General features: G+C 57.3%; 1 protein-coding gene across 3 annotated transcripts; it reads right to left on the bottom strand.

Moving 5' to 3' along the window:
* Nucleotides 1-16,039: 16,039 nt before the first annotated feature.
* TUNAR (TCL1 upstream neural differentiation-associated RNA) lies at nucleotides 16,040-63,112 on the bottom strand. Of its 3 annotated transcripts, XM_070065372.1 has the most exons (3): nucleotides 62,786-63,112; nucleotides 62,215-62,500; nucleotides 16,040-18,254 (listed from the first exon to the last, which is right to left on the bottom strand). In XM_070065372.1, exons 2-3 carry the CDS (start codon nucleotides 62,224-62,226, stop codon nucleotides 18,072-18,074), a joined length of 195 nt encoding a protein of 64 aa, XP_069921473.1. In that variant the 5' UTR covers nucleotides 62,227-62,500; nucleotides 62,786-63,112; the 3' UTR covers nucleotides 16,040-18,071. The 3 variants fall into 3 exon arrangements, with proteins under 3 accessions (XP_069921473.1, XP_069921474.1, XP_069921475.1); XM_070065373.1 differs by lacking the exons at nucleotides 62,215-62,500; nucleotides 62,786-63,112 and adding an exon at nucleotides 25,778-26,776; XM_070065374.1 differs by lacking the exons at nucleotides 62,215-62,500; nucleotides 62,786-63,112 and adding an exon at nucleotides 18,810-19,271.
* Nucleotides 63,113-70,412: the final 7,300 nt, after the last annotated feature.

Here is a 70,412-nt window from a genome sequence, read left to right as displayed (position 1 = left end):
TGGGGCCTGACCTTTGTAGCTGGGAGGTGCTCTGGTCACACTCAACGTCCCTCACACTCTAGTATATGCTGTAACCTCTTACCTCTTAGCTTTCTCTTTTTTTTAAAGATTATTTATTTGAAAGTCAGAGTTACACAGAAGGAAAAGCAGAGAGAGAGAGAGAGGTCTTCTATCCGCTGGTTCACCCCCCCAGTTGGCCACAATGGCCAGAGCTGCACCGATCCAAAGCCAGGAGCCAGGAGCTTCTTCTGGGTCTCCCACATGGGTGCAAGGGTCCAAGGACTTGGGCCATCTTCTACTGTTTCCCAGGCCACAGCAGAGAGCTGGATCGGAAGTGGAGCAGCTGGGACTCGAACCAGTGCCCATATGGGATGCTGGCACTGCAGGTGGAGGCTTTACCTGCTATGCCACAGTGCAGGCCCCACCTCTTAGCTTTCTTACACGTTGTTCCCTCTCTGGGGAATACAGCTCCCTCCATGGTTCCCAGTTCTCCCACAGGTCAGAGGTCAAGCATCCTCTTTGTGACGAGTCACTCTCCAGCTCCCCAGGTCTGTGCTCAGTGCCCCCGGGGCTCCCCGTCGCCCTGGACTTTCACCTGTGACCTGGTCTGTGCTGTAGTTCCTGCTCTCCAGTCTGTGCCCTCCCCAGGAGTGGGAGTGGAGGGGGAGGGGCCCCAGCTGTGCTCTCTGCTGTTTGGTAACCGTTCGGGGGCCTCGCCGGACTCTTAATGGAATGACTGAAATAGAACAGATGAACAAACCGTCTAAGCAGTCAAGAACGCCAAACACGTGAATCGCTTCCTCTCGTCTCCACCGAGGACTGCAGAGAACCTCCTTTCTTTCCTGCCTGGAAGTGGACCCCCAGGCACGGACGGAGTATCTGGACTCTTCCATCTGAGACGGGAAAAACCCCCACCCCCAATATCCGCCGAGCCCATGCTGCTTGCCAGGGGCTGCTGCCTCTTGTGGGCACGTTCGCCCGCCGGTTCCTCAGTACGGCCTCTGGGGCAGGAGCTCGCCTCATCACCTGCGTCTCAGAGCGGGGACTGGGCTCTGCGGGCTCAGGGACTAGCCCAGGGTCCCGCGACTCCTGTATCAGTCCCAGCTCGGATAGGAAGCAGCGCGCACACAGAGTGGAGAGGAGAGCGCATTGGCCTGGAACCTAGGACACTGCCGATGTTTGATGATTTGTCGCTCTCAGAAATGGCACTGGGTGTTAGTGCAGTGGCTAAGATGCACTAGGGAGGCAGGCAGTGCAGTGCTGTGGTGGAGCAGGTAAAACCGCTGCCTGCGACACTGGCATCACGTATGGGTGCCTGTTCATGTCCCAGCTGTTCCACTTCCAGTCCAGCTCCTGCTAATGGCCTGGGAAAGCAACAGAGAATGGGCCAAGTACTTGGGCCCCTGCATGAATGTGGGACACTTGGAGGAAGCTCCTGGCTCCTGGCTTTGGCTTGGTCCAACTCCAGCTATTGCAGCTATCTGGGGAGTGAACCAGCAGATGGAAGATCTCCCTCTCCCTCTCCCCCCTTCCTCTTCCTCTCCCCTACCCTCCTCCCCCTCCCCCTCTCCCCTTCCTCTTCCTCTCTCTGAAACTCTGCCTTTCAAATAAATAAAATAAATCTTCACAAAAAAGGTGCCATTTGAGACGCCCACATCCCACAGCAGAGGGCCTGGGTCTGAGTTCCAGTTCTGCTTCCAAGTCCAGCTTCCAGCTGATGCGCACCCTGGGAGGCAGCCGGTGACAGAGCGAGTAGTTCGGTCCCTGCTGCCCACGTGGGAGATGAAGTCTGTCCTGGCTCCAGGCTTCAGCTCTTGTGGGCATCTGAGGAGTGAATCTGTAGATGTCTCTGTTTTACTGCCTTTAAAGTAAATAAATAGCAAATGGCAATTTTCTGGGTTTAAACTTAACGCCAGATGTGTGGGCAGGGTTCCGAGACAGTGACGAGTGGCGGTGTGGTCCTCGGGGCTGGCAGCTCAGGGAGCTGTGACCATCAGCAGAGAGAGTGACAGCTCTGTGCAGAGGCCTCCAGAGAGGACACATGAACTCAGATCTTGCCCATTGTGATCCACCAGGTGTGGAGGGGGCTGGGGGCAAATTCCTGGGCTTGCCTCTTCTCCATTCCCACAGTCTCTGCTGTGGCTCCCCATTGGTCGCACCCAGCTGGAAGCCAGAGCCACAGCTGGGTGGGGGATGGTGGAGGGTGAGCTGGGGAGACATTCGGCAAAGCCAAGTGGTGGAGCTGGGGGCAAACCCAGGCAGCCTGGCTCCGAGCCCACGCCCTGCCCAGCAGTTTTCACTTTGAACTTGATGGAAGCAGCTGGGTCTTAGAGTCGCTCACGCACCAGAACCTCCTCTGGGGATTTCCACCCAGCGTCTCGGGCACTCCAACTCACCAATGAATTATTCACCCTCTACATTAATATTTGATTTCTAACAAAAGAGCTGGTTTTGAGAGCACTTGGTGCAGAATGGAACTGGTCTGTGCCCGGGGCTACAGCCCACTCCTTGCCCGTCCGGCTCACCTTTGGCAGCTCAGTATTTTAGGGGGTGGACAAGGGCCCAGGCCACATTTCGTAAATATTTCAGAAGCTGGGCTGGCTGAAAGATGATGGCTCATCTATGAACATGGGTGGCGCCTAGCCAGTTGCAGGCGGCTCCTGCAGCTCACAAAATATTAGCTCTGGGGAGAACCATGTGAGCCTGGAACTTAAAGGCCTGTTTTTTAAGGGCCCGGTGCTGTGGTACAGGGGGTTGAGCTGCCCCCCGCAACACTGGCATCCCGTGGCCAAGCACTGTCTCGAGTCCTGGGGGCTCTGCTTCTGGTCCAGCTCCCTGCTAACGCTCCTGAGAAGGCAGTGGGAGATGGCCCAAGCGCTGGACCTCTGCGGCCGCCCAGGGGGGGACCTGGATGGAGCTCCTGGCTCCTGGATTCAGCCTGGCCCAGCCCTGGCTGCTGCAGCCGTTTGGGGCATCAGCCAGCCGGGAGAAGATTTCTGTCTCTCTCTCTCTCTCTCTCTCTCTCTCTTTCTGTGGCTCTGCCTTTTAAAGAAATGAATCCTTTTTTAAAAAGCTCATACTTTGGCCGGCGCTGCGGCTCAATAGGCTAATCCTCCGCCTGCGGCGCCAGCACACCGGGTTCTAGTCCTGGTCGGGGCGCCGGATTCTGTCCCGGTTGCCCCTCTTCCAGTCCAGCTCTCTGCTGTGGCCAGGGAGTGCAGTGGAGGATGGCCCAAGTGCTTGGGCCCTGCACCCGCATGGGAGACCAGGAGAAGCACCTGGTTCTTGGCTTCGGATCAGCGCGGTGTGCCGGCCGCAGCGGACATTGGAGGGTGAACCAACGGTAAAGGAAGACCTTTCTCTCTGTCTCTCTCTCTCACTGTCCACTCTGCCTGTCAAAAAAACAAACAAACAAAACAACAACAACAACAAAAACAAAACAAAAAAACAACCTCATACTTTGATAAAGTTTTGAGGTTAAAACTCCCAGACAACCAGCTGACAACCCAGTGCCCCAGCAGCGGCAGGAGAGGGTGAGAGAGTGTCCCGGCCTGGGGCAGGAGGCAGCTCACCCCTCCCGCTCCTTCCTGCCTCTGTGTCTGATAGGTCCTCTGCCTGGAGCAGCCACCACCTGTAGTCCCACCACCAGATTCTGCTCATTCTTGGAGGGTCGTCTCTTCCAGGAAGGCTTCCCGTCTTCCCTAGACGGAGTGAAGCATCATGGGTAACAGGACAGCTCCACACCCATCTCCCCGACTAGACCATCGACGCTTCTCCTCAAGGGCAGTGAGCACGGCACAGCTGTCTCTGGAGCCCCCTGCCCAGCGTGGCGTCTGGCACACAGCAGGTGCTGCACACAAGCAGGATGAGGAATAGCTAAGTCAGCAAGTCATCATTACCACCATTGTCAGCTCCACAAACAACACCTACAACCGTCTCTTATCACCACCAACACCACTGTCACCACCATCACCATCACTACCCTCTCCCCCCATTACCACCATCATCACCATCACCGTTTTCACTCTTACCACCACCGTCACCACCACCACCACCACCACCAGCACCACCACCACCACCACCACCACATCGCTTTCCAGGTCACCTCTTTCTACGTGATTGAAAAGTCTTCCCTGTCATTCTGGAGAGCAGACTAACACCCGTGTCATCTTGTGTCCAGTCCCCCTGTCCGGCACGGTACTGGTCACAGGGCGTGTGCCTGGTAAATCTGTGCATAACCAGTCCAAGGCCGCTGTCTGCCACGACGTCAGCTAGCGTGGGAGTAGTGCGGGACAGAGTGCAGTCCTGTCCTCTCAGCGACCTCGCCCGCAGCTCCAGGAAACAGTGTCTGCACCGGAACCCCAGGGGGTGGCCTGGTCTGCCGTGGAAGGCGTGGAGCGACACCGCCCGCCATTCGGCTGCAAGCGTGCATTTGGCTGGCAGCCCCCGGCTGCAGCGCCTGCAGGGCCCCGCTAGGCCCCCTCCCCAACCGAGGACAAGCACAGTGAGGGCGCTCAGGCCCCAGCCCGCTGCCCAGCCTGGGCCTTGTGCTGTGGGCTCTGGGGCCTCCCGCCGACTCCGTGAGGCCTCCTTGTGGTCCAGGGCTCTCCCTGCCCACACCCGCTTCCTCCTCTTGGTCTCCCGTCTCCTCCACCCATCACCTTCCCATTCCCCTTGCTCTCGGTGCCTGCTACAGCCTCAGGGAGGTTCTTAGAGTTTCCCAGACTCCAGCCCACCGTCATTTTTCATGACTGACGTGGTAAAACACTGTAATGTGTCACAGTGGAAAAGACAGAACCGGCTTCCCTGCCGAGTGTCAGAGGTTCCCCCCACCCCCAGTTATTTCGCGTGGAAGCTTTGCAGGCAGCAGGATTTAACACATTGCAAGCTGGATTCCTGCCCCTGGGGAGCTTTGAGACGCACTTCCTAAATGCAGTGAAATTCACCAGGGAAGGAAGCGGCTGGATGCGGTCCTAATGCGGCGTCTTCGTGTGAGCCCCGAGCCCTGAGCCCTGCTCCGATCTGGGCGCAGACGCAGCCGCTGCTTCTGTCTGCTTCTGGAGAGAACTGTCCTGCGGGAAAGGCTGGCCGTGAGCAGGGACGGGCTCTGGGGGTGCCTGGGGATTGCAGTCTCGCCCTCGGCAGTTCACATCAATTCGGTTCAGTGGGCAGTCGCCGAGCACCCGGTACGTGGCAGGCATGGTGCTGGGTGCTGAGGGCGTCAGAGGGGAATCCGGGTGGGTTCTCAAGTCCTGATGGGCCAAGGCAGGGGGCTACTTACCGCCCAGGATGCAGGGGGTGAGGGCAGAGGGGCTGCAGGGAGAGAGGGGGGCGTCAGGAAGAAGGGCGGGACTCACCGCAGAGGGCCCTGCACGCCAGGCCAAGGTTTCAGAGTCACTGAGCCTTCCAGGCGCTCTCCCCACCCTCCGCAGCAGTGAGTTCTGCTGAGACTGAGAAGGAAGGCCGCCGCGCCACCGCCTCCTACAGACCAGGAGTGAGAGGCGCTGGCCGCCCCGTGATGGGGTCAGGCCCAGCACGACCACCCCTGGCCCGAGGGGTCCGGGTCACGTCTCCCACACCGTGGCCCGCATACGATCTCTGCTCCCTCTGTTCCTTGCCTGCCCCTCCTGCCTGCCGTCTTGCCCTCGATCCTGGGGCCCACACCCCCGCCCGCCTCAACACAGAATCATCCCCATTCTACAGGGAGCCACTGGGGGTGGGGGTTGCGTCTTATTCTTCATGATGAGTCCCATCCTGCCCTGCAGTGCTTTACACATGCAGTGCACTCAGTTGGTGCTAAATAAATGCTTGCTGCCTTGAATCTGATGAAGGGAAGCCTGAGATCCCATCCCAGACCACTGCATTTTAGCGAAACGTCATACCAACCCTGAAAACCAGCCAGGGCCAGGTGGTCCCGGCCGTGCAGAGGCCACTGTGGGAACCTGGCGTGATTTCTTTGCCATGTTCCTTCACGCGTGTCCCCAGGGCTGGCAGCACAGACCTCGGGGGAATTATGAAGTTTCAAGTCTTGGATCAGAACTGGAGATGTCACTTCCAGAGACGCGGATGTGGTGAAAAACACACCTGCACAGCAACCCACTGAGAGCCGACTTGCCCAAGGGAAGGAATTCAGTTCTTGCAGCTAAAAATCAGAAACTTGCTACCATCGGGTGCCAGAGTCCCACGTGGGCACTGGGTCCAGTCCCGGCTGCTCCACTTCCGATCCAGCTCCCTGCTATGGCCTGGGAAAGCAGCAGAGGATGGCCCAAGTCTTTGGGCCCCTGCTACCCATGTGGGAGACCCGGATGAAGCTCCTGGCTTCAGCTTGGCTCAAACCTAGCTGTTGCAACAATGTGGAAAGTGAACCTGTGTATGGAATCTGTGTGTGTGTGTGTGTGCCTCTCCCTCACTCTCTGTAACTCTGACTTCAAATAAATAAATCTTTTTTTAAAAAATTTTGGAAACAGAGGGCCACTGGTGCTCAGACAGGCCCTGAGTGAGTGGCCGGGGCCTCCTCAATCTCTGTTTCCTCGTCCGTAGGACTTGGAGGACATTTCTCGCAGAAGGACGGAGACCTGACGTGGCGGTGTGCGGCCCATGGCCATCATGTCGGCCTCCACGCGAGGGTGACGCACACTTCTTGGTCATTCTCATCTGAAAACTCACTTCCCGTGGCAAACCTGAGTAGCAGGCTCTCCCACTGCACCCTCGCGTCACAGGGAAGACTGCGCAATCACAACACAGTCCAGGAACTCACCAAGGTCGTCTGCTGACCTTAAGCAGTTTAGAGAGGCCTTGAACCTGGCGTTGAACTCTGGGGACTCTGCCCTCCATCACGGCACCACACACTCTCCGGGTAAGCTGCAGCCCTGCCCCCCTTGAACCCAGTCCAGCTGGCTTTGCCCCCTCCTCCCTGCGTGCTCGCCACACCCAGCTCCGTCCTAGTCTCCCGTGGGGAGACTGTGACCAGGATGTGCAGTTACAGCCCTGAGACGCACATCTGCAGGTGTTGGCACAAACCTGGGATTTGGGACAAATCTGGTTCATTATGCACCTGACCACTTGCCTACCAGACTTACCAAGCCGATGTCAACTCTCCACTTGCACAGGATCCCATGGCACAGGACTAAGGCAGCCAGCTGTCAACGCAGGACACACATATGTCATGTCCCTGGGCAGGCAAGAATGCCACACTTCCAAGTGACCTTGGGAATACGGTTCCGACTTCTTCCACCAGCTGCCAACCATGTCCTCTGCCAAGGGAGCCAAACTGCAGGCCAAAAGCGCCCGCACGTCAGGAGCTGCTGGGGCCGCCGCCTTCCACTTGTGGCGGTGGTGAGACAGGCATCTCTTCCCGCCGGGCCTCTGGGTTGGTCTCTTTCTCTGCCTCTGTCTGCTTCCTTGGCTGTGAAATGCAAGCAGAACACGCCCCTGGCTTGGACAATCTGTTAATTCACAGATGCAGGCACATGGACGGGTGGATTCTGATGCCGAGGCAGGGCCACCGGCCACCAAGCGCACCGGAAATCAGCTTTTAGAGTCAGATGTGCTGAATCGAGGAGGGTGGAGCTTGGGCTCTCGGGTCTCCCCACAGGTTCCTAGCTTTTCTTCCCCCTCCTGTCGCACATACACCGTGTCGTAGAAGGAAGTGATTCTGCACATTTTTCTTAAGCTGGGTTCTTCTGATTGCAGGGGACAAAATGTAAAATTTTTTGTTTTGTTCCCAGGAAGGAGCAGGAGGTGACCAACCTGGGTCTTGGGGCTCCACCTCTTCTTTGTGATTTACTGAGTGCAGGCTTCACTCTCTCCCACCCAGGCACTTCCCACCCAGGAGGTAAACAGTGCAATGGAGACAGGTCAGCAAAGGCACCCTGGGTCAACCTACTTTTTAGGTTGATCTCCGACTAACATGTCTGTTCTTTTCTGAGCCTCAGGACTCCCACTGGTAAAATGTGTGTAATATTGGAACCCATCTCCTAACTGCAAATACGATCGAATATTCAGTCAGTTCTAGCTTGGTGATGACGATGATGTGTGCTGGTATCTCACGACTTTACCATTCAAGGGACTGACACGCTTCCTAATGTTTAGTCTAATTGTCTTGGCTTGGATCTGGTGATTAACTCTGACCATTCAACTCTGGTCATATGGGAGGTTATTCTGATTGACTTGTCCATTAGCCAATCAGAAGTAAGTTCCGGCGGTTAGAGAGGTTGGATCAGGACAAGGATGGCAGCTCCTGCTGGCATCACCTTGAATAACAGGACAGTCCGTGCAGAAGGGAGCCCTGTGTGTGCTAACAAGATGCCGTATCCACCACTAGACACAGGAACACATTCACCATGAACTGACAGAACCTCTGCGGGCCAGAGCTTGCCAAGGTACCGGCAGTGTTCACAGGACCCTACGTTTTTGCAAAAGCAAAGTATGTAAACAAACGCTTCCGGTTAATACATTGTCTCTCTCCAGCATGATGTTGCCTCCACCCCACAATTCTTGGTGCCCGGTGACACTGGAAAGTCTGTAGGCATTTGTGGTAACTGACTAAAGGGATATCAAGCTGGAGACACATTTATTTGCTTTGAGTTCTGTGAAATAACTTTATGTCACTCACAGTCACTCTCACAGATGGCCAAGCTGCTGCTGGCTCCCCCAGGGCAGGAGGAGCTCCCAGGAAAACTGCCGCTCATGGAGCAGACTCCACCGGTTTCGTGAGCGAAAGCACAGGCCAGACGTGGACATCATCTACGGCATCCAGCACCGGAAGCACGTGGTGAATGGAGGGGAAGAAGGTTTGGAAAACACAAGAAAGAAGCCCGTGCTGGGGCCGGCACTGTGATGCGGTGGGTTAATCCTCCCACTGCGGCGCCGGCGTCCCATATGGGCACCAGTTCTAGTCCTGGCTGCTTCTCTTCCAATCCAGCTCTCTGATAAATGGCCAGGGAAAGCAGTGTAAGATGGCCCATTGGGCCCCTGCACCCGCATGGGAGATGCAGAGGAAGCTCCTGGCTCCTGGCTTCAGATTGGCCCAGCCCCAGCCATTGCGGCCATTTGGGGAGTGAACCAGCAGATGGAAGACCTCTCTCTCTCTTTACCTGAAACTCTGCCTTTCAAATAAATAAATAAATCTTTAAAAAAATTTTTTAAATTGACATTTCCCTGATGATGATGGTTTTTCCTTGATTGTTGGTCATTTGCATGTCTTCCTCATGTAATGTCTGTTTGAGTGTCTTGCTCAAGGGAAAAAAATGGATGTCTCTATTATTGAGTTGTTTAAGATCTCTGTGTATTCTGATTACAAGGCCTTTGCCAGATAAATACATTGTGAATGTTTTCTTCTAGTTCATGTCTTAATTATTCATTTTCTAATGAAGTCTTCTGATGAGTTGGAGTTGTAAACTTAATGAAGTCTAATTCATCAATTTATTGTTTCATGATGAGTGCTTTCTGCAGCCTGTCTAGGGAGTCTTTTTTTCTTTTTTCTTTTTTTTTTTTTTGACAGGCAGAGTGGACAGTGAGAGAGAGAGAGAGACAGAGAGAAAGGTCTTCCTTTGCCGTTAGTTTACCCTCCAATGGCCACCGCGCTGATCCGATGGCAGGAGCCAGGTACTTCTCCTGGTCTCCCATGGGGTGCAGGGCCCAAGTACTTGGGCCATCCTCCACTACACTCCCTGGCCACAGCAGAGAGCTGGCCTGGAAGAGGGGCAACCAGGACAGAATCCGGCGCCCCAACCGGGACTAGAACCCGGTGTGCCGGCTCCGCAAGGCTGAGGATTATCCTAGTGAGCCGCGGTGCCGGCATCCCTCTGTGTTTTCTTGCAGAAGCTTTGCATGGGTCACCGACCCACTCTGGAATGCTGGTGTGCAGGGTGAGGTCGGGGGCTGAATCGAGAGCTTGCGAAGGCGTCACTTCCCTGCTAACCCGCACTGGCTCTTTGTCGAATCAGCTGTTCTCAGCTTCGGGTTCATGTCTGGATTTTCTGTTCCCTCCTATTGATCCCTTTGTCTCTACAAAACCACATCTTGTTCATCACAGCTTTAAAGTGAGTTTGAAATTAAGTGGTATAAATCCTCGGGCGTGTTCTTTTTCAACACTGGTTTTGGCTGTCGTATTTCCTTTCACATTTCATACACATTTCAGAACCAGCTTGTTGGTTATAACCCAACAAGGCAGCTGGCATTTGATAGGGATTACACTGAACGCACTGATCAAATTTAGGAAAAACTGGCCGGCGCTGCGGCTCACTAGGCTAATCCTCCGCCTAGCGGCGCCGGCACACCGGGTTCTAGTCCCGGTCGGGGTGCCGGATTCTGTCCCGGTTGCCCCTCTTCCAGGCCAGCCCTCTGCTGTGGCCAGGGAGTGCAGTGGAGGATGGCCCAGGTGCTTGGGCCCTGCACCCCATGGGAGACCAGGAAAAGCACCTGGCTCCTGGCTCCTGCCATCGGATCAGCGCGGTGCGCCGGCCGCGGCGGCCATTGGAGGGTGAACCAACGGCAATGGAAGACCTTTCTCTCTGTCTCTCTCTCTCTCACTGTCCACTCTGCCTGTCCAAAAAAAAAAAAAAAAAAAATTTAGGAAAAACTGAAACCTTACATCTTTCAATCCAGGAGTGTGGAATATTATCCATTTATTTAGAAGGTTTGAAATGTTTCTTGGCAAAGTTCTATGGCTTTCATGCACAGGTCTTGGGCTTCATTTTTAAATGTATTCTTAGTCACTTCACGTTTTTGTACTGGGATTTTCGCTTTAAATTTTGAGGTGGGAGAAGTACTGAGTTTTTTCTTTAGATAGCCTTGAGCACATCGGGAAAGTTCTCGCGTATTCCTTGCCTCCCAAGATCTCCTTTTAATTGTGAACGGATGCTGAGCTCCGTCGAAGGCTCTGAGCCTTCCTCCTTCCTTCTGCTCAGGTGGTGGAGCGCCGACGCGCAGCCGTCAGCCAGACTCGCATCTCTGGGGGGAGCCCCGCCTTGTCACCGCGCATTTGGATACTGAGAAGCGTGACCTACCGTGCCTCCACGTCCACAGGAGCCGTCGGTCCGCGAACTCAAGCTGTGACCTTGCCATCAGGGTACCGTTGTCCTCTGATGAGCTGGGAACTGTGCCCAGCTCCGTCCTGGTCTGCAGTGTTTGCACAGCTTTGGTTCATCCCTACAGGGGCAGAGACCCAGAGCACACGGCGAACCCTTCCAGGAGCCCCTGCTGTGCCCCCTGCAAAGGAACAAGGCAGCGCAGTGGACGTGAACCCCGGTCTGGGAGCTCAAGAAGGAAGTGGCCGGCTCCCGCCTGCAATGGCCAGACGCCTGCCGTTCTGATGCACACCCCCACGGAGATTCTCCTGGACCTCAGCTGCAGCGGGGCAAGGCCTGTCCGTGCAGAAGACGTGGAGCTGTTCCCATCGCACCACACACGCCACTTCGCCCCCTGACAGATGTTTCTCTGCTCTTTGTGGCTGGCAGGCAGAGCCCCCGGGCAGACCCCGCTGGCGCCCTCCTCGTGTTCCGTCTCAAGATGCAGCTACCTCCAGGTGCCCGATATTTAGGTTTCCAGTTATGCAGACCTCTGCCACCATCTCAGGGAAAACACTGCTGAGTGTCGAGAGCAGAGAATTTTGACACATTATCACCTCTGAATCGTATGCCTTTACCGTTATTAATTAGGGAGGGAGTTAGACAACACACATGTGTGTATTGATCTGTGATTGACAGCTAACAGCAGCACACCTGTGCAGCTCCCATCAGGCCTCAAGAATGCCACGCACGCTCCTGAGACCAGCATCATCACACTCCCAAGACAGTGAGGGTTCAAACACTGGCGGGGAGGGCCAAGGCCTACGCCCAACAACCAGCACGGCTGGGACCTGAATCTCCGGTTCTGAACTCATCTTCATCCTGGGGTGGCTTCCTGGCCCGCAGCACAAGAGAGCAGCGGCCTTGGTGAGGAGTGAGACATGGGCTCTCAGCGTTCGCTTGTGGCTCCAGTGCCCACAGCGACGGACTCGCCCAGCGTTTGCTGGAGGAAAATGGGGTAGGCCAGAACTGTCGCCCAGCTGCGGTGGCCGCACCAACATCACCCCCAGAGAAACCCTTGGAACTGGGTTCCCAGGAGGCCTGCTCAGAACTTCAGAACCCAAAGCTGTGCAGCGGTCTTCAGAGCTGAAACACCAAAGTGGGCTCTTTGAACCGCAATAAAGAGTTACCGAAGGAAGCCTGTGGCCGGCCTCCAGCAGGGAGTGACCTCACAGGCTGGGACCGCGGCCAGGAGGAGACCGGAAACGACAACCACAGGCAGGACACGCCTCGTGGCGGGTTGCCCGGCTTCTGTTCTCAGAATGGTGAACGTGGGTGGACTGGGAACCGACCATGAAGTCAGGTGAGCCGACCACACACGGTGGAACCTACAACCATTTATCCTGGAACATGCACGCTTGTAAGCAAGTGTCTGCGTCCCCTCTCCCTGGATGGGGGCCCAGACATTCGGGGCAGCTTTGATTTGTGGCTGGAGCACAGTGGATCAGTCTGTGTCGTTGGCCTTTCATGGCAGAGCGGACTCAAGGGCTCCTGTGCCGCCGCCAGTCTGTGATGCACACAGGGACACCAACCAACAGCAGCACACCTGATTCTGCAGGGAGTGCCCCGCCCAGTCCCATTTAACCTGATGGACAGCCCAGGGGCCAGCTTCACTATCACATTATCTTGGGACGCTCTGTCCAGGCTCATTGCACCCACCCATGTCCCAGATCCCAGGTGGTCATTCTGGGCCCTACCTGGATTTATGTCTCATTAAAAAGACCCCCGTGAGACCACGCTCCAGGACTACCAGCAGAGACCTGGAGGGAGGCCCGAGGACAGGTGGCACTAAGACACGCAGAGGTGGTCCTGGCCATCAGTGTGGACCTATCTGCAGCGGGGGTGGGAAGGACCCCACCTAAGAGCGCTCTAGGGCAAGGCCAGGGCAGTGCTTGGCGGGGTTGAGTGGGTCACAGCGAAACACCAGCCAGAACCTCACAGTCCAGCAGTGAGAGATGCCGGTGACAGTGCAGCCAAGAGACAGCGCCCCACACAGCCACGGCAGGGGGCTGCCCAGACAGACTCACTGACAGAGAAGTATGCTAATGAAAGCTAAGGAATTAGCGTCTGGGAGTGCCGTTCACAGCACGCCGCCAGTTATGTAAATGATTACATTTGATCTACCACTTCCCCGGAGATGTTAGGATGTCCATTCTAGGAGGCCGCCTAGAATGTGAGTGAACCCGCAAGTAACAGACGTAGGCAAGTGCTGTCCAACCTGAGACGTCAAGGCTTGGGGGCAGTGGACTGGAGGGCGCCCGTGGGAAGGAAAAGGAATTTAAAAATTTTGAGAAAGATGGTCTCACCAGATACACAGACCACCTGTTCTATATACATTGTAAAGTTAACAGTGATGGCTTCTGGTGGTGCGATTTGGGATGATCTTAATTTTAAAAATCATTTACAATCATAAACAACTGCAATTCTTCCCTGTGTGAGTCATGAGAACAGGTAGGGATCAGACAGCGGGACTGAGTCACAGGGTCAATTTCCCCTTTCTGGGGCCGGCGCCGTGGTGCAGTGGGTTAATCCTCTGCCTGTGGCACCCGTATCCCTTATGGGCACCAGTTCTGGTCCTGGTAGGCTGCTCCTCTTCCGATCCAGCTCTCTGCTATGGCCTGGGAAAGCAGTAGAAAATGGCCCAAGTCTCACGTGGGCTCCTGCGCTCACATGGGAGAGCTGGAAGAAGCTCCTGGCTCCTGGCTTCGGATCGGCACAGCTCTGGCGGTTGCAGCCATTTGGGGGGTGAACCAGCAGATGGAAGACCTTTCTCTCTGCCTCTCCCTCTGTCTGTAACTCTACCTCTCAAATAAATAAATAAAATCTTTAAAAAAAATTTCCCCCTTCTGTGCTGGCGTCACAGCCCTCCCCACCCCCCTGCTGCATGTGGGGGCACTGTATGAGCTGGCCACACGCTCATCTGATGGAGCTCGGCCAAGAGACCCCCAAGCTATGCTCCCTGGGGCTACGGGGCCACATTCCTAAGGATAAGTGGGGCTGAAGCTCCGGATTCTTGCTCCGAGATCACAGAGACCCCGGTAATGGGAAGAGCCTTGGGGTCCAGCCCCCCTCCCCAGTAACAGAACCACTTAAAAAATCTATAAACTTACTACTTTCCCCGTGAGCCCCGGACCCCCACTCTGTGCAAGTGACTATGGGACTTGGTCCAGTGGGGTCTCAGCTGCCTCGCTGGTTAAAACAAAAAGACAAAGTCTCAGGAAGTCTTCTTGGGCTGCCACAGCGCATCCTGCAGAGTCAGCAGGCCTCCGGGACCCCAGCGTCTCTAACATTGAACTTAAAAGTCCTTCAGGAATTCTCCCCCTCCAGGGACCCCCAGGCCCTGGGGCGCTCCTTCCTTGAATTTTACATCTTGCTCTGGCTGCAAGGGTGGAAGGGGGCAGCACCTGCTAGGAGCCCAGGTCTGATGCCAGCTGCACAGCGCCCGGGCTTCGGCCAGGACAATTCACCCTGCCGTACTGCACTTTCTACAGCAGTATGTGGAAAGCCCGCCAGCTGGGATCTGGGGACCCACACACCAGATGTGGTTGTACAAGTGCTAGTAGGACATGGCCGGCAGGTCCCCGATTGTCATCATGGAGCAGCTTCCGAGGGCCCGGCTGCCGCCATCTCCCCAAAGCTCCTCCAGGGAGCTGCTGTGAGTTGTCCCCCTCCCCCTTTACAGATATGGACAGCGGAGGCTCACAGATGTGGTGTGAGCTGCCCACGGGCACCAAGATCCTAGGAGGCAGAGATGGGACTCAAGCCCTGGCAGCTTCCGGCCAGAAGGCAAATGCCCTACAGCTCCAAACCACCAGGCGACCAGGCCAGTGGCATGCCCGGCCCACCCTGCTAGGAGCTGAGCTCTGTGAATTGCTTTTCTGGGGAGAGGTGACAAGTGTCAATCCAGCCACACTTTCCTGCACCAGCTGTACTGTGACTAAGACGCTGCAGGATGGAGGGAACCTGGCGGGTGCGGGGCCCCACTAAACAGATGGCTCCAACAGAGCTCCGACCCAGAGCCAGGGCCAGGCACCGCGCTGACGGCTGGCGGGTGTGGGATGCGCTGGTCTCCCGCTGTGCGAGCTTGGCCAGGTCCAGGTGCCTTTTGGAGTCTTTTTCCTCATCACACACATTGCACGGGATCATCTGCACCCCAACAGGTGAGCCGGGTAACACGTACAGCCCTGCTATGCTGGCACAGCCCAGGTGAGCTGGGTAACACGTACAGCCCTGCTATGCTGGCACAGCCCAGGTGAGCTGGGTAACACGTACAGCCCTGCTATGCTGGCATAGCCCAGGTGAGCTGGGTAACACGTACAGCCCTGCTATGCTGGCATAGCCCAGGGAGAGCTGGTTGGTGTCCCGCCTGCTCCATTTCCAACGTCTGGGAAACAGTGGAGGATGGCCCAAGTACTTGGATCCCTGCCACCCATAGCGGGGACCTGGTTGGAGTCCCTGGCTCCTGGTTTGGCCTTTGGAGAATAACCCGTGGATGGAAGCCTCCTCCGGCCGCCCCCGCCCCTCCATAGATGAGTACAGCCTGGTGTAGTCCTGGGTGCAGCTGCCGAGGTCTAGGCTAGGCTTGGGGCTCACTGAGACAGAGGCTCCATGCCAACAGTGGCCTCCCTCCCACTTCCGCAGCTCCTCACGGTGGGGAAGCTATGAGTCTGCCCAGCCCGCGTCCCTGTCTCCACTGCCTGGCAACCTCGCGTTCCCGGGCTGTGGGTCCGGACACCAAGACGCGCCATCGGGGAGCTGTTCAGAAGACTGGGAAGGCAGTTAATCCCCTCAATACAATTCAAATTAATGTAGGGGCTCAAACACAACGGAATTCCGTGGAACGGAATCGCTTTTTTTAAGAAGTATGTGCAGGGAAAGGAATGGCACTGATTTTTTTTTAAAGGCTGCAAATTAAAAAAAAAAAAAAAAAAAAAAAAAACACACACACCAGAGGAGACGCCGAGTGGTGTTTTCCATTGCACCTTTATTGTTCACGCTGTTTACTGTGCGGAATTCTCATACAGCTTTCCAGAACCACACGAAGAAGCACACCTCCCCCGGTGCTCCCCCACACTTCCCCCCAGCCCCTCTCGCCCACGTCCTCACACGTAGGATGGTCTGCCCGTGTCTGCGGAGTTCCCAGGGCGCGGGGTAGGAGGTGTGCAGAGCTGGGCTTCGGCAGCTGCATCGGCTTCGCGTCCTGGCCCCCAAGTGCCTTCCCCACCTCTCACTCCCCCTTGTCCCCGTCCTTGGCTGGAGCTATCGCACAGGTGGGGGTTGGAACCCTGACTGTATCAGCGGCCACGTGGCCTCGGGAGGTGTCCTGGCCTCTCTGCACCCTCCTGTCACTCACGGGGTTCCACAGGACCCAAGGACCTCAGGAACTTGGGACGCGCCTGGCACGTGGCGCCCTCCCCTGGCAGGGAAGGGAAGACATCCAAGGAGTCAAGGGCAGAGCCAGATGCGCAGGTGTGTTTGCTTTAAAAAAAAAGAGCCTGGTCCCTTCTCAGAGCCCAAGAAATGACTCTAACGGTGGAATTTCAGACGCCAGAGCTAGGGGAGGGGAGAGAGCTGGGGCACAGATGTCCTCCCCATCATGTGGACCTGCTCTTGCTGCTGCTGCCGCCCACGGGCAGGGCAGGCGCTGCTGCCCGGTGAGTGCCCGTTTCAGAACAGGGCAGTGCCCCTGCCAGGCAGGGTGTAAACGAGGGGCTGTAAGAGGAGCGGCCACCCTTTAGGGCGGCCGCTGAATCCCCTTCTGGTGCCCTTGCAAAGCCACCCGTCCTCGCCGCTCAACCCAGTGTGAGCTCTCACAGTGAGGAGCTTGTCACTCACACCCCAGCGACTCTGGAAGGGGATCCCCGGAGATCTGCTAAGGAAGGAACTATGCACCTGAGGCCGAGCCCTGCTGGGGTCTCCCCATAGCTCACGGCACGTGGCCATTCAAATCAAAATCGGCAACGGAACGGCCACGGGGACGCAGTCAGAGGGCTGCCGGGAAGGAGGTGAGACTGCGCGGCGCCCGCTCTGCACACGGCCAGGCTCCTCTTCCTCCGCGGAGTCCGTCCGTTCCACTCCAGCTGCTCTGCGCTCAGCGCCTTGTCCGTGCGGAATTCTCGGGAGAGGCTGTGTCGAAGGGCTGCATGCCCGCGATCATCTCGTATCGCTGATAGAACGACAGAAAGTCACTCAATGGACAATCTCAAAACATGCACCAAGGCCACGCCCAGGGCTGGTATTAAGGAGAAACGTCCTCCAAAGGACGGACGGAGGCGGGAGGCGGGGACAGAGGGAGAGACAGAGAATTCAGGATGAGACAAGAGGGGTAGAACGGCTGAGCAACTCAGTGTGTGACGAAGCAGATGAAGCCAAGGAGAGCTCTATGGAGCTGGGAGCGTCTCTCGGAATATTTGGTTCATGCTAAAAAATAGAGCACATTTATTAAAAATATAGATTTATAAACCTTGATAGGAACAGATACACACGTCAAGCCAATGAAAAAAAGAAAAATAAGTTATCTCCCTGGTATCAAATAGTTAGACGCTTCTGATGAATGGGATGCCTGTCGGAGGGCCGCCTCTGTGGCCTTCTGCGCTAGCCGGCCGTGGAGCTGCGACGAGACACTTGTCCAGGGGGACCCACGGCCGGGCCGCGCGTGCCCGGTTCATTGTGTCGTTTCGAAGGCGGGGTGTCGGTCAGCAGCCGGGGTCGGTGGGCATCTCCAGCCCTCGGCTCCCCGCCGGCGTCGGAGGCTGGGCATCGTCTTCCACGCCGTCTTCCAGGCCCGCTGCCAAAGACGCCGAGTTCCTCGTGGTGCGAGTGGGTTTGGTTGGATTCATTGTGCTTTGGTGTCTGCTCCTCGCGGCAGACCTGGTTGCTGTGTCGGGACCTTTGGTCAAGTTCGAAGGTGCATCTGCGCGGGTGGCGCGCGCGCTGCAGCTCACCGACCCGGCGCCACACGGGGCTCCCGCCTGCTGGCCATCCCGAGGCCGCGGGGGCCGCTCAGAGCGTGGTGTAAATGTAGACGAAGATGATCACGACGAGGTTCAGGATGGTGCCGATGATCCCCAGCATCGCCAGGACGCTCTCCTCTTTACTCTCCCTCTCCTGGCCTCTGTCTTCGTCGCTGCCACCCGTGATCACCATCTTGGTTGCAAAGGTCTTTATCTTCCTCGAAAGACTAACCTGCAAGCAGGGAGAGGCAGAAGAAGATCAGCGTTTATGAACATCCCCGCCGTGGCCAGGCAGAGCAGCTGGCGACGCACGCCGGGGCCCAGACGGAGCGCGTGTGCACCCTCGGCCGTGGGGGAACCACAGAACACGGCTGGTGGATCTGGGGGGTGCTCTGACACTGGAATGAAGAGATGGGCCTGGCATGGCCCGCCTGGGGGTGCAGGCCTGAGCCAGCCGCATGGCAGTGGCGTGGAATCCTGTGCGTTGCTCCACACAGCAGGGATTTTACACGCGTCACCCGAGCAGCGTGCTGTTCCGTGTGTCCAGGAAGGCCAGGGCAGGGAGTCACTCTGAGTCGCCAGTACGGCAGGGGCACGGGAAGGTAACTCCCCGAGGCCGGAGAGGCTGGTGCAGGGGAGGCGGCACCACCGGAAGCTCTCATAACCTCCAGCAGCAGTGTCTATGGCTACGGCTACTCGGGAGAGCCCTTGGAGTACGTGGAGAACTGAGGAGACAGCACCTGCTCTTCCAGGGATGCACCCTGGTCCAAGCCCTGCCTCTGCACACCTGGGGACGTGGACAGGAACGTGCCTCTGAGCTTCGCCTGCTACCCAGCTGTGCACCGAGAGAAGAGCAGGTGGACCTGTAGTGACAGAGCCACACAATGGAACATCACAGGACAATGGAAGCAGTGAGGGACAGCACCCTGTGACGACACGAAGCCCCCAGTCCCTTGGTGCAGAGGAGAAAGCACATCGCCCGAGTGTGCACGCCTAGCTCAATTCAGAGAGGCTCGGAACAGGCAAAACCAAAGAGCATCTTGCTTTAGAGATGTGCACTTTGATATCCAGAAAGAACAAGGACCTGACGATGAGACGGCTTCCCCCAGACACGAGCAGGGTGGGCGCCGCTACGGAGGAGCCCTGATGGCTTTCAAACACGCTGGCCCCACTCCACCTGTTGAGTTGGGCAGTGGCTTCCTGGGTCTTCCTTCTTACCTGTTATCCCAGCAGCTGCAGACGTGGGCTTCAGCTACAATGTTGTATGGCTAATGTATTTCATAATCAGTAAAATGACTTTAATTTCTAAGATGGTTAACATGGCCACCTGGGAGCCACGGTGGCAGTGGAAGCCCCTTCCACCGATCACTAATGCCAACTCTGGAAACACTGCCGACATGTGTGCATGGTGGCAGCAGCCTATCTCCCGGCTGGGGCAGGATGCAGACCGGACAGGGCCCCCGGCGACATCCGTTCTGTCGGAGCTGCGTCTGACAGCCAGGAGGCTTGGCCCGCTCCAGGGTGTGTCGGCTATTTCTGTGCGTTGACCTGACCAACGCTAGCCCAGGTGTCCGCCTGACCAGCATGCCCCTAGGGTGCTGCGAGGGTGCTGACCTGGCAGAGTGGGGGAGGCGGCCGCCGACCCAGCACGGGTGCGCACCGTCCAAGTCGTGGAGAGCGTTGACCGCTGCAATAAGGTTGCCATGTTGGCAGCATGAGGACGCCTCCCGCCGGGACGCTGGCTCGAACTGCCAGCTTCAACCAGGTCCTCCTCGGGCTGTCTGCCACGGGTGCCCTGCTTGCTGACCCACCCTGCAGAGCCCAAGGCTCGCTGGTCTCCACCTCAGGTCCCGGCCACTGACCGCGAAGCCGCCCACCCGTTCTGTGCTCGGCAGAATGAAGGCAGAATGAAGGCTCAGTGCACACTTCAGACCACAGCTGGGAATGCGGGGGGGGGGGGGGTGCTGAAATAGGAGGGGCTGCTGTGCAGCCTTGCTTCTGGGAGGGCGCTGGAGCAGGGTGCAGACGCCTGGCGAAGGGGAGACGGCATGGCAGCGAGGACCGGGGGACCGACCGTGACATGAGCGGGTGCCCACATGAACACGCGCGCGTCCTCCAGGGAAGTCTCACTTCCTTCACAACTTTGGTTGACTGCAAAGACTGGGCGTGGGTTCCGACTCCCAGGGCTCGGGTAGGGTCTGCTGGCTTTCTTACTTCTCCCCCCATCCCCACACTCCCATGCGATGTGTCTTCAAATGTGCATAGAAAATGCACGTCACAAATACACTCTGCATGGATTTCAACTTTTGGGGCACCTACATAAACGGATCTTTCCATCCTTTTTTCCACAAACTGTTACACGTCCTCAGGTCCAGCGCTGTGGCGTAGTGGGTGAAGTTGCCACCTGCATCCCATATGGGCACCAGTTTGAGTCCCGGCTGCTCCACTTCTGATCTAGCTCCTTGCTATGGCTTGGGAAGGCAGCGGAAGATGGCCCAAGTGCTTGGGCCCCTGCACCCACGTGGGAGACCTTAAAGACGCTCCTGGCTCTTGGCTTCAGATCGGCTCAGCTCCTGCCATTGTGGCCATTTGGGGATTGAACCATCAGATGGAAGCCCTCTCTCTGCCTCTCTGTAACTCTTTCAAATAAATAAATCTTTAAAAAAAACTTTTTTAAAGTCCTCTTGTGCAATTAATATACAGGAAAGCGCACAAACTTCACACAGCTTAACACACACTTGTACCTGTTTGGAACCAAGAACAAGACATGGAGCCTTCCGGCACCTCAGGGCCCTCCCACGGTGCCCTGCCAGTCACTCTCCCCTCCCCCTTCCTCCAGAAAACCATGACATGACTTCCAAAGCCACAGATGGGCTTCGCCTGCTTTGGAATCTGACATAAATGGAACCCACATTGCCGTGTGTCGCTACGGCCCATCCACTCACTTTGTGAACCGTATGCCATCACATCAACACACTCACCAGGGCTGTATGTAGTCTGCTGGTTTTAAATACCATTATTTTAAGTTTAAAAAGTGGGTTATTTGTGTTGAAAGGTACAGAGACAGAAGAGACTGAATGACAGAGAATTTTTCCCTCCTTGGATTCAGACCCCAGATACCTCCAACAGCCAGGGCTGGGCCAGGCAGAAGCGAGGAACCTGAAACCCAGTCTGGATGTTCCACGTGAGTGGCAGGGCCAAGGGCTTGAGCCGCCACCTGCTGTCTCCCAGTGCGGGCACTGGCAGGACGCTGGAATCAGAAGTGGCGCTGGCACTTGAACCCAGGCACTGCAACATGGGATGTGGGCGTCCCGAGCTGCATCACAGCCACTGGGCAGGCACCCGCCCATGACGGGCATCTGGGCTGCAATCATGACACCGCTAGGAACACCCTCGCCCTGTCTTGGGCAGACACCTGTGCCTTCCCCGATGCTTCGTCTGAGACACTTGCACAACAGAGCTGCAAAAACTGTGAGGGAGCTCACGTCTGCACTTCCTTCCTCACGGCCCCGCCCAGCCCTTAGGCATCCGCCTCCTTTTCTGGGGCATTTCAAAGGAAGCCGCGGAAATTACTCTCCCACTTGAACACTGCCGCCTGCACAGTTAAACTGGAGTTCATTGTTTTTCTTTTGGTGTAAAATTCCTATGTGCGCAATGCTCCAGTGCCGACATACGCCCAGGAGACAAGTGCCGGGGCGTCGCGTGTGCACACGCGTGGCTTTAGCGGCTCGCCCCCCGTTTTGCAATGCAGTTGAGTCTGCCTGCGTGCTCCTTAGGGCTGCATGGCCACTCCTCCCCTTTTACTTTGGTGACACCAAGCCCAGAGTTGGCACAAAGCCATGGGGAAAGCTAAGTACCTGTGAAAGCCTGTCGTCCCTTTCCTGCCGTGGGAGGACAGGTACCCGGCCAAGCTCCGTAGAATCCTTTGTCTATTGTCCGTCTGCTTAGACAGCCCTGAGCCCTGAGTCGGGGAGCTTCTGGGGCCCCACCTCCACCCTCGGGGCCGGGCACATGGCAGGCACTTGGGGAAGCCGTGCTGAATGAATGGGCGGCTGCTATGCAGGGATCTGGCCTCTCCCCATCTCTGCAGGGCAGGGAGTACATGGCCAAGGTCGGCCTAAAGAGACGCCGTTAGTGCTGCCCTTATAACCACAACCCATCATCACGGTCACTCAAGCACAGCGAAGTGCCTGTCATGGAAGCTGCCTGGATTCGTGGCTTAATTTAGCCTCTTGCCTGGGCTAACCCGGACGTCTGGGAGTCGGGAGGGAGCCGAGGGGGACACTCACGTGGGCTGTGTTTACTTTCTGAGGGTTCCGCAGCAGACCAAAGCCTACAGAGGAGCTGCAGCCCAAAAGTTCACTAATAAGTGGGGTGGCTCATAGACACCACATGGGGAGGGTGGCTGGACTCCCGGCAGTGACCAAGGGCTGCGTGCTACACATGAGGCTGGGGCACTGGTTCTGCTGCAGACACTTCTCTGGGCTGAGTGTAGAGGAGCAACAGTGGAGGAAGAGACTGAGAGAGATTGGGAGAGGAGCCTGGAAACGTGGGCAGGGGTAGAGACCGGAGGCGAAAACCAAACCAAAACTAAACCTGGAGAAAAGACCAGGCGCAGCAATGTCCGACATGAAGCTTGCTACCACGGTACAAATGCACTTACTCACCCGCTCACTCACTCACTCCTGGACGGAGGGGGAAAGGGGCAGTGACTGCAAATGGGAAAGCTGTTTCCTTTCTGGGGTGATTAAATGTTCTACACTTAGGTTTTTGGTTGTGGGTGTACAGTGCTGTGAATGTGTAACTATATAAACACTGAACTGCATGTTTTAAATAGGAGGATTTTGTGACTTGTGAATTATATCTCAATAAAGATGCTAATTTTCAAAAAAAAAAAAAAAACTAGCATTTGCAACGGTCCCTGAAATATAAAGTGTCTAGAGGGTGGGCATTTGGTGCGGTGGTTAAGATACTACTTGGGAGCCCTGAATCCCGTATCAGAGGGCCCAGGTCTGTGTATGGACTCGGCTTCCAATCCCAGCTTCCAGGTGATGTGCACTCACCCTGTGGGCAATGGGTGATGGCTCAAGTTGTTGGGTCCTTGCAACCCACAGGGGAGACCCAAATTGAGTTCTAGGCTCCTGGCTTCAGCCTAGTCCAGTCCCAGCTGTTGTAGACATTTGGGGAGTGAACTAGTAGATGAGAGATTTCTCTACCTTTCTAATTAAAAAAAATGAAAATAAATACATATTTACAAAGTAAAGTGTGCCTAGAAGTACATCTCACAAAAATGTGTCAAATGTTTGCACAAAAGATTATAAAACATTACTAAAAGACATAAAGGCAGACCTCTGTGGAAAATAAAGATATACCATGTTCATGGAATGCAAGAGTCAATATCCTAAAAACATCATTGCTCCTAAAGTCATCCATGGACTTCCTGTAGTTCCAGTCCATATTCCTACAAGGTTTCTCTCAATGATATTTGACAATCAGTTTCTAAAATGCACATCAAAGTGTAAAGGAGTAACAGCAAACAAGGTATTTACCAAGTTAGAACAAGGTAGGGGGATCTGCCTTACGAGACATCAAGAATTATTACATAAGCCTAGATGAATAGGCTGAAGGAACAGAAACACAGCTACACATACATGGACATGGTTAACCAACAGGAGGACATGGGTCTTTGATAAACAGTGCTGGGATAACTGACTGTCTTTAGGGAAAAATAAATGAAATCCAACCAGGATCTCATCAATGTAGGTGGATTACGGACAACTTCAGAAAGGTGAAAGGTAGAAACCTTTATGAGACAACAGACATGGGCATACTGGGACTCTGAGGTGGAGAAGGATACAGAATGCTTTTAGTAAGATGTAAAAGTTCAGATAAGGCAAAGTAATAAATGCCATGATATCAAATTTAATACACATTTCAAAAGATTGTAAACACTGAAGACTTTAGCCACACATCCGGATATATACACATACATGATATACGAAGGTATTTATCACATATATGATGTGTATCATCTCCATCATGTTAGCATCAAATCAGCAAGGAAATGGTGCATGCCCAGTAGAGAACTGGGCAGAAGCCGTGTCCAGACACTTCTCGAAAGAGTACATCCATAAAGAAGCTAAACTTCACTAAAGGAGAAATGCAAACTAGAGCCCAGGAAGCAACCGCTAGACAGCTGTCATCCCGGCAGAACTGAAAACTCGGAGAAAGCCAACGGACCCTGGCATCGGCTGCACAAGCAACAGGGACCCTCGGTGGGTGCTGCCCCTCTGCGGGAACGGGAGGATATGACCTTGTAAGGCTAAGTACTCTCAGAGCCTGGAAACCCAGCCTGACCACCGCTGTGTGTGAGCACCGGGGTGGCATCAGGGAGACACTGGCCGCAGCAGGAGTGGCCATCAGTGGCGGCCTGGATCTCCCATCGAATATTCTGACCCCGGAACACGCAGCAGGGAGGAAGATGGAGATGCCCGCCCACCCACAGGAACTGCAGTTGCGAGGCTGAGCGAGACAGCACAGAAAGGGTTCCCATTTGAACGGGAAACCTAACAGGATGTCGTTTAGGATTTAAACGGGATAAAGCCGCAAGGAACAGTGAGCAAATAAACAGCGCCAAGCCAGGGACTTGAAAGGGCCTGGGGAGGATGTCGGGACTCGGCCCCCACTGGAGTTTCTCAGGCCAGCAGCGCCTCTAGGGTGCCTTGTTCTTTTCTTCTTCTGGTTTCCAAATATACACCTGTTATCTATTCAATAGATAATTATATCTAATAATCAATAAACCAATGAATTAATAATCATTGTAACATTCAAATAATGGGCTAATTGATAAAAACACTGATAATAAAAACAACACGTAACTAATTAATAGAAACAACTTTAGGAAAAAAAACAAGAGATGTCTAAACAAGATAAGAGTCGGAGAACTCAGAGGGCTTCCATAGCCTTGGAAACTCATGACCAGAGCATAGGGAGACTACTGATGCCATAGACAGGAGTGTCAATTGGTAAAGTCAACAACAGGAGTCACTGTGCACTTACTCCTCATGTAGGATCTCTGTCCTTAATGTGCTGTGTATTGAGATTTAATGCTATCACGAGTACTCAAACAATATATTTCACTTTGTGTTTCTATGGGGGTGCAAACTGTTGAAATCTTTACTTAATGTATACTAAACTGATCCTCTGTAAAAAAAAAAAAAAAAAAGAAATTATCAACTCCCAACTTGACTCTCACTGGGATTAAACATGACAATAGGTCTGATCTGATTTCATCATCATTTTAAAAAATCATCTATTATTTTTCGCTTTATGTTTCTGTGTGGGAGCAAACTGTTGAAATCCTTACTTAATGTATACTAAGCTGATCTTCTGTATATTAAGATAATCAAAAATGAATCTTGATGTGAATGGAAGGGGAGAGGGAGTGGGAAAGGGGAGGGTAGTGGGTGGGAGGGACGGTATGTGGGGGAAGCCATTGTAATCCATAAATCGTACTTTGGAAATTTATATTCATTAAATAAAAGTAAAAAAAAATAGAAAAAAAAAAACAAGAGAAACAACTTTAGGAAAAAAACAAGAGTTCCAAAGACTAGGTATGTAAAGCCTTAGACTAAATTCCAAAAAAAAAAGAAAGAAAAAAGCCCTGCAATGTAAACAGGCAGATGGCCACCCTTCTGTGGAGACGGAGCACCCTGCATCAGTACCCCAGAAATGCCAAGGTGGTGGGCAACTCACCGCTGGGCACGGCTCCTGGCAAGTAGTGCTGTGCAGAGCTCCTTCTGCAAACACATTTGAGAGTCTTTCTTCATTTGCCTGATTAAGGTGTGTCCTGGGAAATAAATCAGGTGAGTGTACGGCAACACGGGGCTGTGTGGCCTGGGCACAGAGGCTGGGGGCAGCTGCGGGGAGCCAAGAGGCACAGAGGGGGTCAGGGTTTGGCCAGGCTCCTGTGGCCACAGCCCCTCAAGCTCCAAGGCAAGGAGGATGCCTGCACCACACCTACCCCGCCTCCCTGCCCTTCCTGGGTATCAGGGTCTTGATTCCCTCCCAGTGGACTCTGCCCATCGAGATGCAAAGGCGATGGGCCCGGAAGCGGGAGAGGCCTGGAAGATCTTCTCTCTCTGGACCGCAATCTGAGGGAGGCAGAAGGTGGGGCACTGCAGAAGCGGGTTCATCCTGGCCGCGCTGCTCATCAGCGGCCACCTGTGTTCCCGGAGCCAGGCTGACCTCTGCCCTTTGAAAGCTTGGTTCGTGCTTTCCTTCTAGCCCACATCCCTGCAAAAAGAGTGTTTCTGCTTAGGGCAATCAGGTCCCTGATGCACACAGGCACCCCTACAGAAGGCATGCGCGTTCACTTGATTCCTTGCAGGTTCCTCACGCTGATGTGGGCTCCTCGCAGTGGGAAGTGAGCACTTTGAACCCAAGGACAGGGCTATGCATGTGCCTTAGTTCATAGCCAAGGTCACCCTGGCCTTTAAACCCTTGGCAGAAAGCCACGGATGCTCAGCAAGTCCCCTCCTGAACTCCTCCGGCCACTCTGGAGTCCGCCCTCCCGGACAGCCCGCTCCTCCTGCTGAGAGCCTGCACAGGCGAGTTCTTGTCTGGCTTTTGAACAAGGCACCCTCGCTGCAGCTGCCTCGCCCCGCCACTGCTGCCGGCCCCAGGAGCTACACACAAGCAGGTCCTCACCCTCTGCGAGCACAGCTCAGGTTCTGAAAGGCTCACGCTGAACGATCGGCTCCTCGGGCTTCAGGGAAGCCTGGGATGCAACCCTGACCCCTGTGCAGGCGGCTTCACCTCGCCGACCCTCAGGGCCTTCAGTTATACAGTGGGGCACGGGGCTGTGGTCCGAATATGGTTTGAGCCTCGAGACTTGAACTGGAATTCCATCTCCATCGTGAGACAGGAAGAGGCGAGATGTTTAAGGGCTCTGCTCTCAGGAACATTGACCTGTTCGTGGGATCCATGGACTAATGGATTAACAGGTTACCTAGAGAGTGGGTCTGCACATGTCCCCCATCTCTCACCATGGGCTGCCCTGTGCCGTCTGGGGTCCCTGCCAGCAAGAAGGCTACCGTCAGATGAGGCCCCTTGACCTTGAACCAGATGTGAGTCAAAATAGACCCTTTTACCTTACCCAGTCTGTGATATTTTGTTATGAGCAAGAGAACACGCACTAAGCCACTAAGATTAGAGGCGGGTTATAACCTGCCTGTCTCAATGAATGGCGGCTGCTATGAAGATGATGGTGGCAGCAGCAGCCAATTCTTACAGTTCTAGGAGCTCCCCTTCCTCCAGCGAGGCACCCTTGTCCCCTGCTTGCCCAAACAGCCCCACCTACTCACGGCCCCCCCCCGGGGGGGCTCGTCCCAAAATCAGGGCATGGAACAAGAAGCCACCACCCCGGGAAAGGGTTTCGCGGCTCAAACGGGGCAGGGTCCTTCTTCACCCTCCTCTTAGGAGCAGCACACCATCAGCGCTGCCAAGAACAGCAGAGCTGGGGCCGCCGCTCCGTGCTGCGGGTTCCTCACGCTGACGTGGGCTCCTCGCAGTGGGAAGTGAGCACCGTGACCCAAGGACAGGGCTGTGCATTGCCTTCGTTCACGGCCGAGGTCTCCTTGGCCGCCAGCTGATTCTGTCTTCCTGCCTAGTCGCCCCCCTCCCAGCCTCAGAAGTGCACAGCCCGCTGTGCACAGCCTTGGAGCCGGGTCCGAATGACTCACTTTCCCACTCCTGACTGCGCTTCCCGGTGAGCGCTAGCTGGCTCATCAGCACTCTACTGCGGAAATGTCTCCGTGAGTCGCAACAGGGGGGCTCCCCGGACGCCACCCCCGTTACCGTGTGCCTTTTCCACCTGCCTGCGTCTCCCCCTCTCAGCCCCAAGGATGCCTTGGTACCCAGCCACGACCTACAGGTCTACCAGGTCGGCGACTGTGCCGGGGAGGGTGTGGATGAGGCTGCTCGGTCTTAGGAGCCATGCTGGGTCCTGGAGCTGTCTGCCTGCTCGCTCTCCCCTGCATCAGCGTCTCAGAGCTGCTTACTCAGGATCCAAGATGGTCCCTCGTCAACTGGGGAAGAACAAATCAGAGGGGCGGACGTGTGGTCCAGCGGCGAAGATGCTGATGAGGATGCTGGCAGCCACACCCAGGGCCTGGGGTCCGTTCCCCTCCGGCTCCACTCCTGCCTCCAGCTTCCGGGGAGGCGACACTGATGGTTCCAGCCATCGGGTTTGTGCCTCCTGCGTGGGAGACCTGGATTGAATTCTTGCTGCTGGCTTTGCTCCCAGCCAGGGGGCTGGTGTGGGCATTTGGGCAGTGAACCAGCAGATGGGAGTGGTCTCTCTCTCTGCCTCTCAAATAAGTGATTATTTTTTGAAAACTCACGGGATCACGACTCCCAGATTCATTACACAGCGGTTCAAAGATCACGTGGCAGAAAGGAATGCCACTCTGACCCGTGGGAAATCATGGTATTAAAATTCACCTCCAGTTTGGACTGCAACTAATATTTCACAAATCTTCCTTGTACAGGAAAAAAAAAAATGCCTGAGGCAAAATGCAGAAAATCTCTGTCACGCAGCTGAGGATTTTGCTTTTACTGTGTTCCAAGCAATTAATATACAAGTGAATCTGCCCCCCGAGACGATGGGTGCTTTTGTTTCCCTGCGACCCCACTGGCCAGGACGGGGTGCGGGAGGCCAGCATGCGAGGAGGAACCCTGGTGCCAGTGTCTCTGTGCTGGGGCGCCGGGGTCCCAGCTGAGTGTGAAAACGACAAGGACAAAGGTTCCCATGGCCCCTCTCTAACACAGCAGAGGTGCCCAAATGGAGGAGACGTGGCTTCGGTGTCCTTCAACGCCAACAGACACGTGCTGCTCAAAACAGCGCAGGGTCTCGGGGCCGCACCTTGGTTCCCAGTGCACTAAGACCAGCAGCAAAGCTGCTACGCATCCCACATCCGGGTTCTCCCACCGCCCCAGACCTGCCCCCTCCGGGGTGGCTCTCGCTCCTCTCTGGTTGCAAGTGCTTCTTCCCGGTGAGGACACGTCCATGCCCCAGGTGAGGAAGGTTCACTCTGTTTACAAGGAGGCGCTCCTGCCTGGAAGTTGAGAGAAGCTGGGTGCCAGCTCTCATGGTGATGCAGAGCGCTGGGGAAGCACCCACTTCTCCCCCACAGAGAGACCTCAGGGCTCCCCTGAAACCGCGCGGCTTCTCGGGAGCCAGGCCCAGGTCTGACGACTATTCTCTGAGTGCCCAGAAGGAGCCACGTCTTACTCTAAGCGACGGGCACATGCGAATGGAAGGCGGGGTCCTGGGCCCCCAGGGGGCTCAAGGCCCAGTGAGGGGCAATATAGACTGCTACGGTCGCGTGAGTCCAGGAGACCGTGGAAACTGGGACATCTGTTCCTGTGTGGGAGATGGGAAGACTAAGCTGAGATACTGGCAAAGGGAGAGCGGACCCAGCTCAGCCGACGGCGGGAGGAGACTGGCGGGGGTGAAGACCGGGCTGTGCAGACTGCTGCAGCCGCTCTGGGCGGTGTGGCTGTGGTCAGGTGGCTGTGGTGAGATCCGAGGCTGGAGGAGGCGGCGGGCATCAGAACAGGGGCTCTGGTGGGCCACACAGAGCAATTCTAGAATTTATTTAGTAGATGAGTAGATGCCATGAGTGCACAGAGGTTCGCTTCATATTTATTTTCTCAGCCACACATGCACACTATTTATACTCTGGTACATACGAGGTGCTTCAAAATACATTTTAAAAACCCACTGAGCGGGGCTGGCTTTGTGGTTCAGTGCGTTAAGCTGCTGTCTGGGACATCGGCATCCCGTGTGAGCACCGGTCCAAGTCCTGGCGGTTCCATTTCAACCCAGCTCCCTGCTCATGCGCCTGGGAAGCAGGGAAGATGGCTCAAGTGCCTGGGCCCCTGCCCCCGCGTGGGAGACCTGGATGGAACTCCAGGCTCCTGGCTTTGACCTGGACCAGCCTAGCTGTTGTCACCATACAGGGAGTGAATCAGCAGTCAGAAGATATTGGAAGCTAGTTCTCTCTAACTCTGCCTTTCAAATGAATAAATAAATCTTTTATTAAAAAAAAAAAAAACACTAAGCTCATAAAATGAAACTACAGGAGGTCAAAGTTGCTACCTTGCTCTCTAGGATGAACAAGGCGGCTCCCAGCTCACACAGGGGGTCTCACGCCCCCAGCTCACACAGGGGGTCTCACGCACCCGACCCCAGCTCACTGAGGGGGTCTCACTCACTGCCTTCCAGGCTTTCTGAAAACGAGCTGGGGGCCTCTGTCCCACTGACGACCACCCTGTGGCCAGCCAAGGGCCTCGGCAGGGCCTTGGCATGAGTACTTCAAGGTCAAATTCTTTGCTGTGTCCCTGTGCTCAGCTCAGGCGGCCACAGAATGGGGGGGTCACCACATGGCTACTCAAGGGGGAAGGCAGCCAGACCACTCCTGGGGACTGGAATTCACTTTCGGAGCTCCAGAGAGCCACTGAAAAGAGGAAATATTTGTAGAAGGTATAATCTGCTCAGCAAAGGTTCACGGTTCTTAGTATTAATTAGGGCACCATTGCTCCCTAATTGCCAAGATGTTGCCTGGTCTAGCTTTGCACTCGATCCCGCATGATGTGGCCAGTAGCTACTCTCTAGCTACGCATGATGACAATTACAACTACCAATCAGTAAACACAGGGGCTGTGCCAAGCACTCCATGATCAATGATCCATCCATCTACCCACCCACCCATCCATCTGCTCATCCACGCATCCATTCATCCATCCTCCAGCCAGCCACCCATGCATCCAACAAGCCACCATCCTCCCATCCACTTGCACATCAGATATTCACATTGATTACATGCAAGGCCCTATCTTAGAGTACTGGGACATAGAAAGGGTACAGGGAAAAAATAAGCATTTGCCCTAATATCAGAATAATTATTGAACACTTGCAACATTCTGACACTGTAGGCGCCAGAGATGTAGCAGTGACCAAAACAAAGAACTCACCAGGAACGGAGTCAGGATTTGAACCCAGCAAACAATAAGATTCACTGCCCATCTCCCGTCTGCCCTCAGGGGGCCATCGCATGCCATCCCGCCGTCTCTGACCGCAGTGCAAGTATCTGCTGCACACTCCTTGGCTTGGACAACTGCGGCTCGTCCTGAGTCTCGGCTCTGCTGCTGCACCTCGGGGATCTCAGAGTCCTTCAGACTGTATGTGAACATCTGGTGCCCTATTGTGTACGCATTCTTTATGTGGGTCCTTCCCCCACCAACCCGTGAGTTCCTTAGGAAGGACTGGCCTGGCTCTGACCCCTGGGCCTAACCTGGAGCAGCCATGGCGCTCCATGCACGGAGTGAATGAATGAACTGGTGAATGGATGGATGGAGGGTGAGTGGATGAGTGGATGGATGGAGGGAGGGAGGGTGAGCGGTTGAGTGGATGGATGGAGGGAGGGAGGGAGAACAGATGGATGGAGGGAGGGTGGGTGAGTGGATGGATGGAGGGAGGGAGGGTGAGTGGATGGATGGAGGGAGGGAGGGTGAGTGGATGAGTGGATGGAGGGAGGGAGGGTGAGTGGATGAGTGGATGGAGGGAGGGAGGGAGGGAGGGAGGGTGAACAGATGGATGGAGGGAGGGAGGGTGAGTGGATGGATGGAGGGAGGGTGAGTAGATGAGTGGATGGATGAGGGAGGGAGGGTGAGTGGATGAGTGGATGGAGGGAGGGAGGGAGGGAGGGTGAATAGGTGGATGGAGGGAGGGAGGGTGAACAGGTGGATAGAGGGTGAGTAGGTAAGTGGATGGATGGATGGATGTGGCAGGAAATGGAAGAGTGGATGGATGGAGGGTGAGTAGGTAAGTGGATGGATGGAGGGTGAACGCATGGGTGGATGGATGGATGGATGGATGTGGTGGGAAATGGAAGAGTGGATGGATGGAGAGTGAGTAGGTAAGTGGATGGATGGAGGGTGAATGCATGAGTGGATGGATGGATGGATGGATGTGGCGGGAAATGGAACTCACGCTGAGCCTGAGAAGGCCAACTTCAGATAAGGGAAGGGAGAACCATGGGAAGGTGAAATGGGTGGTGGGGACGTCAAGTCCAGCTTGCCTATCTGGACTCATTATTTGAGCGCCTCCCCTCCCCTCAATCAGCAAGCACGCGTCAGCTAGCAAGGGCAGGCTGAGCCAGTCGGCACGCTGCGTGTGGGTGCGTGCCCACGCACTGGCAGTGGGAAGAGGAAGGGGCCTCAGCTCGGAGGTCCACTCGAGGAGCCCCAGCGATTTCTGGCATCTTCCTCCTCTCCCTTCCCTTGGCCACCCTCCGCAAGTGGTGACACCAGTGGGTGCTGCACTCACAGCACTGGACCAGGAGTCGGCAACATGGGACCCACCTTCCTGGTCCGCTTCCGCCTAGGCAAAGAGCCCGAGCTAGTGTCCCTGGGCTCAGTTTGTCCATGCGTATAAGGGGAACACAGACCCAGATGACAGTGGACAGCGATGCCAGGGACTCGCTCATTTTCTGTCTCACCTTGAGGTTTACTTGCACTGAGTAGGAAGAGTTTAAGCATAGAGAGGAAGAAACTGTTCCCTGTACCGACACTCACGGATAAATTAGTCAGTTACCTCTTGTTCTGTGAGAGCACATTTTGTAGTTGTGGGAAGAATTAACCGTATCAGGGAGGGTGGGTACAGTGGGAAGAATCGCTGTGTTCCTAAAGTGTATTTATGAAATACATGAAGCTTATACCTTAAATAAAAGGTTTCTGGGAAAAAAAAAACTAACCACATCAGCCTAGACTTCCCCAAGGAATGCAAGTCTCCAGGTAGCTTCAAGGCAAGTATGTTCAAACCTAAGCAGTGAAAATAAGGCACAGGCCTATGCCACTGTCCTCACCTCCACCAAAAATGCCAGCCCCTGCCACTGAGCCACGGACCCCACTTGCCCACAGATTCCACCCCCAACCCCCAGGACCAGTAGCAAGTACAGGAGGGAGCCTGGGGTTGCCCGGAATGAGCTGCGCTACCTCAGATCCATCAACCCGCCTCTGTGCTCTTCATCAGAGACGGGTCCACGATGGGCTCACACTGGGTGGTGGCCAGTCTCTTCCGGCTCCCACAGTACAGTGAAGAGGGGAAAGCCCATGGTCTGAGAAAACAGAGTCACCCGCTGTGTGGCCGTGGGTAACTCCTCTCTGAGCCTCCTCACCTACAAAACAAAGCCAGCGGTACAGGACGCCCATCCGTCCGTGGGCTGGAAAGGCCCTGAGTCAGCTATGAGAGACCGACACCTGCCCGACGTATCCAGGGGCACACGCGGGAGACGACGCTGGGCCTGCTGGTCACTGCCTGGTGGACCCAGGGCAGAGCGCCCACAAGGGCAGCCACGCCCTCACCTTCGTGCCTGCGGTTTGAGTTTCCGCAAGCAGCAGGTATTTTCAAACAACTGAGGGCAAAATTTGCTGGAGAGGAAGCTGGCAAGACCTAACAAAAGCACGCTCCCCGCACCTTTCACAGTCCGGCAACCCCCCTCCGTGGAGTGCATGCTGTAGACAGGTAAGTCCCAGGTCTCTTCACAGAAGCAGAGACCTGGGCAGCAACCTGAACGCCCAGGCACAGGTGAGCAACGGGCTGGACCTCGGCACCCCCGCCCCCCCCCCCCCACCACGGCAGAGCACGAGGCAGCTGTCAAGAGGAAGGTGCGTTCCAGGACACGCGGTTAACCCAGAGCACTTACGGCAGGCTCCCGCCACGTAAGAAAGGGGCCGCAGAACCACGTGCACCTGTTCGTTAGCACAGGGAAGTGCAGGAAACCTGAAGGAGAAACTTGCAAGATGGGCTACATGGAGGAGGAGACGAGACACGGGACACGGACGGCAGGGACGAGGGGGGAGTGACACTCCTCTGGGTCTATCTTGCTACAGAACTGACTTCTGGAAGCACACACACACGCACACACACACACCAGGCAAGACCGGTGAATCCCAGAGTGTAAGCAGTAGTAAGGAGACCAAACTGCTACACATGGACAACATCGAGGGTGGGGAAGAAGAGAGCTCCGGTTCCCTGACTGGAGGACATGGGGCTGAGGCCAAAGAGCAGGCGTCACTGACACTGACCTGGGAAAAGGGTTTCCCCCGGGGCTGAGGTCACAGCTCTGAGACGACCTCGGCGTATTCTAGAAGTCAGTCAATATATTTTAGCCAACGCGCGCTGGGTTCCTCTCTATCGGAGAAAGAAGTTACGGAAAGGGGAAAAGCAAAGAGCTTGTGCCGTTGGAGCGGAAGCGGACATCAGCGTCCAGCCACGGTTTGGGGTGTACATGCGGGAGAGGACACAGAACACAGACGAACGTGCGTGCAGGTGCTCAGCACCCCTGTGAGCCTTCAGGCATCGCGTGACGACAGGGGCATGCTGGGAACACCTCGCTAGGCTATTTCTTTGTTGTGTGAACATTACAGAGCAGGCGCACACAAGCTAGCACGGCTGTGACATCACAACCTTACCTGGGGTCCATTTTCTCCAGAACGTCACCCAGCACGTGGCTGTGACTGCCAGCCCTGTCCCTGAGAGACCTACAGGCGATGGCAGCCCAGCAGCAGTGGGCACACCTGACGCCCAGATCTTCATTTCTAGGCCCGATTCTCCGAGGAGAGGAACCAGGGCTCCTTGGAGAAGTGGCTGCTTCCAGGGATGGAGAAGGGAAAATACAAAAAGCCCGCAGCACTCCGCAATGGCGCAGTCGGGAAGTTCAGGGAACCTAGGAGTGGAGAGGCTGACCACAAGCATAAGGAGGAGGCTGGGGTCTGCTGCACCCCCATCGGAGCGCCTGGGTCAGGCCCCTGCTCCCCTCCAGCCCAGCTGCCTGCTGATGGGCACCCTGCAGGGAGCAGGTGACGGCTCAAGTGCTCAGATCCTTGCCACCCACTGGGATGCACAGGTGTTCCAGGCTCCCGGGCTTGGCCTGGCCTAGCCCTGGCTGCTGCAGGCACTTGGGGAGTGAATCAGTCCTGGAGACAGGCCCTGTCTGTGTCTGTCTGTCTCTCTGCCTTTGAAGTAAAATGAAAATAAGCAAAGGAGAATGTGAAAAGCAAACAGCACAAAAGCAGACTGGAGGGAGCTCCTAATGGTCCCAGTCAGAACAAGGCTAAAGAGACGTGGATTTGAGTCGCAGCTTCCCAGGGCCTTGGAGGAGGGGTTGGTCCTTTAGGGGATGCCCTGCACAGAGGGAAGCTTACGAAACATGTGTCCCACCTGCTCAGCCATGGACTCGGGCCCTGGGGGGTTCAGGCCACGGCAGCCCCTGCACCCCCGTGACTGCTCTGCAGGCTGTGTCCACCCTGCTTCTCAGAACCAGGGCCAGAAGCGGTATCCCCCACCCCCACCCCCACCCCCGCCCCCACCCCAGATTCTGCATCTCAGGGCTGGAACCTGGCCTTTTCCAGTACACGCCTGTGGTCCACAGGCCTCAGGCTGGGTCCTGCCCAGGTGCCTGCCTGATGACCCCAGACCTGGACCACTGAGTCTTGTACCTGTCCCATAACCCCAGGGATGTACATTCTGCTTGGAAACTGGCCTGGAAGTTGCGGCTCTGCTGCCGAGGCCCAGGGCCTGCTGCCACCTGCCCTCTCTGGCCTGTGCCCACCCCTGCTCTCCCACTCCTGCCTGTTTGCTCAGCCCGTCATTTGGCAAAAACCCCACTGACACCCCCTCCCCCGGCTGGCTTCCGTCTGCCAGATTTTTGCATAGCTCCCCAGAGAGGCAGACCCAGGCCTCCAGCAGTCACCCAGGCCACACGGCCTGTCTCCGGCAGGACCAGGAGAGGCCCGGGTCTGTTCTGAGGGACCTGGCAGAGCCCATGGCATGTGGGAGGGAACTGTCAAATGCATTCAGATCCCTCGGGTCTGCACAATCCACCTCCCCTGAGTGTGTGTGTGTGTGTGTGCGCGCGCATGTGGCAGTCTGTGTCCCCCACCCTGGGGTGAGGGTGGAGAGCAGCAGGAGCTTGTGTGGGTGTCTCAGGCCAGCCTTAGAGACTGGCAGCTCTGGCTCCCTGGCCTTGAGAACGCTCTCTGGGAGAAGCTGGCTGCCTGCGACGTGGCTGCTCGGAGGAGGCTCCAGCCAGTCACGTGCACAGGGACGTGCGGAGCGAAGCCCAGCAGCCCCGGGGCTGGACCAGCCAGCACGGCCCAGCACAGGAGCCATCAGCGGATCCAGCCACAGCCACAGCCACAGCTGACTCTGAGCACCACAGGCCCCAGAAGAGAACATCCCAGCCGGTCCAGCCGACACAGACCCAGGAGAACTCTTCACGACCTTTGGCTTCAAGCCACCGCGTTTCAGGGCAGGCTGTTACTTAACGCCAGCTCAGGGGCGCACCAGCTAGCAGCAGCTCTTGCTGGCAATCCTTAAGGAAAAGGTGGCAAGGGCGTGCAGTACACCGGCTGAACCTGCAGACAGGGCCTCCCAGGGGGGCGGTGGAGACCACAGACGCGAGTCCACTCATCTAAAAGTGGGGGCAGACAGTTTCCAGGGGAGCAAACCAGAACTGTGTGCACAGTTAACGGACCGAACTTGCTGCACCTCTGGGGTATGCGTCGGCGGGGGGGGGGGGGGGGTTCATTCTAGAATCCCTGTGCCTCCGTGATGAGTTCTCTCATGTCCAGAAAACTTGCAGGGTCTCTGGGCATCAGGCATGGCTTCTTCTCACCGGGTCTATCCTGCCGGGTTACCCCGGCACTGTCATCTCTCACTTCCTGCAGGCTGAGCGACCCAGGGCACCCCTGGGACAGCCGGCAGGGCCTCAGCCTTGCCGAGTGCTTCCTGGGATCCCGGCGAGGTCCTCAGCACTCTCTGTCCATGAACAGTTTTAATCCCTGCAACAGCTGGAGGCGCGGGGTGCACGTTTCATAGATGAACAAACTTTGGGACGCTGGAGAAGCAACGCGCAAGGAGCGTCTCAGAGCTGGCGTGCAGCTGGCGGGGGAGCAGGAGCCCGGACCTGACAAGCAGTCAGGAGCAAGGTGTCCGGTGCCCCCACTGAACAGCTTCTGGGCTCAGTTTCCCTGTCTACAAAGCAAGACAACAACACCCACTGGGAGCTGCTGTGTGGGTTCAATGAGAACAAATTCATGGGGCCTGGGCCGCATCTCTCCCTGTCTCTCTGCTGCCACATTTTGTGGCTCATACAGGCCATGCATGCAGAATACGTACATTCTCGTCTTCTTGCTAAAGTCTCACAAAGGAAAGGATAATAGTGCTTTTTAAGAAAACCCAGCTCGGGGTCGGAAGACGCTGAAGTGCGTGCCAGGGAACGCAGACCGTGTCCTCCTGGTGACACGGTCTGGGCTCTCTGTCCCCGAGGTCTGGGCTCTCTGTCCCTGAGGTCTGGGCTCTCTGTCCCCGAGGTCCGGGCTGAGGGGCAGAGAGAACGTGGAGGAGCTGTGGCCAAGCGGCCCTTGGAGAAGCAGGCTCCGCGCCCCAGCCCTGACATCCCTGGCCAGCGCCGTTCCTGGAGGCCCCGGGGGGGGGGGGGGGGGGGGAGACGCGTTTTGCAGGGCAGCTTCTGTGACTGCCGTCCCAGAGCCCGGGTCTGGCTCAGCCAGAGGCCGGGCTGTGCTCTGTGAATCGTTTGCTCTGGCAAGCTGCACCCGGCCACACTCACTCAGGAGCGTCGGCATTGTGATGTGACGTCTTCCGACACGACCAGACAGCGGGGTGGGTTTTACTGCCTCGTTTTTGCATGCGGACCTCTCCAACCGAGCTGTGTGCAGGCTGGAAATCACATCTTCCTGAATGGTAATGCTTTGAAGAGACTGCTACTGACGTGCAGAAAAAAGTGTGATCCAATACTTATCCAGAGGATTCGCCATAGGAAAAACACATGCGCTGCTCTGTACACCCACCGAAATTCCTCCCTCTCCCTCTCAGCCGGTCCTATAGCAGTGGTAGTCCTGATCTTTTTTGAAAATGCACCCCAGGGCCTTTGCTCCTTCTGCTTTCTCTATTAGAACCCACTTCGCCCAAACTTTTACACTGGCTTGCCACATTCAAGCTCTGCAAAGCCTTCATGGCCACTGTGTCTGTAACTGTCCTTTCTTCCCATCACTCCCCACCTGCACACCAACTCATTGTCCCCAAAGCGTGAACTGCCACTAGGAAGTAGGTCATCTTTTCTCCCCTCTTCCTCACTTGGAAACGCAGCTGCAGGACGCCCTGGTGCCAAGGACAAGGCCAGGCACGTGCGGAGGCTCCGTAAATGGTCTTTCCACAAATGACCAAGTGTCCGTGTTCCAGAGGAGGAAGTTACGGCTCCCTGGGATGACGTAACCCGGAAACCGTGGCACTGCCGGCAGCTGTGGTCGCCAGCCCTCGCCCAGGTGCACTGGGTGAGCTGCCAGGCTCGACACCTGCACGATTCGCATGTCCTGACTCCCCCCCTCGCCCTGCGGTACGAGCTCCTCCAGGAGGCCGGACACCGGAGGATGCTCTCCAAAGTGTGCCCGGGAGGGTCTGAGAGCGGGCGCCCTGGCCCCAGCGCTGGGACGTCAGACTCCCCCAGGCTGACCCAGTCTCGATGAACCCTGTCGCCTCTCTCAGAATGTCACCGCACGGCGACTCCGATTTCTGCTGCAGCACCACACGAGGGACCACACGAGCCACCGCCTCCCAGGGCAACACCACACCACGGCTCTGCCACCGCCAGCCGGGCACGGACCACAGCGCCCGCTGCCGACCCTGCAAGGCGGATGTTTCCAGAAGCCGCTCCCTATGCCGTCTCCCACCCATCGCCGGCGATACCTTAGAAAGCAGAAGAACCAATAAACGATGACTGCAAACACAAGGCAGGGGAAAACGCTCTGAAAGCACAGGTGACTGGAATGGGCCCGAGTCGCCTGTCCATGGCGTGTGCGCCGCATGGGGTCACCCAGGCGGGGACCCTCACCATGTGACTTGAGGCTCCAGAAGGAGGGACAGGGCTGAGCTGGCGCAGCGTGCTCTGTGTCACCACGTGGAGCGCCACCAGGCTCCGCTGCAGCCAGGGGGCGCCCATCAGATGCCGCGTGGGTGGGGGGCGCCATGCTCTGGGGCTGCCCCGCATCCAGAATGGATCCACGCGGCAACCACAAACAGCCCAGGCTTAGGGGTTCAGTCGCAGCAATGGACGGTGGACTAAGACGTCAAAGCTAAAGAGTGAGAAGACACTCAAAGCCCCTGCCAGCTCCAGGCTGTCGGGGCCAGCTCGTGTCACACGATCAGGCCTCACTTTCCCTCTGTGGGCCTCTCTTTGCCTGGCCATAAAAGGAGCTAACGGGTGACGTCTCTGCCACTCACTCCTAATGCTGCATTGCAGGGTTCTGTCTGCATCCCCCACATTCACACAGGAAGCCCTTGGCCCCTGGGGAGACGGTGTCGGGGGGCAGGGTGCAGGGTCTTTGTTGGTGAGTGGTCCCGAGGGTGGAGCTCCCACAAGTGGAATTCGTGCCCTTCTGAGAGGCCCGTGGGAGACCGATCGCCTGCTCTGCCAGGTGGGGGCGCAGCGAGAAGCCGGAAGGGGCTGGTGCCTTGATCTCCGCCTCCCAGCCTCCAGTATCCAGAGAAATCATGTTCTGTTGCCCGTGAGCCACAGGACGATGGCAGTTTCAGATCTGCACCCTGTAAGTGGCTCTGCCTAGAGTCGAATGCCCCCTTGAACTTCTCCAAATACAGCGGAGAATTTCCGTCTACGCAAACCCTGGACCCAGGAGTCCTTTCAGCGGGCACTGCCGCACATGCAGCCCGCAGGTGCACTGGGGTCCACGTGGAGCACCCCCGGGTAGGGGCGGGGGATGTCTCGTGTTGGGGAGAGGAGAAGCCTGAGCCTTCTGTATCACCCCCGGGAGCAGGTTCTGAGGCTCTGCCTTTGGTGACAGGGACCAGGACAGGGAGAAGAGGGTGACATCCCAAGATGGGGCTGCGTGGCCTGTCAGCCACGGACTGACAGCTCAGGACCCCAGCACTCCTCGGGCTGCAACAGTGAAGCCAGCGGCAGGGGCAGGGACGCCGCGCTTCCCCACAGCCCCTGTCGGTGGGGAACCCCAGGCCTCACACCATCAGCAAAGGGGGCGCGGCCTCGGCCCTGAACCTCCCTGAAATCCACGGAGTCCTCAGGACAAGAGCGGCAGCCTGGAAACCCGGCCGCTGGGGCTGCTCACCGGCGGCACTGGGGCTGCTCGCCGACGGCACTGGGGCTGCTCGCCGGCGGCACTGGGGCTGCTCACCGGCGGCACTGGGGCTGCTCGCCGGCGGCACTGGGGCTGCTCGCCGACGGCACTGGGGCTGCTCGCCGGCGGCACCGGGGCTGCTCCTTCACTGGCCAAAGAAGAGACTCGGAACAGCTGCTCGCTCTCGCGCAGCTCTGGACGAGCAGGTGCGCAAGGCTGAGCATCACGAAGGCAAAGGGCAAAGGGACCAAGCGGCGAGACTGACTGCAGAGGAGACGGAAGCCAGTCACGGCCCGAAGCCAGCACACGCACCCAGCACCCAAGGTACTAACCTCACCACGAAACAGAACAGACGAGGAAGAGGAGCGATCAGAGAGCAAGACTGAGCTCCGATTAGTGCCGACAGGTTTTGAAAAAGTAATGACCGAAGAGCAGCAAGCTTGGAAAATGAAATCAGCAGAGAGGCAAAGACAGGAGGAAACACAGGAGACGCACACACGGGCGCAGACAGACCTGTAGAACCCACAGCAAGAGAGCTGGAGGAGGGGGGTGGGGGCTTTAAAACAGCCAAGTAGGGGCCGGCGACGTGGCGCAGTAGGTTAATCTTCTGCCTGTGGCGCCAGCATGCCATATGGGCACCAGTTCTAGTCCCAGCTGCTCCTCTTCTGATCCAGCTCTCTGCTATGGCCTGGGAAAGCAATAGAAGATGGCCCAAGTCGTTGGGTCCCTGAACCCGCATGGGAGACCAGGAAGAAGCTCCTGGCTCCTGGCTTCGAATCGGTGCAGCTCTGACCGTTGCAGCCACTTGGGGAGTGAACCAGTGGATGGAAGACCTCTCTCTCTGTCTCTCCTTCTCACTGTCTATAACTACTCTACCTCTCAAATAAATAAATAAATCTTAAAAAAAAAAAAACCAGCCAAGTGCATGGACCCACAGGACATGGGTTTCGGATTCAGACAGTCCACTGAGTACCCGGGACGACACGAGGATCAAGACCCACCTGGAGACCATCCTTACTAACCCAGGCATGCAAGGGTGGAGGCGTCCGAGAGCTTTCCAGAAAGCAAAGTAAGAAACAGGAAGCCTTTTACGTAGCACCCAGGCTCGGCCTTCGCAGCAGCAAGGGAAGCCCGAGTCCTGAGCGTTCTGAAGGAAAACGATTTTGAACCTGGAACCCTACACCCCTGACAGCATGAATATGAATGTTCTCAGTTTATTTCCCATGTAGCTTTTCTTAGGACATGAGCAGAGCAGTGGGAGGCTCCCAGGGAAGCGGTGAGGGGAGCCCCACCTCTTGGGCAGAAGCCGCGGGAGGAACAGGGCACAATTCAGGACGCAGTGGGTTCTCCAGGACAAAGCGCGGGGAGGCGGCGCAGCAGAACAGGTGGAAAGAAAACCGGAGACATCATCGAAAGTGAAGACAGCAGGAAAGGCGGCTAGAAATTCAGGAAGAATTCACAAAGTAATTCACCCAGAAAGGGATCCCACAGCAGGGCCGGCGCTGTGCCCGGGAAGCCGGCATCCCATGTGGGCGCCAGTTCACGCCCTGGCTGCTGCACTTCCAACCCAGCTCCCTGCTGACTGCCTGGGAAAAGCAGTGGAATTGGGCCCCTGCACCCACTCGGGAGACCCAGACGAAGCTCCTGGTTGGGCCTGGCCCAGACTTGCGGTTGTGGCCATCTGGAGAGTGAACCAGCGGACGGAGAATCAATCCCCCTCTCTCTCTAACTCTTTCAAGCAAATAAATCTTAAAACACACACACACACAAACAAAAAGTCAACTAAAATAAGGCCTCCTCTTATATGTGGTTTAGTTAAAATTAAAAAAAAATCAAAAAGCAGAAACAAAAAAGAAATGACTGTGTGTATCAGTTTTCCTAAAAAGGTGGTGTTTTCTCAAACTCTGCTTTAAATCTTTGTCAAACACATTGGTAAGAATCATATATTACCGGGGCCGGCACCATGGCTCACTGGCTAATCCTCCACCTGCGGCGCTCGCATCCCATGTGGACACCAGGTTCTAGTCCTGGTTGGAGTGCCGGATTCTGTCCCAGTTGCCCCTCTTCCAGTCCAGCTCTCTGCTGTGGCCCGGGAGTGCAGTGGAGGATGGCCCAAGTGCTTGGGCCCTGCACCTGCATGGGAGACCAGGAGGTGGCACCTGGCTCCTGGCTTCAGATCGGCGAAGTGCCGGCCATAGCGGCCATTAGGGGAGTGAACCAACGGAGGGAACACTTTTCTGTCTGTCTCTCTTTCACTGTCTGTAACTCCACCTGTTGAATAAATAAATAAAAATCTTTTTAACAATTTTAAAAAAAAGATTTATATTACTGTAATTCTAATGATCTGGGACTGTTTTAAAATTTCCTGTATCTGAGTGAAACTGACGTCTTTCCATCTGACTGTTTCCGGCCCTGCCTGGAATCCTGCTGAACTGTGGTCTTTCTGCTTTTTCGCTGCTGAATTCTTTATTCAGTGGAGCATTAAGCCGTTGAGTATAATGTAAATTAAAAATGTCATCTCAAAAATATATATACGGCCTGATTTTCAGCCACTGATAAAGAGAAAGCGAACAGGAGCCCCCGGGTTCCGTGTTCCTGCCCATTCTGCTCTGAGTGACCCCTGCTGGTGACCCCTCGACCCAGCCCTGACCCCACCATCACTGCTCCCTCTGCAGCCACGCCGCTCGCCGTTATCCACCAGTGTCGAGCTGCGGACGGTGCGTTCGGTGGGGAGCAGGGAACAGACCCAGGGGGTGAACACCCCACTGTAAGGTCAACCCCAGCGTGGCAGGCGGATGGTGATGCTGACGCCACGAGGAAGGGGAGACGGCCGGGCATTCACCACCGCAGCTGACCGGCGAGGAGATGGAAGCATCGAGAAAGAGCAGTGACAGAAGCACTTGAAGAAACGCAGGTAACACTGGCAGGGGTGTGGGGCCGAACCGCCCCTCCGGCACCAGGACGTGCGTGACAGAGGCCTAAAGCTGACCCACGCACCGTCTGGAAGCCAATCCTGCCTCACCCAGCACGGCGACGGGGTCACAGCGTGAGGACACCCCCGGGGCAGCTCCTGGCACAGTGGAAGCTCCGCATGCATCCCGGAGACTTCACTGGGCACCTGCCTACACCAGGGGACTGGTGGAATTAAAGGGGGTGGGCACCTGTGTGGTTAAGACACTGCCCGGATGTCCACATCCCATACCACAGTGACTGGATTTCAGTCCCGGCTCCACGCCCTTTTTTTTTTTTTTAAGATTTGCTTTATTCATTTGAAAGGCAGAGTTACAGAAAGAGGGGGGAGGGGAGAGGGAGAGAGAGAGAAAGAGAGAGAGATATCTCTTCCATCCACTAGTTCACTCCACTGGGTGTAACAGTCAGGGCTGGGCCAGGCTGAAGCCAGGAGCTTCATCTGGGTCTCCCACGTGGGTGCAGGGGTCCAAGCACTTGGACCATCTCCTGCTGCTTTCCCAGGCATTGGCAGGGAATCGGATTGGAAGTAGAGCAGCTGGGACTCGAACCGGTGCCTATATGGGATGTTGGTGTCCCAGGCAGCTGCTTCACCTGCTGTACCACAGTGTCGGCACCCTGGCTCCACTCCCGATCCGGCTCCCTGCTAAAGCACACCTAGGTGCAGCAGGCGATGGCTCGAGCCCTTGGGTCTCTGCCACCCACATGGCAGACCCAGATGGAGCTCCCAGTTTCCCATTTAAGCCTTGCCCAGCTCTGGCTGTTGCCAACATGTGGGGAGTAAATTAGCAGATGGAAGAGTGTTTCTCTCTTTCTCTCTCTCTCTCGTATGTCTCTGTCTCAGCTTTTCAAATAAATATGAATAAGCAAATAACATCAAAAGTAAGTTCACTCCAGCAGCACAAAAACAACTGAAGTTCATGCATAGTTTTTTCATCATTTTTCCATGAACTTTCTGAAGGCCCCTTGTGCTATTTGGTTTGTTATGATATGCATGTGTTAATTTAAAAAATAATTTTAATATTCAATCAAAAGATAAAGCAAGTGCAGCTATTTAAAGGAACAAATGCAAAAGTGAGCTTGTATTGGGGCGTAAACTATAAAGTGGTCTCTCTTTTTATTTTAAAGATTTATTTATTTATTTGGAAGTCAGAGTCACAGAGAGAGAGAGAGAGAGAGAGATCTTCCATCTGCTGGTTCACTTCCCAGATGTCAACTGTGCCGATCCGAAGCCAGGAGCCAGGAGCTTCTCCGGGTCAGGGCCCAAAGACTTGGACCACCTTGTACTGCCTTCCCAGGCCATAGCAGAGAGCTGGATTGGAAGTGGAGCCGGGTCTCGAACCGGCGCCCATGTGGGATGCTGGCACTGCAGGCCAGGGCGTGAACCCGCTGCGCCACAGCGCCGGCCCCGTCAAGTGGTCTTTCAGAGCCTGCTGCGTGGAAGAGAAGCCTGTGCTGGGAGCTGAGGAGCAGCCGGGAGGGGCCGGGAGGGGCCCCCAGAGAGGCCGCAAGCAGACCCTGCCCCTTGCACCATCTACAAACCACAGAGCGCCGTGGCCCTGCGTGGCATGCACACGTCCGCTCTCGAGGACCCTGGGCACTTTCCATAGACCACGCACGTGGGAGCCGGGCTGCAGCCACACTGGTTCCGTGCAGTGCAGAGACACTCGTTCCGTTTCTTTCTTTCTTTTTTTTTTTTTTTTTTTGACAGGCAGAGTGGACAGTGAGAGAGAGAGACAGAGAGAAAGGTCTTCCTTTTTGCCATTGGTTCACCCTCCAATGGCCGCCGCGGCCAGCGCACCACGCTGATCTGATGGCAGGAGCCAGGTGCTTCTCCTGGTCTCCCATGGGGTGCAGGGCCCAAGCACCTGGGCCATCCTCCACTGCACTCCCGGGCCACAGCAGAGAGCTGGCCTGGAAGAGGAGCAACCAGGACAGAATCCGGTGCCCCGACCAGGACTAGAACCCGGTGTGCCGGCGCCGCAAGGCGGAGGATTAGCCTAGTGAGCCACGGCGCCGGCCTCGTTCTGTTTCTGACACAAACAGGCAAGGCCCCGCGTGGCCAGTGGGCAGGGGACCCGTCTGGCGCCGCCTCTTCACAGAAGTCCCAGCAGGGCGGGAGATGCCGGGTCCCAGGGGGTGGGGCTGCCATGGACAAAGTCTCTGGTGGGGGTGAGGGGACACCCCAGTCTATTTCTGGGCTCCTGCCTCAGTTTCTCCATCATGCCCAAACACGGATGCCCTGACGTCTGCTCCAGTGCCCTCCTGCTGGGAGACTGGTCTCTGGTTTCTCCTGCTGCTGGCCACAGAATCATTCAGGTCGGCCTAGGGAGCGCAGGCTGACGGCACCGTGGAACCACAGAGCAGACCATGCTGCAGGCAGAGTGACCTGAGAGAGCTCTGTAGCCGAGCTGGGCTTCACCCAGGAATTCATGCAGCTGACGTTTTACTAAAGCGCCAAGCCGGGCCAGGCGCCATGTGAGGTGCTGGGGTTCAACAGGCGTCCAGGCACAGTGTGTGTCTACAGGGACCTGACGGGGGAGGCAGCCAGTTCGTGGTAGACGCTCCGAGGGGCAGCGCGGTGGCCTCCAGGAGCTGCTGTAGGAGGGACCAAGGTCCAGGAGATGGCGCCGGCTGTGCCAGGAGCAGGAGCAGGAGCGGTGCTGGAAACAGCACGTGCCGTGGCTCAAAGCGTTGAGAGAAGCTGCCAGAAAACGAGGCCAGCGAGACCAGAGGCTCTGTACGCTCCAGAAGCCACCGCACAAGGGCTCGAATTTACTGGAAAAATTCCCACCGTGCAGAAATGTGAAGTCTGGGAGTCGTGATCTGGAGCGGGCTGGCCCCCAGGTCCTGGCGCTGCTGGTCGGGATCCACCTTGTAACGCTGCATCTTGGCTTGTCTCACTCTGCCACTCTCAGCTGCCTGCCCCCACACACTCACACGTGAGCCAAGTACACACACACACACACGCACGCACCAAGTACACACACACACACATGCACCAAGTCACCAAGTATACACATACTCACATGCACACCAAGTACACGCACACACACTCTCACATGTGCATCAAGTATACACACACTCACACATGTACCAAGCACACACATACGCTCACATGTGTACCAAGTATACACACTCACATGTGCACCAAGTACACACACACACACACTCACATGTGCACCAAGTACACACACACACACACACACCGCACGCTGGAATTTTGCTAGAACAAGCTCGCTGGATACTGAAGGTCCATCCAGCACTCCCTCCACCAAACCAAGTCTGCAGGCCAATCTGTCCCAGCCCCAGCCCTGGCCCCAGCCCCGGCCCCGGCCCCGGCCCCAGCCCCGGCCCCAGCCCCGGCCCCGGCCCTGGCTCCCACCCGGCCCCAGCCCCGGCCCCAGCCCCGGCCCCAGCCCCGGCCCCGGCCCCAGCCCCGGCCCCAGCCCCGGCTCCCACCCGGCCCCCTGGTCCTGCCCAGCTCTCCTCCTGGGTGGGGATGCAGGTCTGCTCCTGCTTCCATGGCCATTGCTACTCCTCATCAACACAGACTCAGATGTCCCTGCCCAGGGCACCTTCTCTGACCCTGACCTTGGTTTCAAGACGGGTGTCACACTTCCTGTGCTTGCCTCATCTCCACACTCCAGGGACGAAGGCCGGGCTTCCTGATCGGCCCTCTCCGTGCCCAGGAGCAGCGGAGCAGAGGGGCTCCCTGGATGTGCGGCACCTCGCACCTGCCCCCGGCCCGTGTGCTGGTGGGCTCCCAGAGACCCCCTCTGGTGGCTCAGGACCCTCACACCACCTTCCACTGCCCCCACACGCGCCCCGCCCTGGAGGCTGCTGTCGGGACTGGCAGGCTCCTCTGTTAAAATCCCTTGAAGCTCTGCGAAACGGGAAGAAGCGGCGCCAGCTGACGGGAGAGCCTGTTCTCCCAGGCGTGGCCTCGGGGACTCTGTGCTTTAGGTAAAAACCTAACAATCTACAGACCCACAGCTCAGCACCTGCAGAAGGTCCCGGGCCTGCTTCCAACCCCCCAGCTCAGTTGACTGGGAAGAGTTTACACCAAGGAAGAAAACGTTTGCATGAGCGTGGCTGCTGCCAGTGGCCCGTGAGCCCTGCCCCGAGTCCAGAGCCTGGATCCTCACGGCTCAGCCTCTCCTTCCCCACGCAGAGCTGCCCCGCGGAGGGCAGCGGGAGGAGGCTGCAGCAGGGCATGACTTCAGCCAATCTGTCCACTGCGCTGACGGTCCACGAGCGCTTGCACAGACGCGGCACACGGCGTGCGTTCATTGAGAGCTCATGAGCACCGCCTGCACCGCCAGTCCCCGCACACAGGCATCTCTGGCAGAACTGCATTTTTCACCAAAAGGAGACCACACCAGAGCCGCGCCTTCTGCCTCAGATGCGCATCAGCACACCTTCCGGGGGCGCTCTCGGCTGCTGCTAACCGGCTCGGCTGCCTCCTCCCCGCTCTGGACTCCGCCAGCTTCCCCAAGCGAAGCCACCCCGACAACAGAAGCTGCTCCCCAACACGGTGCAGGATCCTCCTGCCGCTCCCGGTCGACCACATTCTGTGCCAGGCGTCACGGGCCCCACCGCATCACGTGTCTGTGAGGCCGGGCCTGGGGCCGCTTGCGACCCAGTGTGGTGGGACAGGTGCCCGCGTGCACGTGCAGCCCTGGTGGTGAATCTGCATCCAGGAGGCAGCTGGGGGGCACGGGGCCTTTGGAAATGACTGGTGCCAGGCCTCTGCCAGATGAACTCAATCGTGAAAGTAAGCCAGGGTCCCTGGCACACGGCACCAGCTCGGTCCTGGAGCAGGCAGCTCGGGTGACGGCCTCAGCTCTGAGCACCTGCGCTGCGCCTGGAGCCCTGCAGGGGGCGCTCCTGAGCTCTCCAGAAGCTGCCCCTGCCCTCAGCGAGCGGTGAAGCAGCTTGGGGAATCAGGGCCACACATAGGGCACAGGAACAAGGTCTCAGGGGTCCCTGCCAGCGGCTCCCATGTGGCTGTGCCTTCCACTCTACCCGACTTTCCCTTAAAGGGCCAGAAAGCCGTTCTCTGAGGTCTCCGCCCTTGTTGCTCACCCAGCTTGCTCCAGGCTCCGGTCTCCCTGTCAGCATTTGTGCTGAGTTCCATCCTCCAAACCTGGCTGCTTCCTGCGCTGCCGGCAGGGTCCTCGTGGCGCAGCCCCAGGGCTGCCTCCTGCCCTTCCACTGTCCACCCCACTCCCGGGTTCCCCCTAGACCCCAGCAGAAGACCCCCACGAGTCTCTCCAGCATCTCTGGTCTCCTCCAGTGAGAAAACTGCCCAGCCCACAGCCACAGCTGCTGAGCCTCCCCGGATCTAGAACATTCATATGCAACCGGACCAAGTTTGTACATGAGCCACCTCCTGGCCCCAAACCACCACCTCTTCCTGGGAGCAGTCCCCCAGGGGCCACCAGGCTGTCTCTCCCTGCAGCCAGGCAGTCCAAGCGCTGTGCCTGTCTCTGCTCTTCAGCCGGGTCCCGCCCCTTCCTCCCTAAGCATCCCCCAGTCTACAGCGTGGGCGGCTGGTGTCTATGGAAGGGCAAGGTCTAACGCACATCATCATTCCACGGAGGCCCCCTGAGAGCAAAGGCGCTAGCGCAGGGAGGTCTGATGGAGTCCACAGCACACAGGCACGTGCCGCCTGAAGCTGCAGACACGTGGCAGCTCCCACGCACCTCACGGCGTGGTGCAGGGAGCAGAGACGGCCAAGCGTCCCTGCCCTAGGCCTTCTCTCCTAATCTGGAGGGAGACGGGAACCAGCCCAGCTCAGCTGCCTGGGCTCCAGCCACTTCCCCAAACGCAGCTGCCCCCGACCACGAAATGCACCCGGCGCTGCCAGGAGCCCCGGAAAAGGGGACACACACAGCCCTGCTCTCCAGCACACACGCTGTGCCCGAGCTGCCACCCACTCACCGCGCCCAGGCGCTGGCAGAGTCCCAAACAGACGCCAGGCAGCACGGCCCACCTCCCTGCACTCCAAGCTGGCCACAGCTGACTCCTCGCCCATCCTGGTAGAGGGACTGGGGAGGGGGACAGAGCCTCACGGGAGTTCCAGGTTGAGGGGCCTGAGCAGGGACTGGTGAGACCCCCACGGGCAGGACAGCACTGAAGAGCTGAGGGCGGGATCCACCAGGCACAGACATGGTGGCTGTCTCAGCCTAACAGACTCATCTGTGTCCCCCCAAAAGGTACATTCAACCATTGGCACCTGTCCCTGGGGGACGCTGGGTTCACTATGACTAGTGTCTCTACAAAAGAACAGAGAGGGAGATCTGGACGGAGAGCCAGGGACACGTGGAGACAGAGGCAGACACTGGGGGGCACCAAGGACGGCCGGCCACCACCAGAAACCAGGGAGCAAAGCCAGGAGGGACCTCCCCTGGAGCCACTGAGGGAGCAGCGTCCTGCGACACCCTGCATGCAGACTGACGGTCTCCAGCTCCGCTAGGCAATACATTTCCACTGTTTCAGGGCTCTTGGTCTGTGGTCGGCACAGCCCTGGGCCAGGACCCGGGACGAGCAGCAGACAGTCCCAGTCATAAACAGCCTCCCACCGGCCCACGCAGTGAGTGTGCGACCACAGGGACGCAGACTGGGCCTGACGTCATCAGGGGCTAACTCGGAGGCAGGCAACTCTAGCTGGCCTCCCAGCTCCCTCCCTTCGGAGCTGCCTGAGCCTGGACAGGCGCCCTGGGCAGTGTGAGGTCCTTTCTGTCATTTGGGGCCAGGCCCACGCTGGCCCTCACAACAGCCAAATCTGACTGTGCTCACCAGCGGGCTCCCTAGACCCAACTCGCTGCTGCGCGTGCGTGCGTCACAGGACCCGGGAGACAGGGTAGGCACTCTTCTAAAGGAAAAGCAATCAACACCACCCGTCCAGGCCGTCCTCACGGCTGCCCCCAGCCTGCATCTCTGGGCTCAGAGCGGGTGATGGACAGGTCTCCAATCAAGCTCCACGCAAGACCCTGTGGGCTCCCGGATGGAGCTTCCCGATGGGCAGGGTTTTCAGCAGCCAGTCCTTGCCAAACATTTGCTCTATTTAAGGTCGGCCAGCACAGAGTTCTAATTTGCAAATGTTAGTTCACCCCCTGTGCTGCCAGAGGGCTTGCTTCCCATTCACAGCTCAGATCAGGTTACTTCCCAGTGGCTCTTCTTGCTGAGGTCAGAATTCTGTCAAATGACCTCTGGGGACTCCTACCGCTGCAGGTACCCAGTGGGAGGCCATGGGCCAGCCAGGGCTGGGACCTAAGCCTTAGCTGTCTGCAGGAAAGTGAGAAAGCCAAGAACGACGTACTTCCATGGAATAATCCAGCTCTAACCAACTTAATTAATTAATTAAAAATCCTTCAGGGGTGGTCCAGCTCTAACCAACTTAATTAATTAATTAAAAATCCTTCAGGGGTGGGCGTTTGGCCTCTAGTTTAGAAGCCACTTGGGATGTCTGCATCCCATATCCAGTGCCTGACTTTGAGTCCTGGCTCTGCCTCCGACTGCCGCTTCCTGCCGGTGCACACCTGGGAGGCAGCAGGTGACTGCTCAAGCAGGGAGCTCCCTGCACCCACGCGGGAGACCCAGATGGAGTTCTGAGCTCTGCCTTTGGCTCAGAAATAGCTGTTGTGGACATGTAGGGACTAACCCAGCAGGTGAAAAGCTCACTCGCTCTCTCCCTCACTCTCTCTCTCTCTCTCTGCCTCTCAAACAAGTCAATCATTTTCAAAAACCTTTAAACAAACTGTTTTTCCTTTTTAGAATCATTTCTCATATGATGGCGACAACAGAGGGAAAACTGCAATCCGGCAGCTCTACGCCAATCCCCAATTAAGCACCCCCCGCCCCCCGTCTGCATACAGGAAGGGGTGAGGGCCACAGCCCGAAACCACGAGACGGTTCTGCCGTGCGGTGCACTGAGGGTGCCTTGCTTTCTCCCCAGCCCTGCACCCATGCTGAGAGCTTGTCCCAAGCACCGCCGAGAGGCAGTCTCCCTGCCAGGGGGCCCCCACCTGTGCACCTGCAGCTGCTCGGATCAGGGGCCTCCACCCACACGAGCTGTTCACTTCTCTCCTGGGAATTCTGCTTCCCCAGAGAGATGGATTCAGTTTTCTTTTTTAGCAAAAGATTTATTTATTTATTAGAAAGAGTAACAGAGAGAGAGAGAGAGAGAGAGAGAGAAACCTTCCATCTGTCGGTTCACTCCCCAAATGGGCACAACAGCCAGGGCTGGGCCAGGCAAAAGCCAGGCTCAGATGGCTGGATCTTTGGGGATGCCCAGGTGCTAGGGCTGAAGCTGCATTTTGGGGGTGACCACATGCTCAGAGGAGCAAGAAGAGAAAGCCAAAGTAGAGAGAGACAGAGAGAGAAGGGGGAGAATGAAACCTGAGGCTGCAGAGAGGAAGCAGGCCGCCCTGGCCACTCCCTGCTTCTGAGAGCCACTCCTCCTCCGCGAAGCCGGACTGCACTTCTTGCTCTGGTTTCCACGCCCGCTCCTTACACACAACAAAACCCCCCTGCTTCTCCTGGTTTCCGTGTCGCCTCCTCTGTCTCTGCTCCTCTAAGTCGCACAAGGCCAGGTGCAGGCAGGTTGTGGGACGCCCCACCCCGGGCCCAGCACGGAGCAGTGGCTCACCCAGGCGAGCGGGTGGAAGGCGACACGGTGGCTGTGGTTATCTGCTACTTGCGACTCGGGATGCGCCCACCCAGAAGGGAAGCCTCAGGCTGCAGCCCAGAGAGAAGCCGTCCGTCGGCCCGGGCGGCCGGCACCCTGCACAGCTTCCCAACAACGAGAAAGGGGCACCTGCCTGGGCTCTGCCCTCGGAGATGAGCCGGAACCAGGACCAGGCAGGGACCCGGCCCTCGGACACCTCCCAGGGCAGGTGCGTCCCCGGGGAAGGACGGGGGTTCAGTCAGACAGGGGCATGGCCCCCATGGCAGGGGCGGGCGGGAGGAAGTGAAGCAGGGGGAGGCGGCGAGGGGAGGGAGGGCAGGCTGACTCCTCTGCCACGCACAGTGCCCGGGGCCCACAGAAATGTTTCCATTTCTTTTAAAATTAGAAGGAAAAAAAAAAGAACTTTGGAATAGAAGAAAATGTTTTAATATATCGCATGAATATATTATTCATCTTTCTATCAACTCAGTCAAAAGACACAGTTTTTTTTAGGAGGGAAGCAGCTCCCGACAGCAAAGCACCCAGGACCCCGGAGAGGGAGAAGGTGGCTGAGGGAGGGGGCAGGGAGGGGACAGGAGGGGCTGCAAAGACAGGGGGTCTGCACCAGGGACAGGGACCACCGCCTCTCTGAACCAAAGCCCTGCCTGGTCCCTCTCAACTGATTCCTTCTTTGGAGAGGACGGGTGAAAGGTCAGGGGGCAAGATGCACAGAGCCCCTCCCCCCCAAACACACACCCCATCCCACAGAGTGTGTGCCGCTCAGGGCCTCCAAGGGGACAGGAAGGGCTCGGGCAGACCGCCTGGGTCACACCCCACTCTGCTGCCCGCCAGGGCCCACCCTGTGCAGGTTGCCAAAGCTGCCCATCGGCTTAACACCTGCGGCACAGTCTCTGATGACAGCCCGCGGCTGGTGCCGCGGCTCAACAGGCTAATCCTCCGCCTGCGGCGCCAGCACACCAGGTTCTAGTCCCGGTCGGGGCGCCGGATTCTGTCCCGGTTGCCCCTCTTCCAGGCCAGCTCCCTGCTGTGGCCAGGGAAGGCAGTGGAGGATGGCCCAAGTGCTTGGGCCCTGCACCCTCATGGGAGACCAGGAGAAGCACCTGACTCCTGGCTTCGGATCAGTTCGGTGCACCGGCCGCTGTGGCCATTGGAGGGTGAACCAACAGCAAAGGAAGACCTTTCTGTCTCTCTCTCTCACTGTCCACTCTGCCTGTCAAAAAAAAAGACAGCCCGCCTGCCCCCAGCGCTCACATGGGCCGGTCCTAGCGACAGACGAGCCGGACGCCGCACTGCATGGCTTCTGAGAGCTGAACCCCCGCCGGCTGGCTCACCGTCCTGGGCCATGTGTGGGAACTGTGGCTGCCCTGGCCGCCGCTGCGCTGGAGAGACCGCGCACAGAGTCCTCACGGACTGACGGAGGAGTCCCAGCCTGTGGCCTCCCCACCAGCCCCAGGCTGTGTGCCTCTTCACAGATGATTCCAGCCCCGGCTACACATGACAGTGACCTCACAGTGAGGCCTCTGGCGAGACGCACTGCGCTGGGCGAACGAACAGCTGTGAGCGCTTGAAGCTCCTCTTTGGAGATGATCGTGTGCCCAGCAATAAATACTCTCTAAGCCTCAGTTTCTTCATCCGTAAAATGGGAACAACCAAAGGAACCATTTATCCAACTGTTGTACGAAAAACAAATTATTTATTTAGTACAGGATCTCCGCCCAGATTATCTGGGTGTGCACGGGGCTCAGCAGTGAGGATGCTACTTAGGACAACTGTGTCCTAAATTGGGGTGCCTGGGTCCAAGCCCCAGCTCTACGCGTGACTCCAGCTTCCTGCTAATGCGTACCCTGGGAGAGAGTGCGTGGCAGCTCCACCCACATGGGAGACGTGGGCAGAATTCCCCGTTCCCGGCTGCGACCCAGTCCAGCTCAGCTGTTGCAGGCACCTGGGGAGTGAACGTGCATATGGGGGATCTCTCTCTGTTTCCTCCCCCTCTCCCTGTCTCTCCCCCGTCAAATAAAGTAAGTAAACAGCTACTATGTCATTCGTTGCTACGATTTGCCCATTTTTCAGAAAAGAAAACAGGGCTCAGGACGGCTACAGCAGATTGTGCAAGTGTCGCTCGGAGAGTTAGAGGATGAACTTGGATTTAACCCAGGTCATGTCCACGGCTCCACGGTTTGACCCTGAGAACAGCCTCACAGGAAAGGCGCGCGGCCTCATGCAGCTGTGACAGCCGCCACCGTCCTGTGGAAGGACTGCCACTCGGGGTGGCAGCTCACACTGCCTGTCACAGCCACACGCGGAGGTTCTGCGAGGCGCTGGGCTCTCACTCGGGAAACAAAAGGAACTGAAGTCAGACACTCAAATGGCTTAATAATCGCCCCGCACAGCTGCGCAGCGCCCGCCCATTTCCCAGACGGTTCCATCGCCCACTGTCTTCCCGTAGCTGTGCCCTCTGCTTCCATTCAAACGGCAGCCGCTAACCTGTCCACTTGCTCCAAGCTGCCGGCTGGCACCTCACTTCCATCTGCATCCCTGCCCCCATGCACGGGGCCCCCAAGATTATTTATCTCAAACAACTATTTACCAAGCTCAGGGGGAATGGGCTGGGAAGTCTGCACACTGCTCCGTGGCCCGCAGGGCTGCGATGGCCCATTTGATGAGCAGGGGCTGTGCGCTCAAAGCCTGGAAGCTTTCACCGATGCGTCAGCCAGCGGAACTGTCATCGGCTTCTCCACCCGTCAGGACAGCCTGGGTGACAAGGCGCAAAGCAGCCAGGGCAGCCGGGCCTCTCCAGAAGCTCAGCTGTGCCCAGCGTCCTACAAGGCACACTCCCCCACCCCCCACAATTACTAAAGACCCAGAACAATGCCCACAGCCAAACAAGCCCCGTCCCAGGCACCACGGCTCCAGCCAGGGGACAGCAGAGAGGAGATGCAGCTACCAAGGGTGATGTCACCTGGTGGTCTGGGCTGCTCTCAGGCCACGGACGAGGGGACCCGAGAGCCAAGATGAGACGCTGTGCCAGGAGCCCACGTGCACGCCACGCTCCAGGGGGCTCCAGGCAGAGAGCACAGCGTCCTCTCTCCAGGTTCAGATCTGACTGCCACTCTGCTCTGATAACCCACCCCCAAACCCCTTCCTCTGCCCGCACTCGAGGTTCACGTGAGCTGTGGAAATCAAGGAGCGTGCGGAGGGCCAGCGCTCTCAGGGTCAAGTCCAACCCCTGGCTCTCCGGGCCTGCCATCCGCGAGCAGAGGCAAGGGAACAAGGAGACAGCTGCGTCCTCCTGCCCAGTTGGCAGCACGAGTACGACCTGTCCACTTCCAGGTGGACGTGTGCCAGCGCTGGGCACAGGCCAGCTGCACAGACCACGCCTGCTTCCGGACCAACATGACGGCCCCTCTGCCATCATCCCCCACGGGGTGTGACCTTGGGCCAGTGGCTTCACTTCTCCATGCAGGTCTGGGTTTGTCGACGTGTAAATGGGACCCATGGTGGGGCGGGGGGAGCCGCGTTCCTCTGGCAGGCCAACGTTCCGGGATGGACAGCCCTCCAGAGCGCAGCAGCTCATCACCAGGAGGCAAACTGCCCGGGGTGCTCTGCCCTTGGCATGATCTGGCCGGCAGCCCGTCCCGAATGCGGCTCCCTGCCAGGGCCCGACTTCCCAGAAAACAGGCGAGAATCTGGCTCGCGGGACTGTGCCTGTCTTCTCCTCCCTTAGCAAGAACGTGGAGGTGGAGGCCAGGAGGAACCACCGTGACCCGGGCACATTCTTCCTCGTGTCCACCTGTCCAGCCAGCTCTACAGAAGCCACTCGCCCTACAGAGCTTGTCCATCTCACAGCAAACGGTGGTCAGAGCGGCACGAGCCGCAGATGCTGACACTGACCCCTCTCCTGCCCATTAAGGTCACTGAGGGGGCGGGGAAGCTCGGGGAAGCCGGTCAGCGCGCACGTGGCCTGCATCCTCTCGGCCATGGATGTAGGTCTGCGAGCTCTGTTTTTGGGCCAGGAGCAGCCTGAATGCGCTTGCAGAGGTGCAAGGAGACCCACGGCTCGGTGAATCAGGCCGGGATGCTACCTGCTCCATTTCTTGTTGGCCGGAGTCCAGGACGGCTGGGCAGCAAGTGCCGGAGCCAGCCGGCAGCCACCTTGCTGCCCCTCCAAGCCAGCAGGGTCAGCGGGGCTGGGGTTGGGGCAGCAGGGCCTGGAGGGTCACTCGTTAGACACAGACAAGCAGGGACAGTGCGGCCACGGACGCTGCCTGGAGGCTCCTCCTCGACAGGCAGGCTCGCTTCTGCAGCACAGTCCACATCTTCACTATCCTGCAACACAGAGCTCACTGCGGGTCATGACGCAGGGGCAGGGCCACCACCTGCTGCTGTGAGACCCCACCATCACTCACACACCCACCACGGCTCCCGGCCACCAGGAATACAGGGAGCACTGCTCCACCAGATTCTGAACGTGCCCCTGAAGAAAGAAAAAAGGGTCACGTCCCAGGCCTATGCAACAGTCAGAGTGCACGGCCTCAGCAGGTGTCTCATGTCCACCACTGTGTGGCCTCAGTGCCTGCCGGGCCTAGACCAGAGCTGACGCTCAACCCACTTCGGTGACACTGCAGGCACCTAGCAGCTATCTGAAGGAAGCGGGGTGGGAGGTGGTCCCAGAGACCAGCCGGGGTCAGAGAAGCACGCTCAGGGCACAGGAGGCGGCACCGCGCGGGCACAGATGAACCGCACAGCTCGCAAGGTTACAAGCATGCACTTGCGTGGGTCTCAGGGCACGCAGCCGTGGCGCAGAAGCTGCACCCACGCGGAATCTCTGGCCATGGGCCATGCTGATCTTGTCGGTAACAGTGGGGGCGGGACAGATGCACCATCCCCGTGCAGACACTGGGCGGAGTCTTCTCGGGTGGGGAACACGGGATGCAGGCAGATGGGGGGAAACCTTTGGGTTTTCACCAGGCCACGCTGGCCTTACTTTTTTAGCAGTATTCAATAAAGCCCTCTCAGCAAGTTACAGGGAGCCGTATGCAACCATAAATCATCTCAAGCCTGCGCCGTCCACTCCAGGCAGAGTCCCTTTATTTAAAAACTGGGACCTGTCGATATCGATCAGCAAAGCAACATGACTGCCATTATCGCCATATTCTGCAGGAACAGGGGCCCAGAATCCCGGGGGAGGGGTCAGGACTCCCAAGCTGGCCTTGAGGTTTTGCTGCGGCCGAGGGGAAGCGGTGACCTGCTCAGATCCCGGGACCAGAGGAGCCAGAGCAGACGCAGGCTCCAAACCCGCGATGACGGAAAGCGCCCCGGGCACTCCCTAGCTGCTCTGCTGCTTCGTGATGCTAAATGAGGCACACACAGCCGCTCGCCACACATTATTAAGAAACAGAACCAGCTGGGAATACATCGCCCCTCCTGCACGCCACCACCTGACCCCCTGCCTCAGGCTTCCTGTGAGACGCAGCCCCCAGCCCGGAGGACGGGCCGCCACGCCTCACCTGCCAGGAAGGGGTCGCCACAGACAGCGGCCACCTCGCTTGTCACCAGCCACACACAAGGACAACAAGACGCCATCAAATTCCTCGGCGCATTAATTCTGTGGCTCTTGATGCTGGAAACAGACGTTAAATCTTTCCTACGTAATTTGTGTCCTGTCTCTGAGAACTGTTCTCGGTGACCACAAGCCGACAGCCCCGGCTGTGCTGCCTGCCTTGCGACGCCGCACAGGTTTGAGATCTGGCCCGTGGCCGAGGGCGTGGGGCACCGGTGCTCTCAAAGTTGAGGGGCAGAGAGGCAGACTCCACGGGCCTCAGAGGATGCGCAAAGTTACCCCTCATCTGTCAAATCAAAAACCTCGGCTGGCTGGGAAGAGGCATGCTGGTAGCTGGTAAAGTCGGACGAATCCCGTCGAGGTCTCTAACTTACTCTGCTTCTGCTCAGTCGGCGCCTTTCAGAGGACCTGGAGCTTTCTGTTTCCTGCAGCTCAAGGCAAGCGAGAGGATGTTGAAGCCACACGCACAAGACCCGAGCCGGGCAGCACCAGGGAGAGGCCCGGTGCCGGCCGAGGACAGCAGTCCGAGAACCACGGCTGGGACATAAAGTGGGTGGCGGGCCTGCAGCGTCTCTCTGGGGACCTCCCTCTACTCTCTGTCACCTGTGTGCTGCAGCGGGGACATGGGAACTGCCCGCCCTGGGCCTGGCGCACACCCGGCCAGCACGCGGACCCAGCAGAAGCAGCAGCAGCTGCTGGGCCGGGGGGGGCACTTTCGAAGGCTGCCCCGTCCCCTGGAGTGAGGCCACCTCCACTGGGTTCTCTGAAAAAAAACAAAAACCTCGGCTTCCTCCTAAATCCTGGCAATCCCACGAGCTGCGGGCGAGCCCGGTTGTTCTGGGGAGAATCCTTCCAGAAACTTCTGTTACATAACATGCCCCCCACCCCACAAACACCCCACGCATCGGTGTGTGGTCACTTCCCACAGAACCCCAGGGTGACGTGCCACCCCAAGAGTAACTGCTTTCCCCCAAGGAACTACCAACACGGACCCTTCTGGGGTCACCCCATCTCCTGGGAAACCTGATACATGTGGCATCATTTATGAAGAAGTCCAAATCCTAACACACTTTGGTCCTGTCCCTAGCCAAATCACCACCCCAGGTTAGCTCCATCTGCAGGCTCTTTTAGCCTGAGCAAGACACGTGGGCGCCCTGCACCGTGCTCCTCACCGAGAGGCAGAGGTTAACAACGTCAACTTGGCAGAGCTGGGAGCACAAAACATTGAACACAGTGGCGGATCCACTCTCTCGTCCCATCCGTCCCCAAATGGCTTCGTTCCACCCCAAATGGCTTCGTTCCTCCGGGAGGCCTGACCCGAGGGAACTCGCTCCCTAGGGGACCACCGGAAGCTGCACAGCCCCTGGCCCCGGCACCGCAGCCACACACGTGGCTTCCCACCAGTTTTCAGCTGCAGCTGAGGTCAGGGCTCTAATTAAGGTATTTTCCACTGCCCAGACAACTGCGAGCGGTAACCACGTGTTTCTCCTCTTCCCCTTCCAGGAACTGCCCCAGACAGATGCAGAGCCCGAGTCCCACGTCCTGGAAGCTACATGGCAAGAACGTCACCTTCTTCCTACCCATCAACCTGGATTACGTAACGGCTCCTGCAGCTCCTGCCACACGGCCCCTCAAGAGGGCCACAGCTCATTCCCGGGACCGCAGACATATGCCGAGACCCCGGCGTGCAAGGGAACCCCAGTGGGGGCAGTGGCACCCTTGCCTTTAAGAGGCAAGTTCCATCTGCCTGCATTCAGGTCCAGAGTCCCCACGTGGGCAGGGGTGGGGGTGAGGGGGGAAGAGGAGGGCCAGCAAACAGGCTGTGTTACAGTAACCAGCTCGCCATTGTTGATTGGGATGTTTAATTGCAAATGTTATGTAACCTTCAAGTACGGAGTATTCTGAGGCTGTTCCTAGCCAGACACATCCAAATCCAGTGGATTCTTCGAGCTCAGAGTGGGAGGGGGCTGTCTGGCATTCACACAGACGCACACATACACACCATCGCGGATGTGAACACCAAGACCCGGCCAATGGGACCGCTTGTCCCAAGCCCCAAAGCCAGCTACCAACAGCTGCCAACAGAGTCAGGATGGAACCCCAGGTGTCCTGGTTTCTGAAGGTTGCTGTCTCTGCCACACACCTGCCGTGTCTCTGGGAGCACTTGAACCAAGACCTGCGGTGCTGGCCACGGCCGCTCCATCAGAGTTCTACACTCCTGAGTGGGAAAGGGTTCTCAGACACAGCAAGTGGCTCCCTGATGCGGTTGAGTCACGCTTCCTACCCCTGCTGCTCTCCCAAAAGAAACCTAGGCGCCTAGAACACGCTTTCACAAGCAGCCGGTACGCGTGTGATGTGCAAGCGCTCGGCCTGAGAGAGTGCCCGGCAAAGAAGTGGGTTGACAGCAAAGCAAAACTGAAAAGGAAGAATTTACTCTTGATGGCACAATTTGCATGATGGTGTAAAAAAAAAGAAAGAAAAAAATGCAAGAAAGCTGATGAAATTAGAAACTACCAGGAACTCTGATGTAATATTTCACCGTGCAACACAGCTTCGGATATCAGTAGTATGGTACAGGGCATAAAAACTGCTATGTTGCAATTACACTATCATTTCCAAAAATAACTTAATGCACAGTGTTTAACCTCCTTTCATCTTTATCCAAAACCTTACCTGTGAATCACCCGGAGCTACAGCGTGCAATGCTGACAGTCAAACACGAGGCCCATTACTTTCCCTCGGCAGACCCTAGGAGCGTGTCAAACACGAACGCTCTGCTCGGGTTTTAAGAATTGCAAACAGTCACCAACCCGCTGGGAGCCGAGCTGCAGAGGAAAACGTGGGACATGCCCAGTGCACTGGGGCCCCAGGAACACCTGAAAACAGGATTCATCAACCTTAAGAACACGGGTGCCCGCACCAGGCCCCACACACAGATCAGCCCGCTGCATGTGGCTGTCAGCAGCAGCCCCAGATGGCAGCAGGGTCCCGGCACCCTCGGGGCTGCCTTTCTTGAAACTGCTCCGGGGTCTGCACTCAGGCAAGCAGGCTCCTCGGGTCACTGACACCCACGCCCTGCAGCTGGGAGAACCCCAACAGTTACTTGATTTCCCTGCACTCTGTTGAGGCCCCGAAGGTTTCAGCCACGCCAGTGTGACTGATTGTTACGGGGACAGACAAGCAAGGCTGGGCACCAGGCCGATACGTTGTATTTCCTCAGCTCTCAGAGGGCTGTCATTCCTCTACCTGAAATGCCGAACCCAGCCCATAACCCCAGTCTGGCACCTTGACACGTTTTATAGCCACGGCGCTTCAGCACAATAAATAATCCACTAAAGCGTAGCTCAGGCTTCACCCCCTTTGGGCTGAACCTCGACCTCGCTGCTCCCTCCGGAGCAAGACCTCTTCTTGGAAATCAACAACCCATTTAGTGCAGAGCTCTGGGCACACAGCATGTGTGTGGTCAGCGCACGCTGCCCGGCTCTGGCCTGCAGGCCACCAGCGCTCACACTCAGCTGGAAGGGACCTGACGGGTCACCTGGGGCAACCCTGCTCCTACTCACCAGGAAACCGAGGCCCAGCACTGCTAAGGGACTCTCCCTGCACCTGCTCCTGCACCGACACCAGCACTGTACGTGTCGGGTAAACAACACAACGCAACACTCTGGGGCACAACTGTTTGAACAAGACCAAATGCTTCCATGTGGCTTCTCAAGACGGACCTGCATGCACATAACGCCAACAGCCAAAGCTGCAAACCAGAGAAGCGGCGGCCAGCAGGAGGCCTTGGGTCTGCCCTGGAGCCCCAGCCCCTTGTCTCTGGGGCTGAGAAGAGTGAAGTGGGCTGACAAGGAGGGATGGCCACGTAAGCCAAGATCTGGTGGCCCTGCTCGGCGGCCATCTGGGATGACCACAGCTCGCAGGCTCCCGCAAGCCGGGCAGGTAGCTCGATCCATCCTCACCCCAGGGAAGGGCTTAGGATCAGAGCTGAGGCCACGCCAAGCATGCGGGCACACAGCACGGAAAGAACCGAACTCTGTCCCTTCCCCCTGGAGGCCTGGGAAGACAGGAAAGCACGCAGCCAGGGACACACGATGCTCTCCCCTCGACTGAGAGAAGTAGCTGCACCCTAAGACACACGACCGGGGTGCAACACGGAGGAGGGACAGAGAGAGCCACACGCAACAGCACTTCATTTCATCTGAACACACACGCAGCTCACTCCTGGGAGGGAGGCCATGCCCAGGCACAACGGGACAGGTGTGCTGCTTAGGAAGGCTCAGCCTGGGCGAGGAGAAGGAGCGCCCTGGTTTCCAGTCCCGGCCTCCTCCTGCCCAGCCTCGTGACCTTGATTAAGCCATTCCCTTTCCCCGGGGCCTCAGTTTCTTCCTCTGAACCAGGCAGAGAGGAGGAACCACTACCTGGTTTGGGGACACAACCTGGGCGCCCACTAAATACGCGTCCTCTCTCCCCACTGATGACAGGCTGCACGCATATATCGTTGATTACAACCAAACAGGTCTCCTGCCTGCGTGTCAAGCCTGCATCTGTCTCCCGAAGGTGCCTGGGCGGCTCTGCCTCCAGTCGGGGCCGGGGACCAGGGGATCCGAGGGGCTCCAGAAGCCCCAGAGGCTCCCAGGCTCTGGGTGGGGGCCGGCTGGGGAGCTCGGGGGCGGCCTCCGCTGCGAGGGGGCTTGAGGGGGCTTTGTTCCCGAGGCGGAGGGCCTGGCTTACCGAGAAGCGCATCCGGAGGCGGGCGGGGGGCGCGCGGGGCACGCAGCAGAGCCACAGCCCGGCCCGGGCCTGGGGCGCCGGAGCCGGAGGAAGGCGAGGAGGAGGAGGAGGAGGAAGCTGCCGCTGGCTCCTGCCTCATTCTCCCGGGCAGCGCTGACCCGCTGGCTGCCGCCGGCTGGGGTTGGCCGCCGGGCGCTGGACCCCGGGAGCGCTGCTCATGTCCCCGGCCGACGCTGGCGAGCTGTGCGCGCAGCCGGGTCGTGTCCGGGCGGCACCCGGGGCTTGGCTGCAGGACCACGAGAAGGCAGCGAGGAGAGAAAGAGGGGAAAAAAAAAAAAAAAAAAAAAAGAGCGTGAGAGCGCGCGGAGCTGCACCCCGCGGGAGCCGGGGCCGGGGCCGGGGGCGGGAGCCAGCAGCACCCCGCCGCCCCACCCACCGCGCCTCTGCGCCCAGCGCTGCGCGCCCGCCGGGACGCCGAGCCCCAGAAACTTTAGCACATGGCCAGTCCCGTGGCCGCGGTGGCCGGAGCTGCCAGCACTCTCTCCCGGCCCCGGCCCCGAGCGCAGCTTACCGGCGGCGACTGCGAGCGCGGCGGCCGGTCGCCCACCCGGCCGTGCGCAGAGCAGTGCGCACCGGCTGGGCAGGACGAAGGGGCTGGCGGCTGCAGGGGAGGGGCACCTCGGCGGCAGTGATCCGCGCGGGTTAAGGCATCCCGGGAGGGGCCGCGTGCCGGCCTCGGACTGCAGGCCCGGATGGGGGAGGGTCCGTGTACCCCCCGCCCCCGCCCCGCGGCGCCACTGTGACGCGGAGCGCGGGCTTCCCCGGCCCCGGGTCTGCGGAGCCGGCCGCGTTACCTAGCGACTCGCTCCGGGGAGCCCACGCTGACGCGCGCTGGGCTGCGGCAGCCGAGGGGAGGGGCGAGGAGCGAGGGGAGGGGGAGCTCCGGGGCGGGGGCGGGGGGAGTTCGGGAGGGGGCCGGCAGCCCGGGCAGGAGCTCCTCCCTCCGCTTACCCCTCTGCGCCGGGGAGGGGGCCCGAGGCGGACGCGGCCTCAGCCAGGCCCTGGAGGATGGGGGTCCCGCGCTGGGCGGGGCGCGGATGGAGCCGGGCACGGGATGCTCGGTTCGCTGCACTGGGGATGCAGCAGCAGCAGGTGGCGGCGACGCGGCCCGTGGAGGCCCCGGCGCCCAGAGGCGCGCGAAGATCAGCCTGGCCCCGGCGGGCGCGCGGCGGATGTGGCTGTGGGCGCGGGGGTGTCTGTGACATGCTCCCACCCACGTGGCACACATGGGGACCTGGCGACACGGACGGAGGAGGCGCCTCCTCCCTTCTCCCTGGACATTTTGCTCCTGCGCTGGCTGGCTGCTCATCATGGAAGCTCAGGTCGCTGAGCTCCTGCTCGGAGCTCCTCCCACCTCCCTGGGAACCGGAGCAATTGCGGTCAGACGCTAACCCCTGCTCCTCTTTCTGGACTTGCCGGGTGGGGGGGGGGGGGGAGGATGCCTGGGGCAGACTAGGGTTCAAGACCGGACCCCTCCGTTGCCGGTAGTACGTAGGTAGCTTAAGTTACTAAACATCTTCAGTAAAATGGAGGCTTTGTCCCCGAAGCTTATAGCTACTACGCACGGGTATCTAAGGCACTCCGTGTACACGAACATGGGTTTTCTATAAGGTGTGCAGCCTGTGCCCGCCTAGGAAGATCCCTGGCAGAGCGGGCGGGCACCACTGCCCCGCAGGCTGAGGGAGGGGACTTGCCCGAGTCCATGGGTGCCTGCCTGCCTCAGAGCAGAGCTGGGCACAGAACCTAGACCTTCTGGTGAGCTGGTTCCCAGCCCACCGTGGCGCCCCTTCCGCAGCTGGGAGGCGAGGAATCCGCCTTCCCACTTCTCAGATGCACCCGCCTCCCTCCAGGCCCTGCGACACATGGGAGCCGCTCGCAGCCTCACCTGCAGGGCCTGCTGTTCACTCTTCTTCCCTGCTACACCTGTGAGGACAGAGAGGCAGAGGGCACACCCTGCAGACGGTGCGGGCAGGAGGCCCCCACCATGGCCCTGGGTCTCCACAGGGCAGGGCCCCTCCCCTTTTGGCCCAAAGACAGGACATTTCCCCCAATTATTTATTTTGTTTGAGATGCCGGTAACACCTGTTGGAAAACCCTGCAGACCCATGCACACAGAAACCTGGGTCGTAGGAACCCGAGGCCCAAAGGGAGCCTCGTTCTGGGGAAAGCACCTTAGCATTCCAGCCCACGAGTCACCTCCCGACATCTCCCGGGGATTGGAACACCACCTCTGAATTTTTATGTGTGGTGGCAGCCAGGCAGGTGGTCCACAGACACTCCAGAAGGGCTCCTTCCTGGCACCAAGTGGGCAGCCAGATCTTTCTTTAGCCCAAACATCCTGACACGCAGGTGCGCGCTGACGTCTGATTTGGTGGAGGGCTCACTGCTCACCAACAGAAACCTCGGGGCTTGCATTCCATGTACAGAGGGCCTGGGCCCTGCTAGCGACTTGAGGACAGGAGCATCTCACAATCCATGGAGATGTGAAAACCAGGGGCCGTGTCCCCGCCGGATTCCGCTTGTTCACCCTTTGCGGCATGTGTGTGGGGGTGGCTGGAGGGGGCGGCCCGAGCACTCCTCTCTACACTGCACTGTCGTTCCTCCTGTTTTTCTCGAGTAATGGAAGTGGAAGGTGCGCAAGCCGGTCCATGAAGGGAGACCATGAGTTCCTAAGGCCAGAGAAGGATTGCCCATCTGCAGTGCGTGGAGGGAGCTCTCCCAAAGTCTGAAAGGAGTGTTCACGGAAGTGTGGACAGGGGTGGGCGGGAGGCATGCAGACATGACTGAGATAAGCCTTGTCTCCTCTGGTTCCTAACAGGGACGTTTATAGAGGGGTTAACCCATGCCAGGAGCTCATTGTAACCCCCACCAAACCCTGTAGGACAAGTCCACCCCCTTTTCCTAAGAGGGGAAGTTCAGATTGGTTTAGTCCTCCGAAGTCATGGAGCTGTCTGGCAGATGGCCAACTCCAGGAACTGCAGTCCTGTCTTCCTGACCCCAAGGCCAGGTTCCTAACAGCTGGCTCACATCTGCAAGGGTCCGGGATAACGCACCGGCTACCTAGTTGACATTTGGGACGGTGACGGAGATGTGAGCTGTCTCCAGCACAGTCCTGGAGTGGGGCGCGCTAGCTATTGTTTCCACCATCAGACCCTCAGTGTTGTTCTGAATTGATGTTCTAAGGGTCCCCAACTACTCTCCTTGGAGGCATAGAGGAAAGTGAGGATGCCAGTCTGTAGGGACTGCAGCTGGCTACCCTGAGGAGGTGGCATCTGAATTAGACTGCCAGGATCACGGGGAGTCAGGGGAAGTGCACAGAGCTGTTCACCAGCAGCCCATGTGGGCGGGGCTGAGAAAGACCCCCAGCAGGGAGGCAAGAGAAGGGATGCAGGGAGTTCCAGGAAGCAACAGGACACGGGTAGAGGCAAAGCCCCGAGGCCGGGAGGAATCCAGGGAAGCCCAGGACTCCGGTCAGTGCTGTTTCTCTCCTGATGGAGCGGGCATGGCCATCTGCTGGCCTGGCCTTTGGGGTGGGCTGTGGGGAGACAGTGGGGCAGACGGCTGGGGAAGAGGGCCCAGCATCCAGACAGCCACCCAAGCACAGATTAGTAGCAGTGGGGTTATGGTCCCTGCCTGTCCCAGCACCTTGCAGGGACATTGTGGGGCACACAGTGCATTATGTCAGTGACTGGGCAGGTGACAGGGCCTGGGGACCGGCAGGGACACTGTAGAATACACAGTGCACTTCCCCAGTGACTGGTCAGGTGACAGGGCCTGGGGACCGGCAGGGACACTGTAGAACACACAGTGCACTACGCCAGTGACTGGGCAGGAGACAGGGCCTGGAGACCTGCAGGATATTGTAGAACACACAGTGCACTACCCCAGTGACTGGGCGGGAGACAGGGCCTGGGGACCTGCAGGACATTGTAGAACACACAGTGCACTACCCCAGTGACTGGGCGGGAGACAGGGCCTGGGGACCTGCAGGACATTGTAGAACACACAGTGCACTACCCCAATGACTGGGCAGGAGACAGGGCCTGGAGACCTGCAGGACATTGTAGAACACATAGTGCACTACCCCAGTGACTGGTCGGGTGACAGGGCCTGGAGGCCTGCAGGACACTGTAGAACACACAGTGCACTGCCCCAGTAACTGGGCAGGAGACAGGGCCTGGGCACCTGCAGTTGAGTGAATGTTTGCATGGGGCATAAGCAATGCACTTTCTCTCCGCATTTTGTGGATCTGAGCCCCTTGTTCCCACAGTGTGCTCACTGAATTGTGCATTCGTTCACTTACTGAATGTCCACGAGGCTCCTGCCGCGCGCCTGATCCTCTGTGGCTCTAGGCAGTCAGCAGTGAACTTGCTGTGGACGTCGCCCTGAAGCTGTTCATAGCACAGGGGGACAGAGAGAGCAGGCAGGCCTGCAATGCATTCTCACGAGTCCATGGGTCATGTGGTTGCACACAAGTGAGCCCCTTCCTCGGACACAGGGGATTCACCTTGGTGGAGGTGGTCTCCAAGAGGGGCCTTGGAAGATGAGTGAGAGCAAATGAAGGGACGTGGGTTGGGGCGGGGCCATGTTTCCCACAAGGAGAGGCGGGTCGACAGGTGCAAAGTCACAGCTGGGTGGGAAGGGTAAGCTGCACAGTAGGATGACTCTGGTCAGCGATGCTGTGTTGAATATTTCCCAAGAGAGAGAGATGTTCTTACTACAAAGAAAGGATAGATGTCTGAAGCGATGGATTTGCTCAACGCCATGACTGGATTACTGCACAGTGCCCCTGCACACGTATGAGACATCACAGCCTACCCCTGCACAGTGCCCCTGCACACATGTATCACACCCTACCCCTGCACAGTGCCCCTGCACACGTATGAGACATCACACCCTACCCCCTCCATGTGTTCAATTATCTATCCTGTCAATCAAAAACCAAAATTTTTCTTTCTTTTTTTTTTATTTATTTGACAGGTAGCGTTACAGACAGTGAGAGAGAGAGAAGAGAGAAAGGACTTCCTTCCATTGCTTCACTCCCCAAATGGTCGCCATAGCCAGAGCTACGCCGATCTGAATCCAGGAGCCAAGTGCTTCCTCCTGGTCTCCCATGCGGGTGCAGGGGCCCAAGCACTCGGGCCATCTTCTACTGCTTTCCCAGGCCACAGCAGAGAGCTGGACTGGAAGAGGAGCAACCGGGACTAGAACCTGGCGCCCATATGGGATGCCAGCGCCAGAGGTGGAGAATTAACCAAGTGAGCCACGGCGCTGGTCCCAAAATTATTCAAAATCAGTATATCCACGTTTTAACAAGCTTACCTTTTTTTTTTTAAAGATTTTATTTATTTATTTGAAAGGCAAAGTTACAGAGAGGCAGAGGCAGAGAGAGAAAGAGGTCTTCCATCTACTGGTTCACTCCCCAGATGGCCCCAATGGCCAGAGCTAGGCAGATTCAAAGCCAGGAGCCTGGTGCTTCTTCCAGGTCTCCTATGCTGGTGCACTTGGGCCATCTTCTACTGCTTTCCCAGCCAGAGCAGAGAGCTGGATCATAGTGGAGCAGCACCCCTATGGAATGCTGGCACTGCAGGTGGCGGCTTTACCCACTACTCCACAGCGCCGGCCCTACAAGTTTGCATTTTTTAAAAAAAGCTCTCCAACTTTCAAAGCCTTTCACGTCCCACACTTCCCTGGCTCTCACCATAGGCATGGGGGGTTTGGGCAGCACAATCCCACAGCCTCAAAGCTGATACCTGGCAAATCCCTCAACCTGTACCTCGGCTTCCTCCTGGGCAAGTCTGGTCCTGGTGTTTCCTCGTCATTTCACGGGGCCCTTTGTGCGTTACCAAAACGCCCTCCTCCCTGAGCCCACCTGGCACTGGTAGCATCTGCAGCGTCAAAGGAAGAACACAGCAGCCCTGGGAGGGAGCGCAGCCCCCACCAGCACAGCCCCTCCCGGCAGGGAGCCAGGAGAGTGGCTGACCAGGCTCACCCACAAGACTGCAGCCTCTGGGGTGAGCAGCATTTGACCCATTTGCATATCAGCCAAGGAAACAGAGCCGCTGGGATAACAGGAGACTTGGAAAGAGGGCATCATCAACTTGTAGCAGCCCAAGGGTTTTTCAGTGGGAAGGGCTTTATTACCTCTTCTATGTGACCCCCGGAAGTTGAGCCTAACCACCAGCAGTGCAACTGCGTTTTTCAGAACAGGGAAGAACCTTAGTTAACTCAGCAGTTAGCAAATCCTAGCTCATCCAGCCGCTGACCACTTTGGCAAACAAAGCTTTATTGGTGCACAGCTCCCCTCCCCCAGCATTTATGCACTGCCTGTGGTGATCTCACAGTGAGTCCTTGCTGTGGGGTCCACTAAGCCTAAAGTATCGCGTATCCAGCGCAGTTGTTTTCAGAAACAACTTGCCAGCTACCAACTGATTCAAATACCATCCCCTGTGATGTTCCCCCTCCCCTGTGGTATTCAAGCGAAAGCTGAAGTCCTGTTAAAAGAAATGTTGAAAAGGGCCCAAAGTTGCCACTTGTGGTGCTGGAATCCCATAGGGGCTCCACTTCCAAGCCACCTCCTGCTAATGGCCTAGGTAAAGCAGCAGAAGATGGCCCGAGTGTTTGGGCCCCTGGCACACACGTGGGAGACCTGGAAGAAGCTCCTGGCTCCTGACTACAGCCTGGTCCAGCCCTGGCTGTTGCAGCCATCTGTGGAGTGAAGCAGCAGGTAGAAATTCTCTCTCTCTCTCTCTCTCTCTGTTTCTCTCTTTACACTCCCCCAACCCCCAGAACTCTCAAAAAATTTAAAAATTCTTTAAAAAACTGAGGAGTTTCTAATAGTAAAGGTATTTTTTGTTTATAGATGTGAGTACATAAGCATTACATTTACATTGAAAAAAAAGAAGAGGGGCCCAAGAGAAATATCAGGTCCCTTCTAGCCTGAAGGAGTCCAACAGTTAATGACAAGCATTCAAATGTCTTTTGCACTTACCAACAGTCACAGCTTCAGTACGACCTCAGGTCTGCAGTTTTTATCACCACCCAATACCCAGCAAAGACAGCAGTGGCTTTCTCTGCCTGTTTAAGATGACAAGACAGATGATATACAAATTCAGGCACTCTCAGGGGTAATCGTCTTATGCCCAAGTCTGTCCCACTGGGAGGAGACACTCCTGTGCGCTCATTAATGACTTACTATGCATACCAGTTCTGAGCCACCATACACCCAGGCGGCCCCATGTTGCCCTGTAGGGATTAGATGTGGAATCAGAGAAATTAGCTCCATTGGGCTCCGATGAGGTCTTTGGGGCTATCATTCAGCAAACCCGGAGCTGGACAGAGCACCTGCTGTGAAAGAACTGACCACCTGGGCTGGCTTGGCCAGGATGTGGTGAGAGAGACACCCTCTGACAGGTGCATCTATCCCACAAGCAACCACACGCATGGTGCTGCCAGCAAAAATTTGCTTTCTTTCCAAAGGAAATCTTAAAGAAAATCAAAATGGTCTCTTCGAAGGAGAGAAAGAAAGGCTATGGCCATTTCACTATTTTTTTCCCTCAGCCAGATTGGATACAAACAGGCTTGAATTCACCATCTCAGACATCTTGCAAATGCAGTGATGAGATGAGGACAAAAGACAAGGACCCCATGCAGGAACCCACAGCACGTGTGCAGAATCAGGCTTCCCAGCCCTAAGAGGAGGATGACTCCTTATGAACGGCATTGCCATAGTCGCGGGGATTAAATCCTGTTCCTAGCATCTAGACGGCCGCCCTGCTCCTAGGGGGCCTGGTCCAGTGCACACCACAGTGGAATCCAAGTGCTGGTTTTTCTAAAGCCCTCGTTGTTTTGAGTACTTATTCCTTCCCCCATCAAAGTAAAATGATAGGGGCAACAAACTCCTTCTGCATCCTTTTCACATTTTACATTTTCTTGCTTCTGGTTTGGTTTTCAGGTGACAGTTGGACAAGCCAGGTGTCTGGCTGCAGGTTGCCTTTGGCAGGATTCCCCAACCCAGAGACAGGTAACCCTAAGAGCTTCCTCCTGAGAGGCAGTCAGGCATTACTCGGGCCCAGGACACCCATTCTCAGGCCCTTAATCATGTCCAAGCCCTATCTGAGCCACAGGCGTTCTTGCGT

Source organism: Oryctolagus cuniculus, chromosome 20 (genome assembly GCF_964237555.1).
Source record: "Oryctolagus cuniculus chromosome 20, mOryCun1.1, whole genome shotgun sequence".
NCBI classification, from domain to species: domain Eukaryota; kingdom Metazoa; phylum Chordata; class Mammalia; order Lagomorpha; family Leporidae; genus Oryctolagus; species Oryctolagus cuniculus.
This window is presented reverse-complemented; position numbering and strand designations above follow the sequence as displayed.